The sequence below is a fragment of the Arachis ipaensis genome, chromosome B07, assembly GCF_000816755.2.
Source record: "Arachis ipaensis cultivar K30076 chromosome B07, Araip1.1, whole genome shotgun sequence".
Classification (NCBI taxonomy): Eukaryota; Viridiplantae; Streptophyta; class Magnoliopsida; order Fabales; family Fabaceae; genus Arachis; species Arachis ipaensis.
The window spans coordinates 72,149,372-72,213,075 of record NC_029791.2 but is presented as its reverse complement, the minus strand read 5'-3'; the positions used below and the strand labels follow the sequence as shown (position 1 = coordinate 72,213,075).

The 63,704-nt window shown below is 41.6% G+C and overlaps 2 protein-coding genes across 2 annotated transcripts; both read right to left on the bottom strand.

The window, feature by feature from the left end:
• Positions 42,830 to 43,438, bottom strand: LOC107607349. The gene has a single exon (XM_016309316.1). The coding sequence runs from the start codon at positions 43,436 to 43,438 to the stop codon at positions 42,830 to 42,832; it is 609 nt and encodes a 202-aa protein (XP_016164802.1).
• On the bottom strand, positions 44,101 to 44,709 carry LOC107607350. The gene has a single exon (XM_016309317.1). It carries the CDS (start codon positions 44,707 to 44,709, stop codon positions 44,101 to 44,103), a length of 609 nt encoding a protein of 202 aa, XP_016164803.1.

Here is a 63,704-nt window from a genome sequence, read left to right as displayed (position 1 = left end):
GTTGCAACATATGCCTTGATATTGGTTATGTGAATATGTGAATATTGTAGATAGTTTACTTCTTTAATTACTTAGCCATAGTTTAGATTTTCTTTACATTTATGCTATGACTTTCAAGTTTGATGACTCGGTCTCAACCAAACTCTAGCTTGGCCAATTTTGATCCTGAGATCGAAAGGACTTTATTACACACTCGGCAAGCTAGGCGGCGATTGGACTATACACCTAGTACTTCGGCCTCTCTTGAGGAAAACACCGAATCACTAGACGTTACCGAGAGTGACTTGGAGTCTGTTACTTCCTATTCTTCTGTTGGCACTACTAATACATCTTTGCATCCTACAGGTGAGCCACATATGGCGGAGCAACGCCGGATCACTTTGCATGAGCAAGGAGCTCCGGATATCATACTTCAACCGTTGCAAGCAAGGTATCCTAACCTTGATCCAAACTTTGATTTGAAGAGTAGCTCAATAAATCTACTTCCTAAGTTTCATGGGTTGCCGGGTCAAGACCCCATCCGACATTTGAAGGATTTTCAAGTTGCTTGTTCTACGACTCGAAGGCATAGAGCCGATGAGGTAGCTATCATGGTTTTTGCCTTCCCATTCTCTCTTGAAGCACAAGCAAAATCATGGTTCTATTCGCTACCGGATGAGATTGTGACTAATTGGGATTTCTTGAGAAGAGAGTTTCTTGATAAATTCTTTCCATCAGAGAAGACCGACTACATCCAGAAGGAGATTTCGGGCATAATGCAAAGAGACCAAGAGAGTTTGTACGAGTATTGGTCTCGGTTTAAGAGGTTATTGGACTCATGTCTACACCACGGAATGACCACTAACTTGCTCATTAGCTACTTTACCGGAGGTCTTTGTACGGAGGATAGAAGATTGCTCACCGCTTCTAGTGGTGGCCCCCTTTCGAAAAACAATACGGAGGGAGAAGCTTAGGATTTGATAAAGAATGTTGCCGAATCTACACAACACAAAGAGTGAGGAGTAACCCCCTTAAGGGTGTGGTAGAACCATCACCTTCTGAATCAAGCTTAACCAAGGCACTTGGGGATATGACCACCATCCTTACACAAATTCAAAGGGATCAAAGGGAATACTACTCCATCAAAGCCATCCAAGCCCCACCTCCAGTTGCACAACTTGAAGGCCCTCCTAGAATTTGTGGTTTGTGCTCTAGCACCACACATTACACCGACCAATGCCATCAAATTCAAGAGGAACATGCTCTTGTGGTAGCCAATGTGAATTACAACAACCGTCCACCTTACCCTTCTCATGGTCAAAACAATTACCATCAAGGTGGTAGTCAACATCAAGGGTGGAGAGATAATGCACAAGGAAGCAATCAAAACCAAAGATGGAACAACTCTCCTTCTCATCACAACAACAACCAATCTTCACCCCAATATCACCACAACAACACCAACTACCAAGCCAACCAAGGCCACTCCAACCAAACCCAAAACAACTACACTAAGTACCAAGCACCACATCATAGACAACAAAATCAAAACCCAACTCCTCCATCTTCCAACAATCAAGTTGAAGAGCTTAGAGCCGCTATGGAAAAGCGAGATGAAAGCAACAAGGCTCAATTTGATGCCTTGAGCACTCAATTGGCTAACCTAACCAACTTGCTTTCAAAGATGAACATGTCAAACCACCCACCAAATTCCAATAACAACACCAACCAACCCTCAAGTTCTTCTAGCCTTCCATCCCAACCCCAACCAAACCCAAAGGGCGGTCTCAACGCCATCACTCTAAGGTCGGGGACTACATTAGAGGAGATACCTCCAAGGGGAATGGAGGAGGTTCATGAGAGAGAGGTAGTTGTTGAAGCTCCACATAAAGAAGAGGTGGTAGATAAAAGACATGAGGAAGAAGGAGTAAACCTCAAGGAACCCAAGAGGAAAGCTATAGTGGATGAGTCCGTTCCTATTCCATTCCCTTCCATGGTGAAGAAAGCAAAGAAGACACTGGAATTTGAATTGAACATGCTTCAAGTGTTCAAAAAGGTTGAGGTAACTATACCGCTCCTCGATGCTATTCAACAAATTCTAAAGTATGCAAAATTTTTGAAAGACTTGTGTACACACAAAGATAGGATAGGAGAATTGGAGACATTATCCTTGGGTAGTTCAATCTCTTCCTTGATGGAACCTATTCCAAGAAAATGTGGTGACCCGGGACCATGCTTAGTGTCTTGTTGTATTGGTGGATACACTTTTCATGATTGTATGTGTGACTTGGGAGCTTGTGTTAGCATCATGCCACTTTCTATCTATGTGTGGTTAAATTTAGCTCCACTGAAGAAGTCGGGGGCAAGGTTTGCCTTAGCCGATAAAAGTGTGATCACAGTGATGGGAATAGCGGAAGATGTACTTGTGGCAATTAAGGATTTGGTCTTTCCGGTCGAATTCTACATCCTTGAAATGCCTCCAATAGAAAATAGAAGCTCATCCTCCGTTCTACTTGGTAGACCCTTCCTCAAAACCTCCAAATTCAAGCTAGATGCCTTCACCGGTATATATTCCTTTGGGGTTGGAGACAAGACTATCAAGTTCAATTTAGAGGAAGCCATGAAACATCCTCCAAAAGAATATTCTATGCTCCGATGCGATGTAATTGATGAAGTGGTAGCAGAAGTGCAAGAGGAAAACCATGACAAGTTATGCTACCACACTGTTGAGGAGAAGGATGACCAAGAGGATGAACAAGAAAAAGAAATTGCCAAGAATGAGTCCCATGAGCTTGATGAAAAGGAACCTCATCTTGAGGTAAAAAGTGAACTGAAGCCCCTTCCATCTCATTTGAAATATGCGTTCTTAGAGGACAACCAAGGGTTTTCGGTCATTATTGCTAGTGAGCTCTCAAGTGAAGAAGAGAAAAAGCTCCTAGACGTTCTAAGAAAGTACAAGAAAGCGATAGGATGGAGCCTAACAGATATTGTGGGAATTGACCCCCGCAAGTGCATGCATAGGATATTTCTCCAAGATGGAGCCAAGCCGGTTAGGCAACCGCAAAGGAGGCTCAACCCGACCATCCTTGATGTAGTGAAGAAAGAAGTCACTCGATTACTGGATGCGGACATCATATACCCAATTTCCGACAGTGAGTGGGTGAGCCCGGTCCTGGTCGTTCCCAAGAAGTCAGGCATCACAACGGTCAAGAAGGACGACGGTGAAATGGTTACTAAAAGGGTACAAAATACGTGGCGAGTATTTATTGACTACAGAAAATTGAACGCCGCCACATGAAAGGACCATTACCCCCTACCTTTCATTGATCAGATGCTAGACCACTTGGCAGGTAAATCTCACTACTGCTTTCTTGATGGATTTACTGGATATTTTCAGATACATACTGCTCCTGAAGATCAGGAGAAGACCACGTTTACATGTCCGTTTGGCACCTTTGCCTATAAAAGGATGCCATTTGGACTATGTAACGCACCCGCTACCTTTCAGCGGTGCATGACGAGTGTCTTCTCCGATCTAATAGAGAATTGTCTAGAAGTTTTATGGACGACTTCAGCATTTATGGTGTCTCATTCGATTGTTGTTTAGAGAGCTTGGCCAAGGTCCTAGCTAGATGTGTTGACACTGACCTTGTCTTAAATTTTGAAAAATGTCACTTTATGGTACGACAAGGCATAGTGTTAGGACATGTAGTCTCTAGTGATGGCATTTCTGTGGACCCGGCCAAGGTCGATGTTATTACTACTTTGCCTCACCCCTCATCCGTGAGGGAGGTCCGCTCGTTTTTGGGACATGCAGGATTTTACAGGTGCTTTATCAAGGACTTCAGCAAGATTACTTTGCCATTGTCGCGCCTACTCCAAAAGGATGTGGATTTTGAGTTTGACAGTGAGTGTGTGAAAGCATTTGAAGAGTTAAGGAAAGTTCTCACCATAGCACCGATTGTGCGAGGCCCCAATTGGACGTTGCCATTCGAGATAATGTGCGATGCGTCAAACTATGCTGTAGGTGCCGCGCTTGCACAGCACGAGGGTAAACTCCCTTATGTCATTGCTTACTCTTCTAAGACACTAGATGCAGCACAATCCAACTATACCACTACCGAAAAAGAACTGTTAGCCATTGTTCATGCTTTAGATAAATTCAGATCTTATTTGCTAGGTTCAAAGATAGTGGTATACATGGATCATGCAGCTTTAAAGTACTTATTGACAAAGAATGAGTCAAAGCCTAGACTCATACGTTGGATCTTGCTTTTGCAAGAATTTGACATTGAGATTAGGGACCGGAGTGGTTCTCAAAACCTGGTTGCGGATTATTTAAGCCGCATTGAGAATTTAAAAATTGATCCATTTCTGATCAATGACTCATTCCTATTGGATAGTTTGCATGCTGTGTCGGATAGCCTTCCTTGGTTTGCCCCAATGGCAAACTACTTGGTTGCAAGAATCTTCCCTCCCAACCTTTCAAAAAACCAAAGGGACAAGTTGAGCAGTGATTCCAAATACTATATTTGGGATGACCCTCACCTATGGAAGAGAGGTGTGGACCAAGTAATCCGAAGGTGTGTCCCGGAATCCGAATTCCAACCAATTCTTGAAGCTTGCCATTCGTCCGAATGTGGTGGCCACTTTGGCCCACAAAGGACCGCTAAAAAATTGTTGGATTGTGGATTCTGGAGGCCAACCTTATTCAAGGATGCTAACCGGTTATGTGTGTCTTGCCATCAGTGTCAGAAGTCAGGAAACGCATCCCAGAGGGATGAAATGCCTTAGCAACCTATGTTGTTCTGCGAGATATTTGATGTTTGGGGCATTGACTTTATGGGACCGTTTCCCAACTCTAGTGGGTATCTGTATATTCTGTTAGCGGTTGACTACGTATCAAAGTGGGTAGAGGCCGTGCCTACCCGCCTTGATGACGCCAATACCGTTGTTTCTTTCATACGGAATCATATTGTATGTAGTTATGGGTCGCCACGAGCAATCGTGAGCGACCAAGGATCCAACTTTTGTAACAGGAAAGTAGAAGCATTCCTCAAGTGCTATGGAGTGACGCATAAGGTTGCTACTGCTTACGATCCGCAAACAAATGGGCAAGCGAAAGTGTCCAATCGGGAGATCAAGAGAATCTTGGAAAAAGTGGTCAATCCACAAAGAAAGGATTGGAGCCTCCGGTTAGGGGATGCACTATGGGCATATAGGACGGCCTACAAGACCCCAATAGGGATGAGCCCTTTCCGGATCGTCTATGGTAAGGCATGCCACCTTCCGGTGGAGATTGAGCATCGAGCCTATTGGGCGGTAAAGCAGTGCAACATGGATCTAGCCATGGTGGGTGAAGCTAGGAAGCTACAATTAGAGGAGCTTGAATGCTTGAGGAATGAGTCATATGGGAATACCCGAATCTACAAAGAAAAGACTAAAGCAGTCCATGACCATCACATTCGGAGGAAGGACTTTCAAGAGGGAGATGACGTCCTTCTCTACAACTCAAGGCTCCGACTTATGCCTGGCAAGCTCCGCTCTAGATGGGAAGGACCTTTCAAGGTGAAGGAGATGAAGCCCTACGGAGTGGTGGAATTATTTCATCCCAAAAGTGAAGCGACTTTCAAGGTGAATCGACATAGAGTGAAGAAGTATCATGGTTGCAAGCCCCCAAGAGAGCTAGAGGTGTACATATTGGAGGATGCACCAAGAGGAGAGGAAGCTTAAGAGAAGGATCGTCCAACTTAAGGACGTTAAAGAAAAGTGCTTGGTGGGAGGCACCCCACCATGGTAAGATCTTCCTTGTTTATACCATCTTCTTAGTATTTCTGGTTTCTTGTGAATTTTAGGATCTTTTGTTGATTGATTGAGTGCATAGGGATGTTAGTTTTGCTGATTTTATTGGGTAGAAAAAAATGTTCTTATAGATAGGGTGTGCAAAAGTGAAGAAAACAACAATTTGTCTTTCAAAAAGAGCACCGACGCGCCAACGCACAGTGCGTGCGCGCGCCGGTAGCAATTCCCAACTCTTGGGCCAATTACCCGAGAGTTATGCCCACTTCATGCCCAACTCGCGCCAGGCACTCACGTGTCCGTGTACATGCCGCCCGCGCGCACTCTGGCAATTTACCCATCGACGTGCTAGCGCACGGTGCGCGCGCGCGCCAATGGCGAATATGACTTCTCTGGTACAAAAACCAGAGAGTTGTGCCACAATTGGGCCAACCTTGTGCCAGAACATACGCGTCCGCGCAGGGTGCGCGCCCGCGCGCCTACCTCACTGACCCACTCTGGTACAAAAAACAGAGACTTGTGCTAACTTTGTGCCACTTTTGTGCCTGAGGCACAACCTCTCTTGCGCGCGCGCGCCACTGACGCGCCCGGGCCATCTGCTATCACTCTCAACGACGCACCAGCGCACCTTGCGCGCGCGCGCTGGTTGCGCGAGTCAATTTAAGACCTTCGCGCCTTGCCTTGTTTTCCTTTCTTTCAACCCCTTCTCTTCTTTAGTTTCTTTCTACTCTCAATCCATCACTTCTCTTCTCTTCTTCTTCTTCCTCAACCCACCACCATTGTCTCCGGCCACTCACCGGTGACAACCACCCTTTCCCAGTGGCGCTACACTTCTCCTATTTTCTCTCTCATCTTCACAAAAGGAAGATTCCACCTTGCTTTTTCATACTCATCAAGGTTTAGCTTCTTCCATTCCTTTGCTTCCATTTTTTTCCTTACATTATTTCTTCAAATTAGATACTTCTTATTGCCTTACTTAGTTTCTCTTTTACTTGATGATGATGTTTCTTGTTTTTGTTTGCTTACTCTTCCTTTATTTCTCCATGGATGTTGCACTTGAGCTTAATTTGCATTACTTGATCTTTTGTCACTCTTTTACCATTGTGTGATGTTTATGTGATGATTGATGTTCCATTTTGGGCTTTGAATTGGTTTGGTATCTCATAATTGCTCATTGCTTGATTATTGCACGCCAAGTGTTCGAGGAAATGCACACATCCCATTTTGGCTCAATTTAGCCATGTACTTTTGAATTGTTGCTCTTTTCTCATTCACTTGCTTTCTCTTAAATACATTGAGCCTAACTTGTGTGCTTGTAGTTGATACTTACCAGTTAAACATTCATTGAATATGACTTACTCTTTATTATGGATGCTTGAGACTACTCTTCTCATGCCATTGTATGCATTACTCCCTCTTGCATCCCATGCCAAGTGTTATGACCCTTGCTTTTACATCTACCACGGCCATTACAATTCACTTGCATGTCTTTTTTCAAATTGATTCTTGGGTGTAATGTTTTTCTTCTTTCTCTCCCTTTTTAGGATGGCCACTAAGAAAGGCAAGGAAGGAAACCGGCCGCAAAGAGGGCACCCCAAAAATCAAATTCTAAGGCGCGTTCTTCAATAGGAGCCAAACCCTTATCAAAGAAAGGAAAGACACCCGCTCCTATTGATGAGAATGACAAGGGCAAACCGGCAAGAGACTCTTCAAGGTTCCCCAACCGTTTCTGTGAACTTAAGTTCCCTTCTATAGCCGTAAGAAACTATCACCCTGAGCATCTACTAGCTCCGCCGGACAAGGTTGCTCCTTATATTTTGCCTCGCATTGAACAACGAGGATGGGAGTTTCTCTTGAGGAAAGGAAATCAACCTCTCTTGGGTGGAAAAATTTTATACTAACTATCACCTTTCCTCTCTTCAATCGGTATACATGCGCTGGAAGCAAGTCTCAGTTTCAGAAGAGGCTATTCAGCAAGTGCTTAATGTTCTACCAGTGCCAAGTGACATGGATGGCTACCAAGAAGTCTTACGTCAGCGAGAGGAGTATGGATTTAATTGGGACTCGATCCTCCAAGTCATTGCTGAGTCAGAATCTTTTTGGATCCATGGTCGACAGCGGATGAGGCCCAAGAGTATTGACGCTCGCTTCCTCACTGTGGAAGCTAGAGCTTGGGCCCAAATCCTATCCCACTATGTGTTGCCTAACACCCACAAGTCATCCATCACGGAGGACCTTGCCTTGCTTGCCTATGGGAAGAGATGAAGTTTGGTCACTGATTATACCACACACCTTCATAGATCAAAGTATTGGTAGGATTACATGTCACTATATCCATCCAACCCCCAACCTAATCCAATGTGAGAAATCATTTCTAGCATGATTTCCTCATTCCTCTCTCAAGTTTTAGAGGAAATCCAAATATGAACAAGTTCTCTGTCGAGATAACTGTTCAATTGAATGAAGATTGAAAGCTTTCTAGCAAAATCAAGAGAAAAGACAGAGGAAGAAAAATGAAAACTATTATTGATCCATTGAATTACAAGAGAGCTCCCTAACCCAATGAAGAGGGGTTTAGTTGTTCATAGCTCTGGGAATGGAAATTGAAAGTGAAAAGTGCATTGAAAGTAAAACAGAATTACAAAGAAAGTAAATTACAGAGTGTTCTAGTTATGGATCCCATAGATCCCAATCTGCCTAAGAAAAGGAAAAGAAAAGGAAAAGAAAGTACATGATACTAAAGAAAAAATGCAGAGCAAATGAAATCAGGATTCTGAACTCCCAGAGCCCCCCTCAGGGCCTCCAGAGAGCTCTCTTCAATCTTCAAAGACTCCTCTATTTATAATCTCCTTCCCATCTTCAATTGAGTCTTCATTGTACTTGGATGTGGGCCTTGGCCTTGATTGAAGCAAGTTAAAGTGGCTCTCAGTGATGTTGAGGAGGGACGTTTGGCAAACTAATGTTTTGCATTCTACATGGTGCTCAATTATACTGTTGCTGGTATCAACATTTATGGGCGAACATTAGGTCAAAAGTTATTTGAAAAATGAATTATGGGCATTGCCAGCAACGTTTGACTCAACGTTGGTGCACCAACATTCATGCAGTCACGCGTGCGCGTTACCCACGTGTATGCATCAAACTGCTAAAATTTGCCCTCACGCGTACGCGTCACTGCAAATTTTTCCAACTCCAGATTTGAACTCTTTATCATAGGCGTTGGACTCAATGTTGGTTTGGCAACGTTCCCTCCAACGTTGGCTTTGTCACGCGTGCGCGTCACCCACGCATACGTGTGTATTGTCGATTTCCCACTGTCACACGTGCGTGTCACCCATGCGTGTGCGTCGCAGCCAATTTTTCCAACATCAGAAATCAAAATTTATCGAAGACATTGGAGGTAACATTGGTTTACCAACGTTCCCTCCAACATTGGCTCGAAAACTGCAGAACATTTCCAGCAACGTTGGTGAGCGAACTTTGGCCACCAACGTTGCATTTCACACCTTTTTCCTCAACGTTTGAGGCAACGTTGGTGTGCCAACTTTGGCCACCAATGTTGCTTCCTCTGCTCCTTTCCTTGGCCTTTTGTTGCTTGCTTGCTTGCCTTTCTTCACCTATCATCAATCAACATATACATCAAAGCTTTGCTAGATTCACAAGAATTTGCATCATTTATAATCAACAAGTAGATATTGCATAAATCTTATGAAAATGCATCAAAATAACAATGTTTGATTGAATCAAGGCATGCATGAAATTCTCGTCCAAATACTTACTTATTACCTAAGAAATGCATGAAACAACCTTAAAACAAACTAAAAATGGCTTGTGAAACTAGCCAAGATGCCTTGGCATCATGTACCAGTTCCTGTTCCTAATATTCTGCATGATTAAAACACACGTAAAACAAAGGAAAAATAGTAGAAGTCTTCAGTGGGAATCTTTTTGTTTCTCCATTCCCTGGGTACCTTCTTCTTTTTGGAAACCTCCTCCCTCGTGGATGATGCCTTCCCGACACCAAACTTTGGTTTGATGTCAGGGGGAATTTTGTTGATGGTCATCAAAGGAGGTTTGAGCTGTAGATTTTGTTGTGCATCATCAGGGGGTTTTGAAGGTTTGGATTAATAAGCTCAGTCTGTATGCACCTCTCCTCTTCACCTAATAAATGCAAATCTTTGAAGACATGAAAGACCATTTGCTCATTATGCACTCTAAGCACTAATTTACCTTCTTCCACATCAAGCAGAGCTCTTCCAGTGGCTAGGAATGGTCTTCCTAGAATTATAGAGGCATTCTCATCCACCCCATGTGTAAAGAATCACAAAATCTACTGGGAGGAGGAACTTACCCACTTTGACCAAGATATTCTCCACTAATCCATATGCGGGCTTTAGAGATTTGTCTGCCATCTGTAATGCTATCCTTGTGGGTTGTTCCTCTTGGATTTGCAACTTCTTCATCACAGACAAGGACATTAAATTGATGCAAGCTCCCAGATCACATAACGCTTTCTCAAAGGTTGTGCTCTCAAAGGGCAAGTTATTCTGAATGATGGCACTACATTCCTTAGTCAAGACCACTGTCTCATCTCCCTTTAAAGGCTTCTTCCTTGACAGCAATTCCTTCATGAATTTAACATAGAGAGGCATTTGCTCCAAAACCTCAGCAAAAGGAATATTGATTTGTAACTTTCTGAAAACTTCTAAGAACTTTGAAAACTGCTTGTCCTTGGTCTCCTTTTGAAGTATCTGAGGATATGGCATCTTGGGCTTGTACTCAGGAGCTTTAGGAAATGTAGGATGAGTGTCAAGAGAGACTGGGAAGGGGTTATCTGCACGCCTAGGACGGGTGTGTACTACTGTGTCTTTAGTCTACTCTGGAGCTTCTTTTTCAACCGGCTCCTTAGTAACTTGTGCTTCTGTACTTGCCACTTGTCCACTTATCAAGGTGATAGCCTTACACTCCTCTCTTGGATTTGAAGTTGTGTTACCTGGAAGGCTATTTGCAGTCCTCTGATCAATTTCATTAACTTTTGTGGCTAATTGACCCATCTAAATCTCCATGTTCTTGATTGATGCTCTGGTTTCATGTATAAAACTCGCCATTAGTGCTTCCAAATCAGTAGTATTCTGAGACTGAGGAGTTGCCTGCTGAGATGACTGAAACTGGTGGTTATTAAAATTCTGTTGAAAATCACCCTGAGAATTATTATTAAAATTCTATGACCTCCAAGGTTGCTCTCTCTACCCAAAATTTGGATGATTTCTCCATCCCTAATTATAGGTCTTTGAGTATGGATCATTATTGGGGTGTCTAAGAGCACTCCCCATGTAACTGACCTAATCAGAAGAAGACTGAGCATAATTATAATTCTCATGTTGCATAAAATTACCTGTCATGTCACAAGGGACCTCATGAGGTGTATTCTGGGTGTTGACAGCTGAAACTTGCATTCCACACAACTATTGAGTAATTAGATTTATTTGTTGAGACAAAAGTTTGTTCTGAGCAAGAAGAGCATCAAAAGCTTTCACTTCCAAAATGCCTCTCTTCTGAGGGGTCTCAGTTCACAGGATTTCTGTTGGAGGAATATAAGTATTGGTTGTTAGCAACCAACTCAATAAGCTCAGTAGTCTCCTCTGATGTCTTCTTCATGTGCAAAGAACCACCTGTAGAATTATCTAAGCGCATCTTGGACATTTCACATAAGCCCTCATAAAAAATATCCATCTGGAGAGCATTGCCTAGTCAATAGCTTGAATCTCTCCCAAGCTTCATAAAGGGTCTTACCACCTTTCTCTCTGATGATCTGAACCTCCACCCTTAGCTTAGTCAGCTTTTGAAGTGGAAAAAATTTATTCAGAAATCCAGTGACAACCTTATCCCAAGTATCCAGAGTCTCCTTGGGTTGAGAATCTAACCACAGCTTTGCTCTATCCTTCATAGCAAATGGGAAGAGCATGAGTTTATACACCTCAGGGTTCACTCTATTGGGCTTCACAGTATAAAAATCTGTAGAAAATCAGAAATAAACTGATTTGGATCTTCCTGAGGGAGTCCATGATATTGACAATTCTGTTGCACAAGAATAACTAGCTATGGCTTCAGGTCAAAATTGTTTGCTTGACTGGAATTCAACCCCCATAAAAAAATGATGAATCCATTCTTTTGGCAAGCACACCAAAAATTATCGTGAAGTAATAACCCACAGTGGAGCGGGATCATAACCACAGAGATTGGTAGATTTGAGCAAATTTAATTGATTGGTGAATTAGTCAAGCTAAGCAGAATAGATTGTTATTGCAGAATTATAAAAGTGCAGAAACATAAATGGCTCAAAAGTAAATATAAGCAGTAAAGTGCAGGAATAAAAAATGACAATGATGTAAAGTGCAGAAATTTAAATAACTCAAAAGTAAATGGGAATGGGGATTTGCAGAATATAAAGAAAGCTATAAAAAAGTGAAAGATAAGAATAGGGGAATTCATTAAGATCAGGAGATGTTGTCTCTTTGGATTAACTCCAATTCATATCCTCTTCAATCATGCAACTCATTGACCTCTTGGCAATCATGATTGATTGAGCCCCAATCCCTTTGGGACTCACTCTCTTAGATCTTGATCAATAGCCAATTCCTTGGTCTAATTGCTCATGAAGAGAGATATGCTTGGTCCCTGATTATACCACACATCATCATAGGTCCAAGTAGAGGGAGGATTATATGTCACCATATCCAAACACCAAAACGCAGATCCTACTAAAGTGTGAGAAGGGATTTCTAGCATGGTTTCATGTTTCCTTTTCCAAGGTTCCCATAAAACCCATTTTGCATTCAACCCCTTTTCCAAGGTGATTGAACACTAGCATTAAAACGAAATTCCTTCTTGAAAATCAAAGAGAAGATGAAGAGAAGAAGAAATTCACTATCATTAATCCATCAAGTACAACAGAGCTCCCTCTCTCAATGAGAGGTAATTTAGCTACTCATAGCTCAGAGAAAAGTACAAGAGATGAAAGAAATGAAAGAGTGAAAATTAAATCTAACTATAGCTAATAGCTTAACTTCTTAACTCCTAGCACTAGAAAATAAAGAAAATACAAAAGTGAAAAGAAAAAAATACAATTTGGAGGGAAAAGAAACTCAATAAACATGATCTTCCAGCTGGCGAGTGACTAGCGCTTCAGTGGCGTGCCACGCCTAGCTCTAAATCTGGCTTGGCATGCCACGCTCAACTCCTCAAGTGGCAGGCCCTCCTTCATAGGCGTCTCTTGCGTGCCACACCTTTAAGCCCAAGTGGCATTACTAGGGTTCTTTAAGCACTTGTGTAGCCTGGCGTACCACGCCTTCGACCTCAAGTGGCACGCCAAAGTGTTCTCCCTCTTCTTCTTGCTTCTGGAAAGTTGAACTACTGTGTCACGCCCAGGGTTTGGCGTGCCACGCTGATTATGTGTGCTAGGTCTTTCTCTCTGGAAAACTGAACTAGCGTGGCACGCCCAGGTTCTGGCGTGCCACGCCCATTTGTGTGCTTGGTTCCTTCATTGGCGTGCCACGCCCAGAACTCAAGTGGCACGCCCAGGTCTTCTTGTTGATGGGTGAAGTTGGTGTGCCACGCCTGAGGCTCAAGTGGCACTCTGAAGTGAGAAATGGTAGCTAGCGTGCCACACCTTCGATACCAAGTGGCACGCCCATATGGTTGGTCTCCTAACTCCTCCTCTGGAAAATATAACTGGCATGCCACGCCCAGGGTCTGGCGTGCCATGCCCAGTATTTTGCCTCGGTCCAGTGACTGGCGTGCCACGCCTGGTCCTTCAAGTGGCACACCAAAGTGAGAATTGAGAGCTGGCATGCCACGCCTTCGACACCAAGTTGCACGCCCAGCCTTTTTGGCTTTCAACCTTTTCTCTGGAAACTTGTACTGGCGTGCCATGCCATGATGCTCAAGTGGCACGCCCACTTTAATATGGCTCTTTCCAGCTTGGCGTGCCACGCCTGGCTCTTCAAGTGACACGTCAAAGTGACAATTTGAAGCTGGCGTGCCACGCCTTTGATACCATGTGGCACGCCCGGCATATTGGGTCTTTAATGTTGTTCTCTGGAATCTTGTACTGGCGTGCCATGCCTTGATGCTCAAGTGGTACTCCCTTTTAGTGTGATACTTTTCAGCTTGGCGTGCCACGCCTGGCTCTTCAAGTGGCACGCCCAAGTGACTTTTGAAGCTGGCGTGCCACGCCTTCGATACCAAGTAGCACGCCAAGGTAATGATCTCTTCTGGAATGATGAACTGGCATGCCACGCCCATGGCTCAAGTGGCACGGCCATAGTATGTGATGGGATAGGCGTGTCACACCCAGCATGGCATGCCACGCCCCTTTAGTGGCCTTCAACATTACTCTCTGGAAAATTACACTCGCGTGCCACGCCCAGTTTCTGGCATGCCATGCCCATGTAAGGAATTTGGGCATCCTCTTCTGGAAAACTGTGCTAGCGTGCCACGCCCAGCTCCTGGCGTGCCACGCCCATGTAAAATGTTCAAATGTGCTTCTCTGGAATTCATAACTAGCGTGCCACGCCCATATAGAAAGCTTGAGGATCCTTTCTGGAATTTAGTACTAGCGTGCCATGCCCAGCAACTGGTGTGCCACACCCATACATTTTTATGGCATTTGCTCCAAGTGGCACGCCAGTTTCACACGCCCAGCTTGTTTTGTTATTTTTTTTCCCTTTTTGATGTCTTTTTCACCTGAAATTCAACACAAACCCATTTCAAAGCAATGTACTATAATATTCATCAAATAATGCATGAATTGCAATGATCAAATAAGATTATGCTCTTTTATGGTCCTTTTTTATGCAAGAAAAAAGGGTAGATGATGCAAGTCATCACAACACCAAACTTAAGTTTTGCTTGTCCCAAGCAAATCACTTGGAGTAGTTTTTAGATAAACTGAGACTTGACATTGAATGGATGCAACATTACTAAGGATGAGGCTAAGTGTTTAACACATGAATATTTCTATTTCAATGTCACAAAGAACTCCTAGGTTCTTGAAGGTTATTCCAAGTATAAGCTTCAGGGGTCCTTTTTATTGATTGTCACCTTGAAGTAGCAAGAGTTATTTCTTTTTCTTTTGGTTGTTCTTTCCTTTTTCACTTTCTCTTTTTCATTTACCATGACTCTAAATGTTTTATCTCAAGAAAACCTTTTACGTAGGCTTTCAATTAGCACTCCCAAGCCAGTTGGCTTTAGGGTACTAGGTGTTGAAACACCCCTAAGAATTTACTTGCCCATGTCTCTTCTTGACACATCTTCACCACAAGCATCTACTAGGTTTCATAACTCTTTTCAAGATAATTTGTGTTTCTTTTCATCCTAGTAGTTGATGCTCAGAGCCTTGGGTCTTTATTACTTACTACTTCTCGATTCTATAGATATTCAAGGAACACCTCTTAGCACCTACTTGTCATACCTTCTAAGCCTAGTTGTTCTTCATGACTCATTTTCTTTCCAGTTCATTCAAGGTTCTACACTTGGTTCCTTATTTCTTAGTTTTTGAACATTCCCACTTGGTCTTAGTCTCTTTTATTCTTGTTTTTGTAACACTCACAACAACTCTTATGGAAATAAACTAATCTTTTATTGATGTAGATGAACTTGAACTAACATTGCATTTTCTTTCTAGTAATTCAAAGGACTCATAAAAGACTTCAGGCATAAAATAAAACTAAGCACTAAACATAAACTATCCTAGCATTGCTATTTATTATTAAACAGAAAGTTAAACATAAAGAAACTAAACAGAAATCCAGAAATTTAGGAGTGTCAACCATGGAACTCAACAACCTTGAGCAGCTTCAGTTCATTGGCCCCTTTCCTTTGTCCTTCTTTTTGGAGGGGGAGGAGTCATCATCATCCTTTTTGGAGGATCCTTCTTATGCCTTTTTGTCCTTGGGCTTCCAGAATGATAGCCTCCTCATGTGTGATTTTACATTTTCTTTGTGCTGATATGCAATTTCTTCCTGCCTAGCACTGAGCTCCTCTATCTTCTGCATGTAGGTTGGATAATTGGGGTTCATGTTGGCTACTGCATTGCACAAGTAGCTTAATTTTGTCTGTGCATAGCAGTCATACTCCCCTCTTGCTATGGTTCTGGCTTCATAGAGGTGCCTAAACTCAGCAAGGCTCTCTATTTGGCTTTGTTGTCGCTCCAGAATTATTCCGAGGTTGCCTTGCATTTGTCCCCAATTGATCTGATCTTGCTGCTCCTTCAATTATTCCATGATCCCTTGGAATTGTTGTATGTTCTAGTTCACTTGGTTCCATTGTTGTTGTTGATTATCCTTGAGTTGGTTGACATCTTCTCTCAAATGGTGTATGACTCCCTTCATTTGGTGTATATTTCCCTGCAATTGCTCCTAGTTAAAACCTTCAGGAAATTGTTGATATTGTTGGTATTGTTGATATGGTGGTAGTTGAAGTGCTAGGTGATGTGGTTGCTCCTCTTCTTGTTGTCGCTACCCTTGTGGCACATAAGCATGTCCTGTATCCCTTCTCCTCTCAAGTGGGTTGACAGCCACCACTTTGGCCATCTTCTTGGCCGTTATGGGCTTGTCTTGTTCTACCAACACCTCATCAATAATCTTCTCCACCCCTACTTCATCATACAGCCTTTGGATGATGCTGGGGAATGCTAGCCTTGTGCTATCTTTGGTGCTTTTCAGCACCCTGTTAATGTTGTTGGCAATCATCTCCCCAACATTCACATTCTCACCTTTCATAATGCTGTATATGAGCATAGACCTTTCCACTGTCACCTCAGAAGTGTTTGAAGTAGGGGTGAGAGATCTTCTCACAAAATTCAGCCACTCTCTAGCTTAGGGGCTCAAGTCTCTCCTCCTCAGCTGGTTGGGTCTCCCATCTTTATCTCTGATCCATTGCACGTGCAACACACAAATCTCATTGAGGATTTCATAAAATCCTGGGTCTTCTTGCTTCATCCTTTCTTCATAGCTCCGAGTGGAGCTTGTTTGTCTCACCATGAGCATCCTATCTATGTTAGAGTGACTGTAATTAAAGGATTTCCCTCTCACATAGCTAAGATAGCCATAGGGTTGCCCTGGCTGAGGCACAGCATTAGCGTAGAACTCTCTTACCAAGCTTTCCACTACTTTCCTTGGTGGGTTGCATAAGAGTGCCCAGCCTCTACTATTTATCTCCCTGTTGATCTCAGGGTGCTTGTTTCTCCCTAGTTGGAAATAAACTTCTGGAATGATTTGCCTCTCACTCACCCAACCATAAAATGGGTTTTGGTTGAATGATGAAAGGAACATGTATTTATTGTGGCTTGAGGACCCTGAGGTTGGTTCCTTGGTCTTTCTTTTCTTTGTTGATGAGGCTCTTGGTGGTGCCATTGTGGTGAAGAAAGTGTGTTTGAAGTGTTAAAGAAAGTTGAAGAAGTATGCGAGAGAGAGCAAGCAAAACACAGTTTTGCTCCAACACCAAACTCATGGCTTGATTGTCCTTAATCAAGTAGAAGAAAAAGGTAAAGAAAAGAGGAAGGAGATGAAAAGAAAGAAGGAATTGTGAGGGTCTTTTCGTGTGTGAGGTTGGGGTTTGACGTGTGAGGAGAGGTGGGAAAAAGTAAGGGGTTTTTATAGGGGTGGAAAGTATGGTCTGAATGGTGGAAAGTGGAGGCAATTCAATATTTTCCCACTTGGGGAGTGGTGCCTAGCGTGGGAAGAGGTGCCAATCTTTATCCCACTTTGCTTCCTGCATGTGTTGAGTTTCAAAGTGCAAGTACACTTTGGCTCTCTCCTTGATGATTTATCAATCATGTTGGCCCCATTCTCTCTCCTGAAAAATGAAACCGAAAATCCCATCAGTAATGACAAAAGAATCCTTCACATTCCTTGAGCAAATGAACTTGAAACTGATGAGTGTCCCTTGGGACACCAAACTTAATTTCATTGCATCTAATAAATTGTGTTCATTATTGGGTGTTTAATGTGTCATAAGGGTGAATTAACTTCTATCCTTTCACATTCTTTTGCTTCTAAACCCCTTCGGAAAACATTTAAAACCAATTTTCATACATTTATCAATTTATTAAATGCTTTTAACTTGGATGGCATTGGGCTTGCTAGGTGATCTTCGTATGGTGGTGGCCGCACCAAACTTAATCTCTGGGCTTACTTCTTAAAATTTATTTCATACAAAGGGTTGTAAGCCTAGATTAAGTGGGTTGGTGGCCACTCCAAACTTAGCTTGTTAGCCAGTTCCTAGCCCAATTACTCATCATCAGAGAATATGTTCATCAAGTTGCATTTTCAGGAAAAAAAAGAAACAAAATGTAAAGCTACTAACTACTAAAAATCGAAATTTAAACTTCCTAATCTACCACCTTCAATCTACTTTTATAAGGCAATGAAATAGAACATTAAACTGAGACCTAAACTACCTAAACTAACAAGTTTTAAGCTACTTCTAATAAAGCAGTAAATCAAAAGGATATAAGGTGTTGGGGTGCCTACCAACCAGCGCTTCTTTAACGTCGCTAGCTTGACGTTCTTCCTTCTTTAGCTGAGATGGTAGCTCACTCTCTTCTCATCTAGTGAGTCTCCCAAGTAATGCTTGAGTCTATGGCCATTCACAGTGAAAGTTCTTTGTGTTTTGTCTTCTATTAGCTCTACATGACCATAAGGTGACACTTTGAGAATGGTGAAGAGTCCAGACCATCGAGACTTGAGCTTCCCTGGGAAGAACTTAAGTCTTGAATTGTACAGCAACACTCTTTGTCCCTCTGTGAACTCTCTCCTTGTTATGTTTTGATCATGCCACCTCTTTGTGTTTTCCTTGTACATTTTTGCATTCTCATATGCTTGATTTTTGAACTCCTCCAGCTCATTGAGTTGCATTAGCCTCCTTTCTCCAGCAGCTTGATTATCAAAATTCAGCATCTTCAGAGCCCAAAATGCTCTATGTTCAAGCTCAACTGGTAAGTGACAAGCCTTACCAAACACCAATTGATATGGAGACATCACAATAGGTATTTTGAAGGCTGTCCTGTAGGCCCATAAAGCATCATCTAGCTTTTTAGACCAATCTTTTCTTGAGCTTCCAACAGTCTTTTCAAGAATTCTTTTGAGCTCTCTGTTTGAAATCTCAGCTTGCCCGTTGGTCTGCGGATGATATGGAGTTGTCACTTTGTGTTTCACTCCATATTTAGAGAGGAGTGCTTCAAGTTTCCTGTTGCAGAAGTATGTTCCTCCATCACTGATGAGAGCTCTAGGCACTCCAAATCTGCTGAAGATATTCTTTCTCAAGAAGTTCATCACAACCTTGTTGTCATTTGTTGCTGTGGCTATGGCTTCTTACCATTTTGAAACATAGTCTACAGCCACCAATATATAATTTTTTGAGTAGGAGGAAGGGAAAGGTCCATAAAATCAATTCCCTATACATTAAACAATTCTAACTCCATTATAAACCTCTGTGGCATCTCATTTTTTTTGGGAAGATTGCCAGCCCTTTGGCATTCATCACACCTTGATACCAATTCCTTTGCATCCTTAAACATGGTTGGCCAATAGAATCCACATTGTAGCACCTTGGCTGCAGTTCTTTCTCCTCTGTAATGGCCTCCATATGCTGAGCCATGACATTGCCAAAGTATTTCCTGCCCTTCTTCATGGGAAATACACCTTCTCAAGATCCCACCAGCATATTTCTTGAACAAATAGGGCTCGTCCCAAATGTAGTGTTTAGCATCTTTGATCAACTTCCTCTTCATGTGTTTGTTGATGTTAGTTGGTAGTTCCCCAATAGCCTTGAAATTGGCTATGTTCGTAAACCAGGGAGCTTCTTGGATCACCATCAACTGCTCATCAGGGAAACTCTCATTAACTGTAATTTGGGGTGCATCATCTTCTTCCTGTGGGATCCTTGAGAGGTGGTCAGCTACTTTGTTCTCTGCTCCACTCCTATCTTTAATTTCAATGTCAAACTCTTGGAGAAGCAGGATCCACCTTATTAGTCTGGGCTTGGACACTTGTTTGGTAAGCAAGTATTTGAGTGCTACATGATTAGTGAATACAATTACTTTAGAGACAATAAGATATGATCTAAACTTATCAAAAGCAAAGACAATGGCAAGTAATTCCTTTTCTGTAGTGGTATAGTTTCTTTGATCCTCATTGAGGACTTTGCTAGCGTAGTAAATAACATGCACGATTTTGTCCCTCCTCTGTCCTAAAACAGCACCAACAGCAAAGTCGGATGCATCATGCATCAACTCAAAGGGTAGATCCCAACTGGGTGGTGCTATGATAGGTGCAGAGGAGAGCTTGTTCTTAAGCTCTTCAAAGGCTAGCATGCATTCTTTATCAAAAATACAAGGTACATTAGAGACAAGAAGGTTGCTCAAAGGTTTGGCAACCTTGGAGAAGTCTCGAATAAAATTCCTATAGAAGCCAGCATGTCCTAGAAAACTTCTAATTGCTTTGATATTGCAAGGTGGGGGTAACTTTGCAATCACCTCCACCTTGGCCTTGTCCACCTCTAAGCCTCTTTTTTAGATCTTATGGCCAAGAACCACCCCTTCTGTAACCATAAAATGGCATTTTTCCCAATTCAAAACAAGCTTGGTTTCTTGACATCTCTTTAGCACCAGGGCCAAGTGGTGCAAGCAATTAGAATGTGAATCACCAAAAAATAGAAAAATCATCTATAAACACTTTAATGAATCTTTCAATCACGTCTGAAAATATGGAGAGCATGCACCCTTGGAATGTTGCAGGTGCATTGCACAATCCAAAGGGCATTCTCCTATAAGCAAAAACACCATATGGACAAGTAAATGAGGTTTTTTCTTGGTCCTTAGGGTCTACAACAATTTGGTTGTATCCAAAATAACCGTCCAAGAAGCAATAATACTCATGTCTTGCCAATCTTTCAAGCATGTGATCCATGAAAGGTAGGAGGAAGTGATCCTTCCTGGTGGCCTCATTAAGCTTCCTATAATCGATGCACATGTACCAACCGGTCACTGTTCTTGTAGGTATCAGCTCATTCTTCTCATTTGGTACAACAGTGATCCCTCTTTTCTTTGGGACTACTTGCACTTGGCTTACCCAAGGGCTGTCTGAGATCGGGTAAATCACCCCAGCTTGCCACAATTTTAACACCTCTTTTTGGACTACTTCATTCATGGTTGGGTTCAGTCTTTTTTGCTGCTGCCTTGAGGGCTTGGCTCCTTCTTCAAGTAGGATTTTGTGCATGCACATTGAAGGACTAATTCCTTTCAAATCTGCAAGTGTCCATCCTATAGCATTCTTATGTTGTCTCAGTACTTGGAAAAGCTCCTCTTCTTACTCCTCACTCAAGCTTGAATTAATGATCAATGGGTAAGTGTTGTTGTCACCCAAGTATGCATACTTCAAGCTTGGAGACAGGGTCTTCAGCTCTAGTTTTGGTGCCTCTACTTCCTTGTTATCCTTGTGGTTCAGCATGATTGAATTCTCTATGATCTCTTGGGATAATTCTACACCTGATGCTTGTTGCTCTAGCTCCATAATCTCTTCACATTGTTCTTCCTCCAACACTCCTTGAACTATCTCTTCTATGGTATCTACCATCATGCACTCTCCTATGGATTCTTTGGGATAACTCATCGCGTTGAAGACATTGAAGACCATCTTCTCTTCATGTAACCTCAAGACTAGCTCCCCTTTTTGAACATCAATAATGGCTCCAGCAGTAGCTAGGAATGGCCTTCCTAGGATGATAGATGTGTTGGCTTCCTCTTCTATATCCAGCACAATAAAGTCAGCTGGGAAAATAAACTCTCCCACTTTCACCAACAAATCCTCCACTTCCCCATGAGGGAACTTGAATGTTCTATTAGCTAATTGGAGTGCCATCCTTGTTGGTTTGGCTTCCTCAATCTTCATCCTTCTCATCATGGCCAAAGACATGAGATTGATGCTAGCCCCTAGGTCACACAGTGCTTTTTCAATGGTGATATCACCTATGATGCATAGAATTTGGAAACACCCAAGGTCTTTCATCTTCTGAGGAAGCTTCTTTTGTATGATGGCACTGCACTCCTCAATTAACACTATAGTTTCTTTCTCTCCCCAGTTCCTCTTTCTTGTCATGAGCTCCTTTAAAAATTTGGCATAGAGGGGCATTTGCTTTAATGCCTCAGCAAAAGGGTATGTTGATTTGGAGCTTCTTGAAGATCTCTAAGAACCTTGAAAACTGGCTGTCTTTTCCGTCTTTCCTTAGCCTTTTGTGGATAGGGTGCTTGTGACACATAAGGCTTTAGGACTGGCTTTGATGAGGATGGTGCAGGGGTCTCTTCTTCTTTCCTGTTTTTAGGCTCCTTTGCAACTTCTTTTTCTTGATTGCTTTGATTTGGGGATGCCCCTTCTACAACTTTTCCACATCTAAGTGTGATGGCTTTGCATTTCCCTCTTGGGTTAACCATGGTATCACTGAAAAATGTATGTGTGGGCATTGAAATTTGCTTAGATAAGCTTGTAAGTTGTGCTTCCAATTTTGAAATTGCTGCGCCTTGATTCTTTATGTTTGATCTGCACTCTTCTTGATTGGTATCCATCTTCCTTTTGGCCTGTATTTGTCTATCCAAAACATTGGAAATAGCCCCTGTCAGCTGTGATGACATCTGTGCTATTGCAGCCTCTATTCTTTTAAAATTGCTTTTGATCTCACATGGCTGCATGGTCAAGGTTGACGCTTCTTAGTGGTGGGTATTGTGTGGTTGTTGGGTGGAGTGGTATGATGTATTTTGTGCATTGTGGTAGGGTCTGTTGTTGCTTGCTTGATGGTTGGAGTTATGGTTGTTGTACTGGTCGGATTGGTATGGTTTGGTATGGTCTTGGTTGTGGCTTTGTTGGTTTTCCCATCCAAAGTTTGGGTGGTTCTTCCAACCTGGGTTATATGTCTTGGAATTTGGATCGTATAGTGGTCTAGAAGAATTGTTCACATAATTTGCCTGCTCCCATTCATTTTCAACTTCTGGGGCATCTTCTTCTTGTAGTGGTGCTAGCTGTGCTGCAATCATCTTGTTTTGTGCTAACAAGGCATCCATAGGATTTAGCTCCAGCATTCCCTTCTTTTGAGTCCTTTCTGAAGCATAGAAGTATTCATCTTCAGCTACAGTCTCTATAACATCTATGGCTTCTTTAATGGTTTTCTTCTTGTTGAGTGAACCCCCTGAAGAGTGGCCCACATCTTTCTTTGCCTCATATGATAGCCCTTCATAGAAGATGTGAAGTTGAACCCATTCGTTGAACATATCTGGAGGGCACTTCCTTGTCAAGTCTTTGAACCTCTCTCAGGCCTCATAAAGTGTCTCACCATCTTGTTGTTTGAAGGTCTGCACCTCAGCTCTCAGTCTATTTACTCTCTGTGGAGGGTAAAATCTTGCTAGGAATTTATTTATAACCTCATCCCATGTGGTTAAGCTCTCCTTTGGAAATACTTCCAACCACTTTGCTGCCTTATCTCTGAGTGAGAACGGGAATAAAAGTAGCTTGTAGGTGTCAGGGTGTACACCATTGGACTTTACAGTGTCACAAATCCTCAAGAATGTAGTGAGATATTGGTTTGGGTCCTCCTGAGCTCCCCTTCCATATGAGCAATTATTCTGGACAAGTGTGATGAGTTGAGGTTTCAACTCAAAGTTGTTAGCATGGATTGTTGGTTTGAGAATGCTGCTGCCATAGTTTCCTGGATTTGGGTTGATGTAGGAGCCTAAGACTCTCCTCTCTTGCCCAATATGATTACCAGCATCTAGTCCAATATGGTTTTGTACTTCTTCTTCCATAGTGGCTTCCAGATCTTCCTCTACTACTTCCTCTCCAACTATGCCTTTGCCTCTTGCTTCTCTCCTTAATCTAAGGAGGGTCCTCTCAGGTTCATTATCGAAGGTGGATGAAGTTTCTCCCATTCTACCTGTCATACATTCAACAAACAGCAAGCAGAGGGCAAGTGAAGGAATCACTCTTGTTAGGATTAACGGTTAGCTTGGTTGATGCAATTAATTAAACAGTTAGAAGAATGGAAATATGAACAATGAATAACTAAAATCCAAACTAAAGTCAAAATAAAACAGAACAGATGAAAAATTAAAGAACAAAAAAAATAACATGGTAATTAAAATGCTTAATCTAGCTCTTCAATTAATTTAATCATTGTCAAATTCAAACCGATCCCCGGCAACGGCGCCATAAAACTTGATGACCGAAATTCGCCCTCATATAAAAATAATGAATCCTTTCTTTTGGCAAGCCCACTAAAAATTATCGTCAAGTAATAACCCAGAGTGGAATGGGATCGTATCCACAGAGATTGGTAGATTTGAGCAACTTTAATTGATTGATGAATTAGTCAAGCTAAGCAGAATAGATTGTGATTGCAGAATTATAAAAGTGCAGAAACATAAATGGCTCAAAAGTAAATATAAGCAGTAAAGTGCAGGAATAGGAAATGACAATAATGTAAAGTGTAGAAATGCAAATGACTCAAAAGTAAATGGGAATAGGGATTTGCAGAATATAAAGAAAGCTATAAAGAAAGTGAAAGATAAGAATAGGAGAATTCATTGAGATCAGGAGATGTTGTCTCTTTGGATTAACTCTAGTTCATATCCTCTTCAATCATGCAACTCATTGACCTCTTGGCAATCATGATTGATTGAGCCTCAATTCCTTGGTGACTCACTCTCTCAGATCTTGATCAATATCCAATTCCTTGGTCTAATTGCTCATGAAGAGAGATATGCTTGGTCCCTGATTATACCACACATCATCATAGGTCCAAGTAGAGGGAGGATTATATGTCACCATATCCAAACACCAAAACCCAGATCCTGCTCAAGTGTGAGAAGGGATTTCTAGCATGGTTTCATGTTTCATTTTCCAAGGTTTCCATGAAACCCATTTTGCATTCAACCCATTTTTCAAGCTGATTGAACACTAGCATTAAAACGAAATTCCTTCTAGCAAATCAAAGAGAAGATGAAGAGAAGAAGAAATTTACTATCATTAATCCATCAAGTACAACAGAGCTCCATCTCTCAATGAGAGGGAATTTAGCTACTCAGATCTTAGAGAAAAGTACAAGAGATGGAAGAGATGAAAGAGTGAAAAGTAAATCTAACTATAGCTAATAGCTTAACTGCTTAACCCCTCTCCTAGTACTTCCAGGGGTTATTTATACTACTCTTTGCACTAGAAAATAAATAAAATACAAAAGTGAAAAGAAAAAATACAATTTGGAGGGAAAAGAAACTCAATAAACGTGATCTTCCAGCTGGCGTGTGACTGCCGCTTCAGTGACGTGCCACGCCCAGCTCTAAATCTGGCTTGGCGTGCCATGCTCAACTCCTCAAGTGGCACACCCTCCTTCATAGGCGTCCCTGGCATGCCATGCCTTCGAGCCCAAGTGGCACGCCCAGGGTTCTTTAAGCACCTGTGTAGCCTGGCGTGCCACGCCTTCGACCTCAAGTGGCATGCCCAGGCCTTCTCCTCTCATTATGTGTGCTTGGTCTTTCTCTCTGGAAAACTGAACTAGCGTGGCACTCCCAGGTTCTGGCGTGCCATGCCCATTTGTGTGCTTAGTTCTTTCATTGGCATGCCACGCCCAGAACTCAAGTGGCATGCCCAGGTCTTCTTCTTGTTGATGGGTGATATTGGCACACTGAAGTGAGAAACTAACTGGCAAGAGCACCGGGTCGTACCAAGTAGTACCTCAGGTGAATGAGGGTCGATCCCACAAGGATTGATGGATGAAGCAGTGTTCATACCCTGGGTCGAGCTATGCGACCTGGGCTGATTGAAGACAAAAGTGACCGACCTCCTTAGGTCAGGTCCCCCGACCTCTCCTTTAAAGAGTTCGGCCAAATCACCATAAGAAGCCCAAGCAAGCCCAAACGAAGGGACACAGCCCAATCTAAAGGCAGCCAAAGCCTAGAAAGATAAAGGCGGTTCCCCTTAAAGATAAGATGACTTCACTCAAAGATAAGATAAGATAACTAACTTATCTCAAAGGGAGGTCACTCCACATTACTATAAATACATTGGAGCACCCAGGCATAACTGGTACTCTGATTCTACAAAAAATACTTGCTCAAAGCCCATGCTAACTTAAGCATCGGAGTCTCTTGCAGGTACCACCACCCTCCGGTGACCAAGAATCAACAGCACCACTAGAGTCAACAAGTCAGACACGACAGCTCCGGCCACCACAGCAGATCTCGTCCGAGATCGACCTTCAGTTTCAGGTAACCCTCGGAACATTAGCACCGTTGTCGGGGAACCTGGAAGTCATCCCATCATCATGGCGGACAACCTTGACAATGATCACAACTCAAGTTTGGAATAAAGAACCCCGCTTAAAAATACGGTTGCCACATCAAAGGATGTGCCTCAAACCAAGGGAGACAAGCAATCTCCAAACACCGAAATCTTGGATGCCCTACAAGCTCAATAGGATCATCTCAAACAGCTCGAAAAAGAGGTCGAGCATCAACGGGAAGCCGAGAGGGACCTCCAGAGAGAAACTAGGCGACGTCGAGAGCTAGAAGACAAGCTCCTAAAGCTCGAGGCTGATCTCAAAGCTAAAACCGTTCAGTCCAGTCATGATGATAGCTCCCAGAAGGACCAACATCCCTTCACCAAAGAGATCATGAAAGCTAAGGTTCCAAAGGTTTTTAAAGCTCCCGACATGACCCCATATGACGGTACCTCTGATCCAAGCCATCATCTCAGCAATTTTAGAAGCAGAATGTATCTTACTGACGCCTCGGATGCCATTCGATGCAAAGCCTTCCCAACCACCCTAACAAACACATCAATAAAGTAGTTCGACAGTTTGCCTCCTAGCTCCATCACGAGTTTTGACGACTTAGCCAGAAAATTCCTTGCCAGATTCTCCATCCAGAAGGACAAAGCCAAACACGCCCCGAGCCTATTAGGGATCAAGCAAGGAGATCGAAAAAGTCTTCGCAACTACATGGAAAGATTCAACAAAGCGTGTCTGGACATACAAAGTCTGCCAACAGAAGCAGCCATCATGGGTCTCATCAATAAACTGCGAGAGGGATCCTTTAGCCACTCCATATCAAAAAAGCATCCAACATCTCTAAACGAGGTACAAGAACGAGCATAAAAGTATATTAACATGGAGGAGAATTCTCGACTAGGAAAAATCTCAAAGCCTGGATTCTCCTACCCCTCTCAGGACAAGGATAAAGAGTCCAAGAAAAAGGAAGATCAACCTAGTGAGAAGCCTAGAAAATACCACAATTACACCCCTCTTTGGGTGTCTCTTGCAGATGTTTACCGAGAAATATGCAACACTGAGAAGATCCCACCACCCCGCCCAATCAAAAACAAAACAGGAGGGGGAAGTCGGACAGAGTACTGTGAATACCACCGAATTTATGGACATCCTACTAATGAGTGCTTCAACCTAAAGAATGTCATAGAGAAATTGGAATGAGAAGGGCGACTAGATTGGTACTTAGCCAACAAAGCGGATTAACCAAGAAAAAGAAGAAGGGACGAAGAAGTCGGACGGTTTGAACGACCACCCCACACTCCTGAGAGACATGTTCATATGATAAATGGAGGATTCACAGGAGGAGTGATCTCAAATCATCTCGCAAAAGACACCTTAAAGAGGTATATCATGTCGAAGGAGAGAGGTCATCCAACCTCTCCACTATTACTTTCACCCAAAAAGATGCAACAGGCATCATCCCGAGGCATGATGATCCCATGGTCATTACTATCATATTGGACAACGTTAATCTCCACAGAACACTGGTAGACCAAGGAAGCTCTGCGGATATCTTGTTTAAATCCACCTTCGATAAAATCGGTTTGCAAGATAAAGAGTTCAGAGCATATCCAAATAGCTTGTTCAGACTGGGAGACACTCCAATCCAACCACTTGGATATATCTCACTACACACAACCTTTGGAAAGGAAACCCGGTCAGGGACACTCAACATAGACTATATCGTAGTCGATGTGAGCTTACAACGCCCTAATAGGTCGGGCAACACTGAACCAGCTCACCGCGGTAGTCTCGACTCCACATTTGTGCATGAAGTTTCCAACCTCGGAAGGGATCGCCACGATAAAAGGAGACAAAAAAATTGCGCGACGCTATTACAATGAAAGTTTGAACTTTAAAGGAAACCCCAAAGGAGAGGAAATCAACACCATTGAACTCGGGGGAGTTTGAGTTTGCGAGGAACTTCGTCCACAACTTGAAGGCAAGACTGAAGAAGTCCAAATCGGCAATGCCCGGGATAAGACAATAAATGTTGGGGCAACCTTAAAGGGAGACTTAAAGGAGCCTCTGATACAGTTCCTAAAGGATAACGCCGACCTCTTTGCATGGAAGGCCGTAGACATGCCGGGCATAGATCCCAAACTAATGTTTCACAAAATGGAGGTATACCCAAGATCTCGGCCAGTGCACCAAAAGCGTAGGAAGCTCGAACCGGAAAGGTCCCAAGCTGTGGAAGAGCAGGTACAAGCCTTACTGGAGGTAGGATTCATAAGGGAGGTCAAATATCCACTATGGCTAGCCAACATTGTCTTGGTAAAAAAGTCAAATGGGAAGTGGTGGATGTGCACCGACTACACCGATCTCAATAAAGCCTGCCCAAAAGATCCCTACCCACTCCCAAGTATAGACACTCTAGTGGATGCCTCTTCCTGATACAAGTACCTCTCCTTCATGGATGCTTATTCAGAATACAATCAAATCCCGATGTATCCACCCGACCAAGAAAAGACCTCGTTCCTAACCCCAAAAGCAAATTACTGCTATATCGTCATGCCATTCGAGCTCAAAAACACAGCAGCTACCTACCAAAGATTGATGAACAAAGCCTTTGCAGACCACATTGGAAAACTAATGGAGGTTTACGTAGACGATATGCTGGTAAAAACACAAAGTGAGGAATCCCTGTTCCTTGACCTCACCAAAGTGTTCGACACCATCAGAAAGCATGGTATGCGACTTAATCCCACAAAATGCACCTTTGCGGTAGAAGCTGGCAAATTCTTGGGCTTCATGCTCACGCAAAGAGGAATTGAGGCAAACTCAGATAAATGCTGCAACGTCCCGTCCAGCAAAATACCTTTCTTAAGTCAGGGTATTTATACTAGAAAGAACATTACGTAACCTTTTCTAGTATTAACTACTTAATTATCGAGCCTTTGTATCGAAATCATGTTTTAGTTTTAATAAAATGCCAGAAAATTTTGTTTTTATTCACTAAAGTCATGTTTCAAAGATTTCCAACAAATAATAATAACATAAATATTATTAATAAAATAAAATCTCAAGGGATAACAGCGAGGGGACTCTATGAAAGCAATTAAAACCATAAAGAAAACCTACTAATCGCTCGCAGCTTCAAATTGCGTCTTCAAACCTATCACTGAAAGGGTGGAAAATTTAGGGGTGAGAACCAAACCAGAAGTTCTCAGTAGAGGTCGAGAATGCCGTAAAAGTAAAGAATAAATCGCAAATAGTTAATTTAGTTCAACAATATTCATTTTCATTAATTATATAAAACTCTTTGAAATTACGTTGAAAGAGAATTGGGTATTAGCTTATGTAAATCTCGGTATGAATAGTCAGCCTGTCCCAGACATAGGTTCATTAAGTCTATGCTGAACCAGTATGACTTTTCATATAATACCTAACCCTAAGCAAAATTCAAAAATAGGCAAGTAGAACACAAATAGACAAATAGAACACAAACAAACAAAACAAGGAACAAAACAAAAGCACAAGAAATATCATAGAGAATAATGCACAAACAAGATGATGCATGTCTAGCCATAGTGCAGGTAATGAGCTCATCTGTCGATTTCTACCCGCTCCCGACGTAACCCAGCATTACTAGCCGGATATGGCTTTCCTGTTGGCTATACCCCTGTGTACAGGAAATAACCCATCTGCCACCACAGGGTCCACTGCACGGAGAAAATAACACATCGGCCACTGCAAGGATGTATGCCGACACACCTTCTGTATACAGGAAAAAACCCCTCTACCACTACAGAAATGGAACAGGTGGTCACGGTACTTCTGTGGCAGGAAATAACTCCTCTGCCTTACAGAAATGAAATATGGATCTGTACCGCAGGAAAGCATTCTCAGTGGTCGCACCACCATTTATCTGACTGCCTTCATGCAGCAGATAAATATATAAATATCTCTAAAATTGCCTTAGTGCAACAAATGAATAATCAACATCTCTTGGGTTGCCTCAAGCAACAAATAAACAAACATTTCTTGGTTGCCTCAATGCAACAGATCATCACACAATAAGTACTTTACTCTTTCCTTTTTTTCCATAATTGCAAATACGCAAGCGGGACAAGACCCACGCCCTTGCCAACAATCTCATAAACCAAATAATCTTTTCAAAAGAATCAGTAAAGTCATCGTCTTTAAACAAGCCTTAAGTATTCATTTTGATTAAGTCCTTGTACTTTTATACAAATTCGGACATGATCTCTTCTGAAAATAGGACTTAACCACCCTTACGGGTCCAAACCAAACAATTTACCAAATTCTTTTCAACCTTTTCAGCATCACATCAGTCCAGAATCAAACAAATTTCAACATTTAATCAGCCATATAACGCTAATGTTCATCTTTATTTTATGAACTCATAACTGTCACTAAGACATCCTCAACACTCTATCTTCTTTTCTATTTTAAATATAGAAAATAAACTCGGAATTGTGCAAACTTTATGTCTAGGCGTTCATCTTTAAATAAGCTTTCTAACAAACTAGAGATCATAATTTTCTGATTTCTTTAGCCTTAGGAATAGAGGAAAAACCGTGACTACTCTACAATGCATAAAACCAGAAAAACAACAGCAGCATGTGATATTCAAAATTCAATATAAAATCCAAGTTAAATCCAATGACTTTAAAAATTAGTATAGTTCAACTTCACTCATCCCGGTTTGTTTCTCAATTGGTTTTGAGTTAATACCATTTTTAATGAAGAAGTTACATAACCTGGAATTTAAGTAAAAATAAGTCAGAATCTCTTTTAGAAACCAACAAGCTTAGTACCTTTCAATTTGAATAACTTTTATTACAAAACTCCAATTAAGCTAAATTTTGGTTTTGGAACTCCTAGCTCATCAAGAAATAAGTGTGTTCTAGTTGCAACCCAATAACTATTCAATTCTAAGAGTTACAAGCATTGGAAGTTGATGCATTGCTTGCTGAAATCTGTTTCTTTCCAGCTTTGACCACCAATATTCAAAAATTCACAACTCCCAATCCTTAACTCCTAAAATTCTGAAGCTTTAGAGAAATAAACTAAGTTAATCAACTTTTATAACAAAATTAGTTTTGCTCCAAAACTCAGCCCATAGAAATCACAGCAAGACAAACAAGTTGCTGCCCTGTTTGTACTTTTCTGCTGCAGGACAGATTTATCGACCTAACTTCAAAAAATCGCCATAAATTGTGTATTTAATGAAAATGCCTCAAATTTTCCAGTCCAGCTCTATACATTCCTGTACAAGATATCTCTGGTACAGGTTGAGAGATGGATCGAGAACTTGCGGGTTGAGGCAGATGCCGGATCGCTTGACTCGAGCAATGGGGGATGTACCTGCAAAGACGCTCCGACGCTCAAGTCAGAATGGATCTGAGAGGTATAAGGTGTGAGGAATGAATGAATACCTGGGGGGACCTGGGTCCTCTTATTTATAGGTGGTGATAGTTATCTTATCTTATCTTATCTGAGTAAGATAAGATAGGTGTTTGAATTCGAAAGTCGGTTGGGGGCTCTAGTTGGGCCAGTTCCTGGCCTTCTAGAGGGTTTTGATGGTCCAGACCCAGGTGGCCGGGTTTGGGTTTTATCCCAGGTCATGGATCTATGGGCCGGATCTGTAACAGTTACCCCCGCAGCGGGAGAGCGAACGAGGTCGGTCTGTCGCTGGGAGATATGGTTTCGACCGTGAGCTAGGTCGGTTTGTCGCTGGAAGATGTGATCTTGACCGTGCGCGAGGTCTCTAATTCCTCTTGGGTAGTCGTTTGACTCTTTTTGACGAGAGGTTGGTGTGCCGGCCCCGGTCTTTTAAGGTCGTGCCAAAGATTTGCCTGGCCGTTTTGGTCTGACGCGACTCTTGTTTTTAGGTGTCTTTCCTCTATTGCCCCTACGAGCCATTTTATTGTTCAGGGTTATTCGCATCTTTGTGCCCCCTTTTGAAACCGTTTTGGCTTTCCTTCTTACTTCCCTCGTTCATTTTATTTTTCTTTCGTTTTCTCTTCTGAAGGAAAAATCTCCTTCTCTCTATGCCATTTTCTGGTGTTCTTTCGAGGTTGAGTTTCTGCTTCCCAGCTTCATTTTCCAGGCTCGTTTTCTGCATTATCAGGTTGGTATTCCTCTGTTCTGTCTTGCTTTCACTCTTGCGATGATTCGTTGTTTTGCATTTGCTATGCATTGTTTTGCCATTTTTTTTGTAGGTCAGTCTAAGTGTAGTAGCGTCGTAAGTTGGCGGCGTTCCATGTTCTTGGGATTTCGTCGCCGTTAAGTCGTTCAAGCTTGTATGCTCCCTTTCCGATTGTGGCTTTGATTTTGTATGGTCCTTCCCAGTTGGGGTGAGTTTCCCTTCCCCTGGGGTCGGGGTTCCGATATCATTTCGTCGTAAGACGAGGTCGTTGGGTATGAATTCCCGTCGGATAACGCCGTGGTTGTACCTTAGGCTGATTCTTTGTTTTAGGGCTAGCTTTCTAAAATGGGCTATGCTTCTTTCTTCATAGATGAGGTCTCGTTCTGCATCTTCGTCGTTACCCCTGACCGTTCTTCTTGGGCTGGGGTCTCCTATCTTTACTGGGATGACGGCCTCCACGCCGTATGTTAATCGGAAAGGGGTTTCCCCGATGGTCATCTGAGGGGTTGTTCGATATGACCACAAGACTTATCCGAGTTCGTTGGCCCATAGTCCCTTGGCCTCGTCGAGCCGCTTTTTGAGCCCTTTGACGATTATGTTGTTTGTGGATTCCACCTGCCCGTTTGTTTGAGGGTGTTCTACCGAACTGAAACGGTGGGATACATGTAGCACTTCTAGGAATTCTCTGAATTTTCTATCGATGAATTGGGTTCCGTTGTCCGAATTGACAATCTCGGGGATTCTGAACCGGGTTATGATCTGTCGCCAGAGGAATTTTTGGCATTGGGTTGCCGTGATGGAGGCCAGGGTTCGGCCTCGATCCATTTAGTGTAATAATCTATGGCGATGATGAGATACCGGAGTTGACCTGGTGCCGTAGGAAAGGGCCCGACGAGGTCGATTCCCTAGGTACCGAATGGCCATTCCGCTGATATAATGCTGAGTTGGTGCGGGGCGACTTGGTGGATGTTGGCGTGCTTTTGGCATTTGTCATAGTTTTTTACCAGCTGCATGGAATCCCGGATGACCGTGGGCCAGAAGTTTCCGGCCCTGATGATTTTCTAGGCTAGGGTTTTACCCCCGATGTGTTGGCCGCAGCAGCCTTCATGTATTTTGCGGAGTATGTAGTCCGTGTCCTCAGGCTCAATGCATTTGAGAAGGGGTTGTGAGAATCCGCGCTTGTATAGTTGTCCCGCGATGACCGTATAATTGGCGGCTTCTCTTTTTGTCCGTTTCTCCTCCTTGGGGTCTTCTGGCAGTGTTCCGTTGAGGAGGTATTGTAGGATAGGGTGGGTCCTTGATCATTGGTTGGAGTGTATCAGACAGGCGTTAGTCGTGGTCGATATGGATGGTGACTTAATGACTTCCTGAATTAGTGACTTGTTGCCGCGTCCTGGTCTGGTGCTGGCTAGCTTAGAGAGGAGGTATGCCCTGGCATTTTGTTCTCTAGGAACGTGTTGTATGGTCATGTGATTTAATCCTTCTTTCAGTTTGTTTACCTTGGCAAGGTACTGTTGGAGTAGAGGATCTCACGTTTGGTAGTCTCCGTTAATCTGGGAACTGACTACCTGGGAATCGGTATTTACTTCTAGGACCTTAGCTCCGACCTCCTTGGCTAGGGCTAGGCCTGCCAGGAGGGCCTCATATTCAGCTTGATTGTTTGAAACTGGGAACTTGTATCATACTGACGGTTCGATTACGACCCCGTTTTGGCTTTCGAGTATGACTCCGGCCCCTCCGGAGGTGACGTTTGATGAGCTGTCAACATGCAGTTTCCATGAATCGGGGGTGGGGTTTCCCGGCGTCATCTCGGTGATGAAATCGGCCATAGCTTGTTCTTTGATTGCGTTTCAGGGTTCAAACTTGATTTGGAACTGGGACAGCTCGATGGACCATGCTAGCATTCTTCTTGCTAGGTTTTCTAGGCATAGGAAAATATTGTCGCAAGCACCGGGAAGCCGTGAGGAGCGCGAAGGCTAGTTTTTCTAGGCGTGAGTAGCGGGTTTCTGTGTCTTGTAGGGCTTTGCTTATGAAGTATATGTGTTTTTGTTCTTTTTTCTCGTTTTCAAGGATGAGTGCTGCTGTGAGTGACTCTTCCGTTATGGAGAGGTATAGGTAAAGGGTCTCACCTGGTTAGGGTTTGGCGAGAATTGGTGGTTCCGCCAGGACTCTTTTGAAGTGTTGGAATGCTTCTTCATATTTTGCTTCCCATTTGAAGGGGGCTCCTTTCTTCATCAGTTTGAAGAAGGGAATTGCTTTTTGTGCCGATGCTCCGAGGAAGCGGGATAGCGCAGTGAGCCGGCCGGTGAGCTTTTGGATGTCGTGAAGGTTTTTTGGGCTTGTCATGTCGAGGATGGCGCGACATTTCTCTGGGTTGGCTTCAACTCCGCGTTGCGTGATCATAAAGCTGAGGAACTTTTCTGCCTCCATTTCGAAGGCGCATTTTGTCAGGTTGAGTCGCATTCGGTGCTTTCGTAGAGTGTTCATTATGAGCATGAGGTCGCTGATGAGTTGCTCTCCGGATTCGGTTTTGGCGAGCATGTCGTCTATATAGACTTCTAACTTGGTCCCAGACAGATTTTGAAATATCTTGTTGACAAGCCTTTGGTATGTTGCTCCGGCGTTCTTCAGGCCGAAGGGCATGACTGTGTAGCAGTACATCCCGTCGGGGCTTGATGATTAGACTTTCGTGTGGTTTAGAATTCACAAATGAATTCTCGTTGCAAGTATAGTTTCTAAACCAAACAATAGTCCTTTCATACAAAAATTTGTTTGTCACAAGTAACAAACCCCTAAATTTATAAACTGAAGTATTGGAACCTCGGGTCGTTCTCCCTAGGAATTGCAACAAGTGTCTTGTTATTGGTTATGAGATATTTTGGGGTTTTTGAGATGATGGACAAGAATTATAAATGGCAAAGGAAATAAACTAACAAAAAGGTCTTGGCAAGGTTAGGTGGTCAAGGATCTCTATCCTAATCACTAACCACAACATGAGAATTGGCAATGATCAATCCCACTAAGTTAACCCCTAACTAATAGTAGAGGAAAGTCAAGTGAGCTATATCAATCCAAGTCCATAAGTCCTAGTTCTACACCAAATCAATTAGTGAGATCTAGAGTTAATGGCTCCCAATCATCAATTACTTGGACATGAGTAACTCAAGAGTTCCTATGTTACCTTCCCAAGCCAAGAGCACTAAAATTCTACTCTAAAATCTAACTAAGCATTTTAACAAACACTTGGAAGGCATAAAAGGAAATCATAGTAAAATAACAAGGAAAGTAAATCTACACTACTCAATTGCAAGGAATTAAACAACACCAAATCAAATTAACAATAAAGGAACATGAATCATAAATTACATTAAAGGAAAATGGAAGAACAAAAGTGCATCAACATAAAAGTAGAGAATTACAAGAATTAAATGCTAAACTAGAGAGAAGAAAGGTAGAAGAAGAGGGATTGCAATGAGAAAAGTAAATCAAAGCACGAAATTAAACTAGATCTAAGATGGAAATATCTAAGAACCCTAATTCTAGAGAGAAGAGGGAGCTTCTCTCTCTAGAAACTAAACTACATGATGCTAAGATACCAAAAAATCGCTCTCCTCTTTGATCAAACTTTAATTCTATATGAAATAGTATTAGAAATGAGTTGGGTTGGGCCCAAAGTGCTTCAGAAATCGCTGGGGGCAATTTCACTTTAGTGGGAAACGGGCATCATCGGTGCGCACGCGTACATGGTGTGTGCGTGCCCCTATACGCAGAGCAAAATATGGCAAATTTTATATCATTTTGAAGCCCCGGATGTTAGCTTTCCAACGCAATTGAAACTTCCTTATTTGGACCTCTGTAGCTCAAGTTATGGTCAATTGAGTGCGAAGAGGTCGGGCTTGACAGCTTTCCGGTTCCTTCATTTCTTCAAGTGTTCTCCCGCTTTGCATGCTTTTCTCCTCACTCCTTCCATCCAATACTTGCCCTATGAACCTGAAATCACTCAAAAAATATATCAAGGCATCAAATGGAATTAAAGTGAATTGAATTTAGCTATTTTAAGGCCTAAAAAGCATGTTTTCACATTTAAGCACAATTCAAGGGAGAATTATAAAACCATGCTATTTCATTGAATAAATATGGGAAAAGGTGATAAAATCCCCTCAAATAAGCACAAGATAAACCACAAAATTGGGGTTTATCAAATCTCCCCACACTTAAACTAAGCATGTCCTCATGCTAAAATCAAGAAAGAAGCAAAGGGACATCAACATTTATTCAATGCAAACTAACTACATGCAACCTATCTATATGCAATCTATCTACATGAATGCATCCACTTAGTCAAAATAAATCAATTCCCAAGAATACATATACAAACACAAGGGCTAAGGCAATAGCAATCACTCAACCCACAATTGAATTGAATTATTAAAAAGATTTTACAAACTTGCAAGAAAAGAGATGATCATGGGTGGAAACATGTAATTGAGCAATCGAACCCTCACCGAATGTGTATCCGCTCTAGTCACTCAAGTGTATGGGGTTAATTCACTCAATCCTCCCCTAATCATGTTTTTCAAGATTTGTTTTTCATCTAACAATCAACAATTATTTCATGCATGCATACAAATATCATGAGGACTTTCCATAGGTTGTAATGGGGTCAGGGTCAAGCTAGGATGCATATGGTCAAGTGGGCTTGATATTTGAATCTTTGATTAACTTAAACTTCCCACCTAACCTATGACAACCTATACAATTCTAAACAAACCTAACGACCCATTCTTCACTTTTTCACACACTCATGTATTCTCTTTTTGATCACCACCCATATGCATTGACTTTTACTGAACCTTACTTTGGGGCATTTTGTCCCCTTTTTATTGCAATTCTTTGTCTTTCTTTTTCTATTACTATTATTTATTTTAATTTTTTTTGAGTCATTAAAGTTTTTTTTCTTTTCAAACTAAAATATATACACAAGAACATCAATGCATATGGTTTACACATGATTAATACATGAGTATGTACCCAATTCCCAAGATTCTCAACACAAGTACAAAAATACAGTTTTATCTCTACCCAATGTTCCCAACTCTCCCAAAATGAAATGATAAACACTCTCACTAGCCTAAGCTAATCAAAGATCCAAATTAAGTGATATTTATTGTTTTTCACTTAGGCTTGTAATGTGCTACAATTAAGAACAAATGGGTTAAGCATAGGCTCAAATTGGTTATCAACGAAAGATAAAAGGTAGGCTTATTTGGGTAAGTAAGCTATTTGAATAATGGCCTCAATCATATAAATGCATGTATACATAAAGTAATGGACATAAAGAATCAAAAAAATCAAAGATTACAATCATAGGAAGAGAATAATGCGGGATTAGAAATTTGTCACCCAAAAATGCCGAGCGGTTGGACGACCTCCCCACACTTAAAAGTTTGCACCGTCCTCGGTGCATCCAAAGATGAACAAGGGGGTTCGACAACTTTCCTAGTTGCTACCTTCAGTTGGTAGGTCAACCGGTGCTGCGTGTTCTTCTCCCACTTCCATTTTCTCTTATGATGATTCATCCTGAACATAGAAAACAGGAGATAATAAGACAAGTAAATGTACAAGCAAGGAAGCATGGATTGTTGGAATGAGGTAAATCACTAGAATTGAGTGAGTGAATTGGTGTGACATTAATGAAAAATAAGTGTATGGGTCCTAACTTGCATGCGGTTTAGAACTCACACTCTAGTATTTAGAAACCATGTCACAATTATACAAAAGAAGACATACATTTCACTCATTCTAGTGTGCTTGAAATACTTTAAAAGACTTGTAGGTGAAGTCAACCACAGAAGTAGCGAAGAGGCATGGAAGCATTCAAGCAATTAATCAAGCAATTGTGAAATTGGATAATGCATGGACATTGATTGATGTGTAGGTAGACTTAGTGAACAAAATGGTACATGAAACTCACACAACAATCAATGATACATATTAAAGTTGTTGCAACACCTAAGTGACATAGAGGTGAAACACATTGATGCTATGGAACTTAGGAAAAAGAAGATAGAAGTGGAAATCAATCTCATAGCAAGCATGGCCCACAAAGCTTTACAAAGCTCAAAAATATGTCACTAGGTAAGCTTTGATCCAATTTCATAATTCCACAATCTCAATGCATGAAATTGGTGATGGTCACTTAGAACAAGCATCCTAAAAAAATGCATTGATAATGTACAATTGCCTAACAATAGATGATGAATGAATGGTGGCCAAAACATGAAATTCAAAGAGGTACGATGCATGAAGGCAATGTAACCAGTACTTGGTATTCAAAAGTGTTAAACATGAAAAATTCCAAACCAAGTAATAAATTGAAACCTCAACAAAGGAATCCAACAATGACAATAACGACAATGATGTTAAACTAACATCCCATTAGTAATAAGCAGCAGTAAATGGTAAACAAGATTAGGAATCCAACACTTATAATGAAAAACAAAAGTTAAACTAACTAAAAGAAATGGTGTTACATGATGCTTGGTAGTGTTGGATGATGATTGAAGGGTGGAAAGAGAAGAGAAGATGGAAAGAAATGGAAAGAGGAGAAGAAAAGAAGGTGAGTGAAACAGGGCAATCCACGCGTGTGTGTCATGTGCGTGTAAGCGTGGATTGATGAAAATAGAAGCGACGCATACGCGTACAGCGCGCGTACGCATGCATGGCAGAGCAGAGAGTTGACGCGGATGTGCATGGTACGCGTTCGCGTGCCCTGGGGCACAAAGTTGGCACACTTTAGGCACAACTCTCGGGTGAATGTATGGGTGGTGGAAAAAATCAATCCACGCGTACGCGTACATGGCGCGTCCGCGTGGATGGCTGAAATTGCTTGATTCACGCGTACGCGTGAAGTGCGCGTGCACGTGGGCGGTGCTCTGTTTTTCAAAATTTTTCTATGTTTTTGCACCAAACCAGGCATTCCCAACCTCCAAACAACTACCGAAACATCACAAAACCTTATTTGACCTACTAGACTCCCAATTAAACTCAACTAATCAAACAAAACATGAAATTAAACCTAAATTACCAATATTTACAAAGAGGAAAAGGGAAAGATGTTACCATGGTGGGGTGTCTCCCACCTAGTACTTTTGTTTATTGTCCTTATGTTGGACTTATGGGGAGCTCCTCATCAAGGTGGCTTGTGCTTGAAGCCATCTTGGAACATCCACCAATGCTTGGTTCTCCATTGTGCCTCAAGATTCCTTATCATTTGCACCAAGTGTTGATGGAGTTCTTCACAAGTTTGGCTCCCAAAATTGATTTTCTCCTTGTAATCCGGGGTCCCACACTTTGTTTTCACACCCGTCTTGAAGTTGACTCTCATTATTAGCCCATCCGGGTGGTGAGCAAGGTGAATTCTCTATAAAGTGACCAACAATCCTTCTAGACCCATCTAGGTGAGCACTACTCCAACCTTTATATCTCATGTTTGATGCATCAACCATAAACGAGCCTTGATTTGCAACGCCAACCATGAAACATCTTTCTTTTACGCTTCATCCCACAAAGCATCCTAAGTTGGCCATCCGTTTCAAGCAAACCATATTCAAGTGGGATAATAAAGCTAATAGAAATGAGTTTTACCCACTCAAATGAACATGTACATGGCAACCTAGGCAAAGGTGATTCCAAGGGTCTTGACAAAGCGTATTCAATTCCCATCCTTGTCTTTCTAAGGACTTCCACCTCTTCACAAGATCTCTTAATTTCAATCCTTTGTTCAATAATTTTATCTAAACCTTTTCCCTTACTCAAATCATAAATGGGAGGACGAGAGAGATTTACCTCCACATTGCTTTCAAATACAATGGGGGAAGGTTCTTCATGTTCAAAGGATTCTTCACCACTAAGACTTGGTGCTTGATCTTCCTCACCAAGGGAACTCAATTCTTGCTCTATCCCATCCAAGGCTTCATATGGAATATGCCTTGGAAGGTGTGCACTTTCCTCCCTAGCATCAATTTCAATCATCTTGGAGGGGTTTTCTTCAACTCTATGTTCCCAAGGAGGTTCCTCATCTCCTAAGTCTTCAACCATCTCTTCCTCTACTTCAACAATTATGGCTTCCTCCAATTGTTCCAATACAAAGCAACTTCTCTTATTCTTCACTAATCTCTCCTTCATGTTATGCTCTTCATTTGATTCTCCACATGTAGCCATGGAAGTTCCTTGAGTGTTTAAGCATTGGGATGCTAACCAGTTTACCACCTCATCTAAGGCAACCGTGAATTGTTCTACATCCCTTTTCATCTCCTCTTGTCCTTGAACAAGAACATTAAGGATATCATCCATTGGAGGTTGGGGTGAATGGAAGGGTTCATCAATTTGGGGGAAGGATTCAGAGTCGGAAGGTGGTTCTTCTTGGTAGAGTTGTGGTGGTCTAATGTTTTCCCTTTTTTCCATTTGTTGCACAACACACTCCATGGTTGCTTGGAATTATTCCAATGTCTCCTTGAAACGATCCCTTGACTCTTGCTCCTCTTGGATATCATGAGTAGGATCATATGGCTCTTGGATTGAAGGACATGAGTATTCTTACATAGGAGGTTGTGGTGGAAAGTAGAGTTCATCTTGTGGTTGGAAATTTTCATACATTGGAGGTCGTTCATCTTGGTAATAATATGGAGGGGGTGGCTCTTTATGTGGTTCATATGGCTCATATGGTTGTTGGTAGGATAGATATGGATTAGGGTTATATGAAGATGGTTGGTGAAAGGTGGCTTGTGAGTATGGTTGATGGCTATGTTGAGGATATGGCTCATAGGTGTATGGTGGTGGTTCTTGGAAGTCACAAGGGGATTCACCATAACCATTGGATTGGTATGCATCATAGAATGGCTCTTCTTCATAGGCATATGGCTCCTCCCAGTTCTAGTTCTACACCAAATCAATTAGTGAGATCTAGAGTTAATGGCTCCCAATCGTCAATTACTTGGACATGAGTAACTCAAGAGTTCCTAAGTTACCTTCCCAAGCCAAGAGCACTAAAATTTTACTCTAAAATCCAACTAAGCATTTTATCAAACACTTGGAAGGCATAAAAGAAAAGCATAGTAAAATAACAAGGAAAGTAAATCTTCACTATTCAATTGCAAGGAATTAAACAACAATAAATCAAATCAATAATAAAGGAACATGAATCATAAATTGCACTAAAGGAAAATGGAAGAACAAAAGTGCATCAACATAAAAGTAGAGAATTACAAGAATTAAATCCTAAACTAGAGAGAAAAAAGGTAGAAGAAGAGGGATTGCAAAGATAAAAGTAAATCAAAGCATGAAATTAAACTAGATCTATGATGGAAATATCTAAGAACCCTAATTCTAGAGAGAAGAGGGAGCTTCTCTCTCTAGAAACTAAACTACATGATGCTAAGATACCAAACAATTTCTTCCCCCTTTTCTCAAGCTTGAATTATGCATGAAATAGCGTTAGAAATGAGTTGGGTTGGGCCCAAAGTACTTCAGAAATCACTGGGGGCGATTTCACTTTTGTGGGCCACGGGCAGCATCGGCATGCACGCGTACATGGCGCGTGCATGCCCCTATACATGAAGAAACATATGACAAATTTTATATCATTTTAAATCCTCTGATGTTAGCTTTCCAACGCAACTAGAACCGCTTCATTTGGACCTCTGTAGCTCAAGTTATGGTCGATTGAGTGCGAAGAGGTCGGGCTTGACAGCTTTCCGGTTCCTTCATTTCTTCATGTGTTCTCCCGCTTTGGATGCTTTTCTCCTCACTCCTTCCATCCAATACTTGCCTTATGAACCTGAAATCAATCAAAACATATATCAAGGCATCGAATGGAATTAAAGTGAATTGAATTTAGCTATTTTAAGGCCTAAAAAGGATGTTTTCACATTTAAGCACAATTCAAGGGAGAATTACAAAACCATGCTATTTCGTTGAATAAATGTGGGAAAAGGTATAAAATCCCCTAAAATAAGCACAAGATAAACCACAAAATTGGGGTTTATCAAGGGTGATGAACGCTGTTTTTTTCCTCATCGGGTCGGTGCATCGATATTTGATTATAGCCGAAGTATGCGTCCATAAAGCTCAGGAATCGGTGGCCGGATGCAGCGTCTACCAATCCATCGATGTTTGGTAGGGGGAAGGCGTCTTTTGGACAGGCTTTGTTGAGGTCCGTGTAATCGACACACATTCGCCACTTTCCGTTGGACTTCTTTACTAGCATGACGTTTGCTAACCACGTTGTGTAGGGTAGTTCCCTGATGAAGTTCGCTTCGAGTAGGGCTTTTACTTGTCTGTTGACCTCGGCTGCCCAGTCTGGGGACATTTTTCCTCTCCTTTGTGCCACGGGTTTGGCCTTGGGATCTACAGCTAGCCAGTGGGACATTAGGTCAGAATCTATTTCGGGCATGTTAGCTGGTGTGAAAGCAAACAAGTCTCTATTTTGCCTCAAAAATTGGGAAAGATCCTCTTTCAGGTCGTATGGGAGGTTCCTGTTGACGAAAGTGTATTCGTCTTTGGTTTGCCCTATTTGTAGCTTTCCATGTCGCCTTCTGGCTTTGGCCTAGGCTGGTCGTCTTGTCGGGCGTCCAGGTCGGCGAAGAATATCCTGGCCGCGTCGCAAGACTTCTTCCGTAAGGCTAGGCTGGTATTGTCACATTTTGCTGCGACTTCCCGATCTCCGTGGATACTTCCGACGGAGCCGTCCTCCGTTATGAAATTCATAAAGAGGTATTTGGTAAAGATGATGGCCGAGAAGTCCTTGATTGTTTTTTTTCCGAGGATGATGTTGTAGGCGGTGGAGTCTTTTAGGACCACAAATTCGGATAGAATTGTCTTCCTTTGGTTGCCTGTCCCTATGGTGAGGGGGAGGGTGATGGAACCGTCCGGTTTGAAGAAGTTTTCTCCGAGTCCCGTGACGCTGTTGCGGTAGGTTTGGAGATTTTCATTGCGAAGCCCGAGCTTGTCGAAGGCTCCTCGGAAGAGGATGTTGGAGTCTGCACCGGTGTCCACCGGTATTCTTCGAACCAGTCCTATTCTGATCCTTGCCGAGATGACGAAAGGTGCGTCTTCGGCCGTGGTGCCGTACTGGCAGTCCTCGGGTAGGAAAGTTATCGTTTTGTCGGCAGTGGTCATTGGGGCTTGATCCCTGACGGCCAAGACTTTGAGGTCCTTTTTTAATGTTGATTTTGGCTTGCCGGACACGTCTTTTCCTGTGATGACGTTTACTATGATGGTCGGGTCATCTTCTGGACTTTCCCTGGGAGGTTGTTTTTGCGTTCTTGGATTGCGTCCTTCTCTCTCAAATGACCTATCTTTTTTTGCGCATTTTGGTTTTCTGATGATTTTGGCAAACTTTGGGAGCTTGCTGTCTCTTTTGGCTTGTTCGAGGACATCTTTTAGGTCGAAACAGTCTTATGGCGTCTACCAATCCGTCGATGTTTGGCAGGAAAAAGGCGTCTTTTGGACAGGTTTTGTTGAGGTCCGTGTAATCGACGCACATTCGCCATTTTCCGTGTAGGGTAGTTCCCTGATGAAGTTCGCTTCGAGTAGGGCTTTTACTTGTCTGTTGACCTCGGCTGCCCAGTCTGGGGACATTTTTCCTCTCCTTTGTGCCACGGGTTTGGCCTTGGGATCTACAGCTAGCCAGTGGGACATTAGGTCAGAATCTATTTCGGGCATGTTAGCTGGTGTGAAAGCAAACAAGTCTCTATTTTGCCTCAAAAATTGGGAAAGATCCTCTTTCAGGTCGTATGGGAGGTTCCTGTTGACGAAAGTGTATTCGTCTTTGGTTTGCCCTATTTGTAGCTTTCCATGTCGCCTTCTGGCTTTGGCCTAGGCTGGTCGTCTTGTCGGGCGTCCAGGTCGGCGAAGAATATCCTGGCCGCGTCGCAAGACTTCTTCCGTAAGGCTAGGCTGGTATTGTCACATTTTGCTGCGACTTCCCGATCTCCGTGGATACTTCCGACGGAGCCGTCCTCCGTTATGAAATTCATAAAGAGGTATTTGGTAAAGATGATGGCCGAGAAGTCCTTGATTGTTTTTTTTCCGAGGATGATGTTGTAGGCGGTGGAGTCTTTTAGGACCACAAATTCGGATAGAATTGTCTTCCTTTGGTTGCCTGTCCCTATGGTGAGGGGGAGGGTGATGGAACCGTCCGGTTTGAAGAAGTTTTCTCCGAGTCCCGTGACGCTGTTGCGGTAGGTTTGGAGATTTTCATTGCGAAGCCCGAGCTTGTCGAAGGCTCCTCGGAAGAGGATGTTGGAGTCTGCACCGGTGTCCACCGGTATTCTTCGAACCAGTCCTATTCTGATCCTTGCCGAGATGACGAAAGGTGCGTCTTCGGCCGTGGTGCCGTACTGGCAGTCCTCGGGTAGGAAAGTTATCGTTTTGTCGGCAGTGGTCATTGGGGCTTGATCCCTGACGGCCAAGACTTTGAGGTCCTTTTTTAATGTTGATTTTGGCTTGCCGGACACGTCTTTTCCTGTGATGACGTTTACTATGATGGTCGGGTCATCTTCTGGACTTTCCCTGGGAGGTTGTTTTTGCGTTCTTGGATTGCGTCCTTCTCTCTCAAGTGACCTATCTTTTTTTTCGCATTTTGGTTTTTTGATGATTTTGGCAAACTTTGGGAGCTTGCTGTCTCTTTTGGCTTGTTCGAGGACATCTTTTAGGTCGAAACAGTCTTATGTCTTGTGCCCGTAACCTCGGTGGTAGTCGCAATAAAGGGTTTTGTTGCCACTAGTTCTTTCTTTGAGTTGTCGTGCTTTTGGGATGATACCTCGATCTGCTATCTAGTGGTATATCTCAGTAATTGGGGCTGTCAGGGGTGTGTAATTAGAGAATTTGCTGATTCTGGATGGTCGGTTTGTGTTTGTTTGTTTGGGCTAGTCTCTCTGATTCTCTCTGGGTATTGGGTTTTGCCGGGATGTCGGGTTGCCGTATTGGGTGTTGTCGTGGTGTCGTTTGTTGGTGGCAACGACCTGGCTGGCCTCCTCCTCGTTTATGTAGTCTATAGCGACGTTCTGGATCTCGTGCATAGTCCATACCGGTTTGGTGGTAAGGTGTTTGCGGAAATCTTCGTTCAGGAGCCCGTTGGTTAAACAGAGGCTTGCGACGGAATCCGTGAGTCCGTCTACCGTTAGGCATTCATCGTTGAAGCGGTCGAGGTATTTTTGTGTGGATTCATCCTGCTTCTATGTGACCCCTAGCAGGCTGATGGGGTGTTTAGCCTTGGTGATTCTGGTTGTAAATTGGGCCATGAACTTTCGTGAAATATCGTGGAAGCTAGTTATGGATTCGTTAGGGAGGGCGTTGAACCATTTGATTGCCGGTCCAGCTAAGGTTACCAGGAAAGCTCTGCATTGGACTGTGTCGGCTGCACCTTCTAGGTTCATCCTGGCCTCAAAGGCCGTTAGGTGTTCCTGGGGGTCTTTGGTTCCGTCGTACTTCATGTCCGTGGGTTTGTCAAATCCTTTAGGGAGTTTTGCTTTTAAGATCCTCTCCGTGAAGGGAGTGGCTACCATTATTGTATATTCGTTTCTCGTGCGCTTAGTTTCTCGGTGTCGCTGATCTTCGTACGAGTCGTGTTGATGGCTTGGATCTCGGGAAACACTGCGGTTGTACCTTTTACTATGTCGCCATTCTGGCGATTTTTCATGTCTGGGGCCACGCGAGGTGCTATGATTGCCTCTTCCGTCGTGTTGTCGGGTTGGTGATTGGCCACGGCGAGATTTTGATATAGAGGTGTCGTGGCTTCCGTTTTCGGCGTTGTGTCTTTCGGTGGCCACTCTGCCTTCGAGTTCCTGGACTCGAAGGCAGAGATCTTGGATTATTTGCGCTGCTTTTTCCCTGGTGTTTTCGGGGTGCCGTGGTTCTGCGACGACGTGTTCGTTTTCTTTATTCTGCATTGGAGTGGCATGGTGGATGGTGCTTGCTATCCTTCCACGATTCGTGACCTCTTGGTGTTCGGGGGTCGAGTTTCTTGTTCGAGATTTATGTTGGCTTAGCGAGGTTTCTTCTAGTATGTCCCCATTCCGGCTTAATCGGCACAAGTTTCCAACAGACGGTGCCAGTGTACAAGATATCTCTGGTATGGGTTGAGAGATGGATCGAGAACTTGTGGGTTGAGGCAGATGCCGGATCGCTTGACTGGAGCAATGGGGGGAGGTACCTGCAAAGACGTTCCGACGCTCAAGTCAGAATGGATCTGAGAGGTATAAGGTGTGAGGAATGAATGAATACCTGGGGGGACCTGGGTCCTCTTATTTATATGTGGTGATAGTTATCTTATCTTATCTTATCTGAGTAAGATAAGATAGGTGTTTGAATTCGAAAGTCGGTTGGGGGCTCTAGTCGGGCCGGTTCCTGGCCTTCTAGAGGGTTTTGATGGTCCCGACCCGGGTGGCCGAGTTTTGGTTTTATCCCGGGTCATGGAACCGTGGGCCGGATCCGTAACAATTTCCATGCTAAATCCAGACTTAGTTCCATGCAATTCCGATCATCATAGAATTAGTTATAGCTTTTCAAAGTTTCTGACTTCGTTTTAAAAGTAATGCAGAAAATCAGATTTTAGAGTTCAACTTTGAAAAATCATAACTAATTCTCTAATTGATACGAAACCATCAAAATTGAATATTAATAACTATACTTGTTGTAGTTCGATTAGCTTTTAATCTCATAATTTTCCAATCTCTATTAAGTTGTTGGTTCACTTTCAAAGTTGCCATTTAATTTCAAAACTCAAATTTTTCAGCAAGCAATTCAACATATCAAATTCAATCCTTTAAACATTCTCTAAAACCAATTCCAATCAATCATCAACGAAATCCATCGCCAATACAATAATCATATAACCAGCTCAACAACAACAAATCCAACATAATCCATCAGGATTCAGCATTCCATCAAACAGTTCACAACCCACATAATCAGTCAATATTACTAATCAATAATTCCAGTCACACTTCATAGGCACAATTCAGCATCCATATCATCAATTAATCACTCACAACAATTAAACCTATTTTCAATTTACCCAATAAACCTTGTGAGCATTCTTAAATTAAAACTGTTTACTTAAACCCCCTACCTCGATGTCGCAACAGTCCCTTTTATTCCCTTTTATTCCTAATTCATGGCAGCAACTGCAACAGTGACGCCAATGACCTTCCACAGCAGCGACATTAACAATAATCGCAGTAACGGTGGCTAAACCGATACAGAAACATTTGTAGGTGTTCTTTCTATGACAGTGAAGCGGCAAGCAGCGATAATAATCAAGATAGGTCGTGAATGATACCGAATTTAAAGACAAGGACGAAAGAGGTTGTGGTGACCGAGCAATACCAGGACAGCAGCTGAAACAGTTCACAGCAGCAATGATTCTCAATCAATCGTAACAATCCACAGCCCAGCTCGTGATTCCGGCGGCAGCAGTGGAGCATCCTTCGACGGTGATGGCTAAGAGAATACCCACCACCAAGCGTTCTTCTCCTCCTCTGGTTGTTCACGGTTATCTCTCTCCCTAACCTAATCGACGACGCAGCTTCGGAGATGATGGTGGCGGTCTCCATGGCGACCGTTGCTGCGAGCTCGACGGCAGCTGAACTAACGGCAGCGACAGGCAGGCGAGCTGCAGCGACTCCCTTCCCCTCCTCTTCTCTTCTTCTTCCTGTTTTACCCTCTGCTTCTCGTTTCTTTCCTTTTCTCTGAACATATGTAGCGTGACTTTTGTGAAATTAGGGAATCAATTAGGAAATTTGAGATATTAGGGTTAATATTAGGAATTTTTAGGACTAGCGTAAAATATATACGAATGATATAACAATTTTATAAAATATTTGTGATAGAATAATCATTTAGAATTTAAATATAATGCTATAAAGATTACTTTTAAAACACATAAAATTTTATTCTATAAATATATTAACGAGCTCAAATAATTATTTCTAATTTTAATTATAAAGTAAGCATACTAATAACATTTTACAAAATACAGTTAAACTCGAAATATTAATTATCTAAATTGAATCATAACCTTTCATTATTTTTCTATCATCGAGACTTTAATTTTAATTTAAATAAAATAACTAATTAAAATAAAAGTTGTACATAAAAATTAATTGACTTAAACTTAGAGTATTTACAAAAATCCATTTAATCATTCCTAATAAATTAATCTCTAAGAGCTTAAACTAATAAAATAAACCATAATTTATTCATAATAGAAATTTCTTAAATTTAATTATATAACACTTCCATTACTGAATTCTAATTTGAAATTATATAAAATAACCAATTATAAAAATTTACACAAAAATATTAATTAACTTAACTTCAAATATTAATAAAACTAATTTAATTATTCTTAATTGATTAATTTATAAAATAAGATATCAAATTAATAAAATAAATCGTAACCTTTTAAGAATAAAAGTTACTTAAACTAAATTATACAATTCTTTCTTATTTTTCAATTACTAAAATTATACAAAATATTCTATTATATAAAATTACTTAAGAATATTATTTGATTTAAAATGAAATTATCTCCGAATCTATTTAATTGTTTCTAATAAAATAATTTCTAAAATTATAAAGTTTAAACTTAATAAAATAAAGTCATAATCTATTCATAATTAGATTTTCAAAAATGCGGGATGTTACAAATGCTAGGCTATTCTCGACATGAAAAGTCCGACCTGCGTCAAAGAGGTACAACAACTCAACGGAAGACTGGCATCCCTGTCCAGGTTTCTAGCTGGGTCAGCCATAAAATCTCTCCCCTTTTACGCCACATTAAAGAAAGGAAAGAGGTTTAAATGGACCACAGAGTGCGAGCAAGCCTTCCAAGATTTCAAAAAATTCTTGAGGCAACCACCCATTCTTACTCGACCATGGGAAAGAGAAGAACTCATATTATACCTCGCAGTAGGAAATCGGGCAATAGACTCAGCACTAGTCAGAGAAGACGAAAGTGGGCAACAACCCATCTACTTCATCAGCAAAGCTCTACAAGGGGCCGAGCTAAACTATCAAAAGATAAAAAAGTTTGCCTATGCTCTCATACTCACTTCTCGACAACTTCGCTCGTACTTTCAAGCTCACACTATCAAGGTTCGGACCAACCAGCCCATAAAAGGCATCCTACAGAAGACAGACTTAGCTGGAAGAATCCTGCAGTGGGCAGTCGAGTTATCCAAGTTCGATCTTCAATATGAAGCTCAGACAGCCATCAAATCACAGTATCTGGCCGACTTCATAGCCGAGTACACTGATACCCTGGGAACTCCCACAAAATGGAATCTCTACATAGACGGCTCTTCAAACAAAACCGGGAGTGGCGCAGGTGTAATAATAGAAAGCGATCAGGGAACCCAAATCGAACTCTCGCTAAAGTTTGAATTCCTTTCTTCAAATAATCAGGCCGAATATGAGGCATTACTGGCTGGTTTGAGGTTGGCTAAGGAGGTAGGAGTTCAAAAGCTTACCATCTTCAGCGATTCATAAGTAGTTACCTCACAAATAGAAGGGAGCTACCAAGTTAAGGATCCTACCATGAAGAAATATCTGGACAAAACTAGAGAACAGCTCAGATAATTCGGGGAATATGAGGTCTAACATATACCTCGAGAACAGAATGCTTGGGCGGATGCACTCTCAAAACTAGCCAGCACCAAACCAGGAGGCAATAACAGAAGCCTCATTTAGGAATCATTGCAAAGCCCATCGATCTCGGAGGAAGAAAAGCTCCTAACCATATCAGATCAGGATCAAAGATGGATGGCCCCCATAATCAACTACCTCAAGTAAGAAACACTCCCTACAGACAAGAAGGAGGCAAAGAGGCTAATACGAGAAGTGCAATACTACACTATAATGGGCGACATCTTATATAGGAGAGGGATCTCAACACCCCTCCTAAAATGCATACCGACTTCCAATACAAGGGAAGTCCTAAAGGAAGTACACATCGGCATGTGTGGCAACTACTTGGGAGCACGAGCTCTTTCCAAAAAGGTACTCCGAGTAGGGTTCTTCTGGCCAACTTTGCAAAAAGAAGCAACCGAGTTCGTTAAAGCGTGCCCACCATGTTAGAAGCATGTTAATTTCCATATCGCTATACCAGAGGAGCTCATCAGTGTTACATCACCCTGGCCATTCGCAAAATGGGGGCTCGACCTCCTCGGACCCTTTCCCCAGGGGTCGGAACAAGTCAAGTTTCTCATTGTAGGGGTAGATTATTTCACAAAATGGATTGAGACAGAGCCCTTAGCTAATGCCACCGCTCAAAGAAGTCAGAAATTTCTATACAGGAACATTATAACAAGGTTCGGGGTCCCTTACTCCATCACCACAGATAATGGCACCCAATTCATTGACACAGGTTTCAGGAACTTGGTAGCTGACTTGAAAATAAAGCACCAATTCACATCCGTAGAACACCCACAAGCCAACGGACAGGCAGAAGCTGCCAACAAAGTCATACTAGCTGGGTTAAAGCATAGACTACAGGATGCAAAGGGAGCTTGGGCCAAAGAGCTCCCACAAGTCCTATGGGCATATCGGACAACTCCGTACTCCACCACAGGAGAATCACCCTTCTGACTCACTTACGGAATGGAGGCAATAATCCCAGTGAAGATAGAAGAGGGATCTCCCAGAATGATCCTCTATAATGAAGAGGCCAACTTCCAAAGGCAAAAGGAATAGCTCGACCTACTTCTAGAAGTCTAAGAAAGAGCTCGGATTAGAGAAGAAGCACTAAAGCGTCGAATGGCTTCAAGGTATAATCAGAAGGTAGTCCAGCGAAGTTTCACCAACAACAATCTTATCTTGATCTGAAATGATATCGGAGCTGGTCGATTAGGAGAAGGGAAGCTATCAGCTAACTAGAAAGGACCTTACCAAGTTATAGAGGTACTGGGAAAAGGCTACTACAAAGTGTCTGACCTCGAGGGGCGAGAGCTACCAAGGTCATGGCATGCCTATAACCTAAGAAGGTACTATAGTTAGAAAGTAACAAAGATCTTAGGCAAAGGTGCACTCTTTTTCCTGAAAGGGTTTTTTAATGAGGCGCCAGGCCAAGATCCACAAAATTGCCCGACTTAGAAGGGTAAGTGCTCATATGTATATATGCTTGTCTATATTCCTATTTTCCATTTGAATAAAATTTTTCAGATTCCCTAAAAAGTTCCCTACCAAGACGAATTAATATGAGCGCATAAATTCATCGCCCGATTACAAAGAAGTCGGCAAGGTGAAAATCAAATTCATCGCCCGATTACAAAGAAGTCGGCAAGGTGAAAATCAAATACATCACCCGATTACAAAGAGGTCGGCAAGGTGAAAACCAAATTCATCGCCCGATTACAAAGAGGTCGGCAAGTTGAAAACCAAATCCATCGCCCGATTACAAAAAAGTTGGCAAGGTGAAAGCGATAAAAACATATTAATGCAAGAAGTTATAAAAAGTAATCCATAAAAAGCAGCCTGACAATGTCTGACTAAAAATGGACTACTAAAAATAATTTAAGGACCGACAGGAGAAGTCTGACCAATGAAAGGATCACTAAAAAGGGACAAGACACCTCCAAAAGGTCCGAGCCGCTTAGCTATAAAAGTACAAGTCTTGCAAAAAAGACACTACCTAAAAAGAAAAAAACACAAGTCAAGACGGCACTAAAAAGTCATCCAAACAAACTATAAAGAAAAGGTTCCTTAGCGGAACACTGCCTAAAAAGTTGTTGGAATGTGACTAAAAAGCCCGGGTAACAAAGTCCTACAGGTCGACATCGACCAAAAGGCGCAAGCACAATCTCAAAAGAATAAGCCAGAAGGTTGAGAAACAATCTAAGGCTTAAAATGCTTGGCAAAAGGGGAACAACTCCATTCAAAACAATGGAACAGGGCTACAAGGAAGTCGATAACTAAAAAGGTTCTAGGAGAACACTAAAAAGTTGTCAGAAAAGTCAGCCGGGACACCAAGGGATCACCTCACTCAAGTAGAAAGTAAAGTGTGATCCAACAAGAGCCAAAGGCCACACTGCAAAGGAGGTCGGACAGTACAAACACCAAAATCCACAAAAAGTATAAATTTGTGATCAACATATCAAAGAAACATATCCAGCAAAATAAAACATTAAAGACTCAAACGACCACCTAAGGGGCAGCCTCTGAGTTTAAAAGTGTTTTGTTTTTTCAAAATAAAGTTGCATAGAAGCAACCAAAGTATTAGAAAAGTCACCCACATAAAGAGTTACAAAAGATAAAATTTTAAAAGTCCACAGGCCGGACTATGCAAATATAGAGAAAATCACAAAGGATCTAAAGTCTCCCCGGTAGCAGCATCCGTGGCTGAAGGAGGAGGAATGGTCTTCAAAGGAGTGACATCCACAGTCGCATCCTCCCGATTGAGAATTTGAACATCAGGATTAGATTCAGGATGGTCGACCTCAGCTGAAGGAGTTGAAGAAGTCATGGTGGCAGAAGCTTTGAATGGCGGCGCAGGGGGAGGTCCGTCATCTTCATCATTCGGGACAGGCACAATTTTTCCGTCCTCCACTACATTATCCAAACTGAAGAGAGTCAGGTCGAGTTTGGGGGCAAGGACCCAGACTTGAGCCTTCAAGTTCTCATAAGCATCAGTCACACTATCCACCAGGTGACCCTGATGCTCGGCATAATCAGCATGGGCGAATTGAAGCCTTTCCCTGATCTCTAGCAGCTCGCCATATGTGCGGGTGTAGCTCTCCTTGTGTTTTTTATGTTTCCTCCACCAAGTTCGTAGCTGCCTTAGCTCTGGTAGCTCGGGACTTTTCCTTCTCTAGATCTAACTCCAGCTTAATTACCTTAGCATCAAGCTCATTCTTCAACCCCTTGATTCTATCAAATTCCGATTTAGCATCCTCTATAAAAGCCTTAGTAGTATGGACCGGGGAACCCTGAATAGTACAGAACAAGGCTGCACCCATATCGGCCATCCGAACACTATTGCTGGTAATGAAATCCAAGTGGCGAAGGATGTACACGTCATCCATTGGAAGATGGCCATAAGGAGCAATCTGATTGTCAACAAACCCCACGGCGTCAAAATCAGAGGCATTCAAGTCATAGGGATCAATAGTCTTTTGCTTTTTTGGAGGAAGACCAGAAGTAGGAGCAGAGGCAGCACCAGAAGTCGGCTGGAGAGGGTCGGAAGGAATCACGTGAACCTGGGGAGTCGGAATGATTTTCCTCGGCCCGAAAGTGTCCAAAGTCGGCTTCTTCAAGGGAACTTGAGAAGATCCTTCTCCAAAAGCCTGTGCCGAGATGTTTTGAGCAGCTTTTGCTTTCTTAGCCCTACGAAAGTGTTTCATGGAGTCCATAGATTTCACCATCTCTGCAAAATAGAAACCAAGAAAACAAGTCACAAACAGAAAGGGGTAAAATTCAACCACAAAATAAAACCACAGAAAAGAGGTCGACCACTACCCAGTTCAGCACGAAGGTGGGAAGGATCTCCTAAAAACTTCTTCGTATCGAGATGAGGAGGCTCTCCCCAATTCTCCTCTAACACACTCACAAAAGCCTGTTCAACCTCATCCAGGCTCTCCCAAGAATACATAGTAACAACTACATCTTTTTGCCAACACAAAGGAAAAGTCGGCTCGTTATTTTCATCTAAAAAGAAAGGGTGCACGTCTTCAACAGCTCGGACTTTAAAGTAGTAATTCTTAAAGTCCCAAAAATATTCATCATACATAGAAAATACATTCTTTTCCTGGGTACCTCAGAACGAGACCCAAGAAGCCTTTTTCTTGGCTACTCCAGGTTTGGTCAACATGAACAGATAAAGGAAGAGAGATATGGAAGGTCGGACACCCAACTCTTGACACAGCAGTTGAAAAATCTTAATGAAGGCCCAGGAATTCGGATGAAGCTGGGAAGGGACTACATTACAAGACCACAACAGGTTGGTTTCAAAAGCAGTAAAAGGGATAGTGATATTTAACAAACTAAAGAAATAGTCATAGGCATAGAAAAAGGGCCGTTCTCCCTGAGTTAGGGATGGAAAGCTAACCCTCTCCTCAGGGTCAGGCGACACCAATTCATACTTCTTCTCCTCGTCCCTATTACTACAAACCCTATAAGACCTCCTAAGTCTCACAAAATATTCAAGGTCAGCCACTGTAACACACATTAGGACTATAGAGTCCAGCCAGTCAGACATGCCTTCAGGGACCTTGGTAGACATTTCAACAATATTTTTTCGTGAAGACATAGGCCAACTATCCCTACATTAAGAAAAAAAGAAGAAAAAAGGATTACTACCGAACAACTCAGGCAAATAAGGAAAAAACTCAAATCAGCAAGTATAGGCAGTAAAAGGGAAACCCCAAGACTCACGCTGAAGTCCAAGGGCACCTGACGTGGCGGAAATTGGCGAGTTAAAAAATTATTATAAGAGATACGTCGCAAGTACAGTTCTTAACCAACCGAAAATCCGTTTACCAATTCAGAAGGGTTGTCACAAAATTAGAAATAAAATACTGGGAGTATGAGTCCCAGGTCGTCTCCCAACGAGTTGCAGAAAAATGTGCTATTTTATTAATCAGATGTTTCAAAAATGGTTTGAGTTGATAAACAGGAAATTAAATTAGGGAATTTATGTAATTTTAAATAAAGACCTTGATCGGGAGTAGATTAGTTGGAAGCCCTATTCTTGTTGGAGTACTATCAAGATTAATTGATGATTGAAGGTTATTCTACTTAGTTATCCCTTACTAGGTAGGGGAAAGTCAAGCAAGTTGGAAAGCTATTTCTATTCACAAGTTCTAATCCTCTCTCTTGGAAAGGGTTAGTGTCAGTGACTAGAGGACAATCCAACAATAAACCCAATTACAATTTTTCTCTTGAGCATTCCAACTCAAGGTCCTCCTTTCAATCAACTCCCTATCAAGTTATGGAACTACTAGCTCATTATGAATGTAAACTTCACAAAATAATAAAGAGAGATAAAGAAAGACATGATAGATAATAATCAAAAAGATCAATTTAAAATAAAAATGGTTCTTGTATTAATAAATTCTAAAGATAATCCAATAGTAATTCTGAATAAATTAAGGACATGGAAGAGTAAGAGACAAGTAAGGAAAAACAAACTAGAATAATGAAGTCTTGACAGAGGTAATAACTCTTCTCAATATCCCAATCCAAAAAGCAATGAAAACAAAATCCTAAGAACTACTAATGTGTAGAGAGAAAACCTAGAGAAGGAGTAAAATCAGATCTAAAACTTGAAATTATGCGGAATGAATGTTCTCTTGGTCTCTGCATGTTCCCTGACTCTAATCTGCTTTTCTGGGCCGAAAATCGGGTCAAAACAGGGCCCAAAATCGCCCCCAGCGAATTCTGCAGATTCTGCAGATCGCGCTCGTCACGCGATCGCGTCATCCAGGCGTTCGTGTCATCCAACGTTTTGCCTTGGCACGCGTGCGCGTCGTCCACGCCTTCACGTCACGTGTGCAGTTTCCAATCTACGCGGTCGCGTGAGCCATGCATCCGCGTCACTGCAATTTTCTCTATGTCACGCGGTCGCGTGAGCCATGCGTCTGCATCACTTCTCGCTGGTCATCTCCTTAATTTCTTGTGTTCTTTCCATTTTTGCAAGTTTTCTTTCTAATCTCCAAGTCATTTATGCCCTATAAAGCCTGAAACACTTAACACACAGATCACGGCATCAAATTGAATAAAGGAGAATTAAAATACAAAATTAAAAGTCTCTAGGAAGCAAGTTTTCAACCATGAAGTATTTTTAGGAAGGAATTATAAATGCATGCTTATCATGTGAATAAGTGGGTAAAGATTTGATAAAACCGCACAATTAAGCACAATATAAACCATGAAATAGTGGTCTATCAGCACCCTTTGGAGGCAATAACAAGGCAAGAATTCAGGAAAAGGAAGACGACAGTCTACACCCTAACACCCCTCAACGAAAAATATAAAAAGTTCAACTCTTTTCTGATAACATCACTCCATACAAGCAACAAGAAAACCACCATCATCAACAGACCATGCAAAAATCATCAAAGCTACAATCTCTTTCCTATCAACAGTTCAACAAAGGCTAAAACTTTGTACAAGAAGATTTCATAGAAGGGTGAAAAGAAATAGCGACAAACAAAAACCCTACGGAAAGCAAGATCACCAAAAAGAACGCATTTTCCTCAAACAGAAACAAGTAAAGGGAATCACAGCATTGATCAAAAATAAAAAGATGCAAACTTTGGTAGAAAGGATCAAGCTTTTCAAAACAGACTTGGTGAAAACCAAAAATTTCACAGACATGCAGTATAAAGGCTACCATCGAAATGAAAAATGAAGAAAGAAATATCAACCTGAAAAGAAAGAGGGAACAAGCGCGAAGGAAGACGCAACAATCAAAATCTATACCAGTAAAACACTCTCAAGCAGAGAAGACAGAGAGCTTTGGGGCGTGAGAAAACAGATGAAAGAAGCACCTCAGTGGATAAAGAAGCAAAGAGCGAAGAGAAAAGAAACTGAAAGATGATGCTTTGAAATTCAAAATGAAATGTAGAAGAGGGAAAGAAAGAAACGGCAAAGAGGAGTTAATGGGCTTTAAACCTTCGCACATTTCCAAGAAAAAGCACAAACGCTCACTACAATTAAAAAAGGAAGAGAAACGCTTCGTATTCAAAGAATCCCAACAGGAGATCGATTTAAAGCAAATTGCTCGAACTCGACTTCCTCAAAGAGTCGATGTTTAAAAAACACGACCTCAAAGGAAAGAACGAGCTCAAGCAGGGGCACTGTTTATACCTTGGGTCAGGCTTTGCGACCCGGGCTGATTGAAGACAAAAGCGACCGACCTCCTCAGGTCAGGTCCCCCGACTTCTCCTTTAAAGAGTTCGGCCAAATCGCCATAAGAAGCCCAAGCAGGCCCAAACAAAGGGACACAACCCAATCTAAAGGCAGCCAAAGCCTAGAAAGATAAAGGCGGTTCCCCTTAAAGATAAGATAACTTCACTCAAAGATAAGATAAGATAACTAACTTATCTCAAAGGGAGGTCACTCCACACTACTATAAATACACTGGAGCACCCAGGTATAACTCATACTATGATTCTACAAAAAATACCTGCTCAAAGCCCATGCTAACTTAAGCATCGGAGTCTCTTACAGGTACCACCACCCTCCGGTGACCAAGGATCAACATCACCACCAGAGTCAAAAAGTCGGACACGACAGCTCCGGCCACCACAGCAGATCTCGTCCGAGATCAACCTTCAGTTTTAGGTAACCCTCGGAACAAGCAGCAACTGTCAAGTGATTTGCTTAGTCAGACAAACAGAAAGTAATGGTTGGGTCTCAATTGCATTAACAGTAAATCAGAGAATCAGAAAGCAAACAGTAAACAAGTAGTGAATAGTATATGGAGAAACAGTTAAGGCTTCAGAGTTATCTATTTTCCGGATTGACTTTTCTTACTAACTATTTTAATCATGCAAGATTCAATTCGTGGCAAACTATATGTCACTAAACCCTAATTCCTTAGACCTTTTTAGTCTCCTCTAACCTTCATCAACCACCAATTCCTTGGTCACTTAATTCGAATTAGAGGGTGAAGTTCAATTCTAGTTTTATGCCACAAAAACCCTAATTACCCAAATAGAAGAGAAGAGAAGAGAGAGCCCGAACGGCTAATTTTTTTTCCTTTTATATCTAATATTAATTAATGTAAAAATATATTTCCTAAAACTAAATAATATATTTTCCTAATTATAAATAAAATAAAATTTAATCAAAATTTGCAAAGCCTTCATGTTTAGTGCATCTTGGGACGAGTGGGGATCATTGGCTTCATTAAGGGTGGTGCCAAACTTGGAAGAATCCAAGTTTGGTGTGGAGTGGTGCATAGCCTTTCTTTGGAGTTCTTGTGTTGGCGCCGAACATCAGTAAACTCAAGTTCGGCGTGGAGATGGCAGCGTGATTTCCCTTGGGGATCCTTGAGTTGGTGCCAAACTTGAGCTTCCACCAGTTTGGCGTGAAGTGGTCCATACGAAATGGAAGAAAAGGGTAAAATATTATATATTGTTGGAAAGCTCTGGAAGTTAGCTTTCTAATGCCGCTAGAGTCACATCAATTGGACTTGTGTAGCTCAAGTTATTCCTATTTGAGCGTAAGGAGGTCAGGGTTGACAGCATCATTTGCCTTCATCCTTTTCTGCTACAAAACTCTGTCAAATGCATCCAAATGCTACCTGAAATAAACGGAAATTGTAAACAACTCAAAGTAGCATTTATAGTGGCTAAAGGTAATTAAATCTTGATTAAAATCAACAATTTGAATGCAAATTCACTAGAAAAAAATAGAGAAGATGCTCACGCATCAGCTGCGTTACCAGAGCTGAAGATGCAGCGAGCTCTGGCATAAGGGAAGAGTACAATGGAGCTCAAGAAGTTGGGGTATGGATAGAGAAGAAGGAAAAGGGAAGGGAGAGATGGTAGGCAATAGTGGTCGCCGACGGTGGTGGCGGTGGCGGAGTGCTAGGGTGGTGTGGTGTTGTCTCAGGGTTGGGTTGGGATGAGATGGCGCAGGGACTGTGCGCACGCACACTAGGGAAATCAAAGTATATTCCTAAGCACAATGATGTGCGGGCACTCCTGACAGGAAGGGTGTTAATGAGTGTGCATACGCACATGGTTGTGCACATGCACAGAAAACTTTTTTTTCTTCAGAAAAAGGATGAAGTGTGCATGTTCACACGGGCATGCGTACGCACAGAAGGCAAAAGGGATGGGTACGGGGGCACAAGCAGGTGCGAATGCTTCTAGCAGAAGAGGTGGTAATGGGTGTGCATACGCACCAGGTGGTGCATATGCACAGATGACAAAAACTAGGGGTAGTGTGCATACACACAAGAGTATGCACATGCACAATGCGCTGTTTCTGCAGAAATTTTAGTGCCTCTAAGGCTCCCAACATGGCATCCAAAATAGGTTTTTCAAACCCGAAAATATGGTAAAACCCCAAAAACGCATTATTCCATTAAAACCACTAAATTAATACCAAAATGCAACTAAAATAAACTTAGCAAGATAAGCAATTATTCAAGAAAGAAAAGCTAGAAGAAGGTAAGGGTTAGAAAGATATTACCATGGTGGGGTATCTCCCACCTAGCACTTTGGTTAAATGTACTTAGGTTGGCTTTTCGAGTGAAGCTTGTGTCAAGGTGGCTTATGCTTCCACTCATCCCTGAGTTGCCACCCATGTTTGCTCTTGATTTGACCTCTGGAGTCCCAAATTAAGGACATGAAACTCTTAAGCAATTCCAAGCAAGTAGTTAGGATCCATAAGTGTTGATTGTTGAAACTTATGCTCGGATCCCATACATTAGTCTCTTGTTCATCTTCTTGTTGATCTTCATTTTTGCACTTGGATGAACGACCTCTTAAATCACCATTGGAGCAATCAAACACTCCCCGGAATTCACTCAATTGAATCTTGTACCATATTTGAACTCCAAATGTTGAATTGCCTTCTTTGATAAACTTTTGATTTATTTTCCAACTCACATTCCTCTCTTCACCATCTAACACTCTAAGAAGGGTTTGAAGTTGATGATCTGTCTCCAAGATAGCATATTGATATGCACCGATGAAGCTCCTTGATGAAATTTTCACCCACGCAATTTGCTATTGCATAAGTACCTTCACTTCTTGGTAGTTTAACTCTTCCTCATCAACATTTTGTAGCTTTTCTTCATCAACCTCCTCTAAGTCTTCCTCATCATCACTCAAATTAAAAATTGGAGGTTGTGTGAAGTCCACATCAACATCTTCTTCAAATTCAATGGAGGGAGGTTCATGAAGGTCATTGAGGGGGTTGACCAAGGTGGACAAAAAATTATTGATGATGAAATCCACTTGATCAATTTCCATCAATTCTTCATTTACCTTGTCTTGTACTTCATGTCTTAACTTCTCATCTTCCACTTGATTTTGCAATCTTTCCTTCACTCCACACTTTTCACTTGAGCTTGGTTCCTTACATTCATCCACAAGAACTTCTTGGTTGTGGCATGAACGCAACGAAGCTAATCGGTTTAAGGTTTCTGCTAATGTAGACATAACATGCTCTTGCTTCTTCCGGAACTCTTTTTGTTCTTGAATAAGCACTTGGAGTGCTTCCTATGTGGATTGATCCATACACGAAGATAAAACTTGAGGTGATGAAGGTTGAAAATTAAACTCATCAGGGTAAGAGTTTTGGTTTTGTATATAGTGAGGTGGTGGTGTATAGAATTGGTGATTAGAAAGATAAGTGCTTAGGTTCCATGGGGGTGAATTGTGGTAATGGTGTGGATAAGTCATAGAGAAAATATGAATAGAACTACCAACGAAAAGAAAACAAGCAACCAAAAAGTGTTGTTTACAATATTAACATATTTACAACAACAAAAAATATGACACCAATTGTATTGTCCCCGGCAACGGCACCTAATACCTGATGTGAATGGCCGAGAGCGGGTTTATAATTTCAAAAAAATAGAGTTTCTTCGTTGGAAGCATAGTCCAGACCAACACTTAACCCTCAATCAAAGTTTCATTCAAAGATTGTCACAATCCAAAACAAATAATAACCGTGAGTTTTAAATCCCGGGTCCTCTCCCTTGGACTATGCAAACTAGATGTCACACTCTTGGTTGTGAGGAAAAAGGGGTTTTCAAGAATAGGAATGGAAAATTAAAAGAACTAAGGAATAAAAGAACTAACAAATGATCAAAAAGGGAATTAATGCAAAGTAGAAGAAGGCAAGATCAAAACTAGTGAAAATGCGATAAATGTGTAAAAGAGCCTTGACTTGGGAATGAGAATTAAGTAATTCTATCATCGTCATAACCACAACTATGACAATTATGATGAGTTAATCTCAATTCGTCAACCTCTAACATCAAGGAGTAAGTCAAGTAAGCATAATTGGCCTTAATCCATAAGTCCTAGTTAACTTAATAATTAACTTAGTAAAAAAGTTACAATCAATGGAAACAAGAGCCAACTAATAACCCAAGAGTTACTAGTAAGTGTCGGATACTATGACTCTAGTATCCTAGGAACTCATTTTCCAAGCCAAGGTGTGAAAATCTACTCAAAATCCATAATTGGCATTTTCACAAACACCTTGTGTGCGTGAAAACAAAACATGGCAAATTGCAAGGAAAAATGAAAACTATAATAAAACTATTCACAATATCAACAATAAAAACTCAATCAAGCATATATAAATCATAAAAGACCAATTTATAAACAAAAGATTCAAGAAGTCAAAATTGCATATATTAACAAAATGACTTGAACCATAAGAAAATGTAGCGAGAGTAGTGTAATCAAAAAGGAAATTGAAGAGTACTTACAATGAGTTAAGCAAAATCCAATATCAAAACTAAAAGTATAAAATTCTACAATGAAACCTAAATAAAACCTTAAGAGAGAATTTCCTAAACAATACTACTCCTACTCCTAATGTGTTATTCTAATCTCACTAATGTCTCTTAAAAGTCTCATCAAAGTCCCCCTTTGATGTAGCACTCCAAGTTGCTTCAGCAACTCTAAAAATTGGTCCAGGAGAGCCCCAAATTTGCGAGCCATGTGCTTCATTAATGAAGTCACGCATTGGGACTTGTGCACATGCACAGATGTGTGCGTACGCACACTTGCTGATTTCTTCACTTGTTCGTACGCACAGGAGGATGTACGTACGCACACTTCAGTGTCTGCTTCTTCTTTGTTTTTTTCATGAAATCTCCCTTTTTGCATGCTTTCTTCCACTTCAACCAAACCATTCTTGCCTAATTTACCTGAAATCACCTAACAAAACATATCACGGCATCGAATGGAATAAAATCAGAATTAAAGTGATCAATTTAAGTACAAAAAAGCATGTTTTCACATTTATGTCCAATGTAGAGAGAAATCACAAAAGTATGTTGTTTTGGTGTTTAAGTGTGATTTTATGTGATAAAATCCATCCAATTTAAGCCAAAAATCATCATCAAATATGAACTCATCAGATATCACAGCCAATAGGAACATGCATTCAACATATGCATTTTCTATATATTTGTTTGCTTCTGTTATGCCTAAATTAATCACATGCCTACTTGCTATTTGTTTTACTTGTTGTATATGTATATTACTTGTGCTTTACTTGTTTGAATTACTTGTGTATTTTGCTGGGATTGAGGAGGTTTGACAGGTGGTGGTGATGAGATCACATAGAGTTTAGGTTGGCAAAGGCTGTGATATAGCGGGGTTTTGTTAGTTATAAATTCCATAAGATAGATAACTCTTTTATGGTTTAAGTTACTTTAAGTTTGAATCTTATGTTTGATGTGAAGTTCTAGGATTGCCTTTGGCATCCCAGAACCTCATATCTTATATATTGGGCACTGTTACCATACTAAAAACCTCCAGATCTCATACCATATGTTGTCAGTGTTTTTCAGATGCAGGTCACAACACTAATAGAGCGGGGGATGGCTTCTCTTTTGTTTTATCCTGCTTTACTTTTGTTGTAGTTAATCTCTCATCATTAGTATACATAATTTTGTTGCCTTAGAGGCATATGTTTTAAAACTTCGAGAGATAGGAGTAAGCATTTTATAAAACTCTAATGTATTTCTTGACTAGTCGGCCTAAACTCCGTAGGTTGTGACTAGTTCCTTTTGTATATCACATATATTTTTTACTTTGGCTATTTATTAGCTACTACCTTGTATATTAGGGCTTTAATGCAAGGTTGTATATTTATATATTATGTTCTTATCTTGCTTATGCATTTGGTTATCGTGTCTGAACGCTTCGCGCTTTGTAATTCTACTTTATGCAACTTTGAGCTTTTATTCCTTCATTGTGCTTCTAGCATTATTATTTCTTTCCATATATATGTTATTGTATGAGCTATAGAACTGTCGTGGAACTTTGTTATCCTTTTCTTTATGGCTAGAGGTAAAGCTTAGGGTGATAAGGTGTTATATTTAGTGGTATTAGAGTGGTTCGTCTTGAGAGCATGAGGGATAGACCGATTGTGCTTCGTTGCTTACTATGGGTCATTTTTCTTTCGTGCTATTTATGATATCTACTTGATATGAATAGCATGCTTGTTTATGAGTGTCTCTTTGGGATAATTGAAGCACTGAGTGTGGAATATTGAGACTGATCACTTTGATATTGATTGTTTAGTGTAGACAAGACCTTGAATGGCAACTCGTGGACAAGGTTGTACACGTACTCGAAGAGAGAATGAGGATACCCACGTCTGATTTTTGGTTTTTTCGCATAGATTATAGGCTTGAATTTAGCTCGGTTTGGCATTAGTTGGCATTTGATTTTAGTTA

Coding starts and splice junctions, on each gene's coding strand:
- LOC107607349 (XM_016309316.1), bottom strand. CDS start 43,438: ATGACCACTGCCGACAAAACGATAACTTTCCTACCCGAGGACTGCCAG.
- LOC107607350 (XM_016309317.1), bottom strand. CDS start 44,709: ATGACCACTGCCGACAAAACGATAACTTTCCTACCCGAGGACTGCCAG.